The 71,653-nt window shown below is 38.2% G+C and overlaps 6 protein-coding genes and 1 non-coding gene across 7 annotated transcripts; 4 read left to right on the top strand and 3 right to left on the bottom strand.

The window, feature by feature from the left end:
- The first annotated feature begins 22,666 nt into the window (after positions 1–22,666).
- Positions 22,667–25,846, top strand: LOC104094412 (probable caffeoyl-CoA O-methyltransferase At4g26220). The gene is made up of 6 exons (XM_009600344.4): positions 22,667–22,901; positions 24,015–24,088; positions 24,178–24,257; positions 24,636–24,780; positions 24,868–24,999; positions 25,151–25,846. Exons 2-6 carry the CDS (start codon positions 24,026–24,028, stop codon positions 25,436–25,438), a joined length of 708 nt encoding a protein of 235 aa, XP_009598639.1. The 5' UTR covers positions 22,667–22,901; positions 24,015–24,025; the 3' UTR covers positions 25,439–25,846.
- Positions 25,847–27,958: 2,112 nt separating this feature from the next.
- LOC104094411 (F-box/LRR-repeat protein At4g29420) lies at positions 27,959–33,420 on the top strand. The gene is made up of 2 exons (XM_009600343.4): positions 27,959–28,506; positions 32,042–33,420. Exons 1-2 carry the CDS (start codon positions 28,041–28,043, stop codon positions 32,938–32,940), a joined length of 1,365 nt encoding a protein of 454 aa, XP_009598638.1. The 5' UTR covers positions 27,959–28,040; the 3' UTR covers positions 32,941–33,420.
- An 875-nt stretch (positions 33,421–34,295) lies between these two features.
- On the bottom strand, positions 34,296–34,367 carry TRNAP-UGG (transfer RNA proline (anticodon UGG)). Its single transcript has one exon. It is a non-coding gene; the product is annotated as a tRNA-Pro (tRNA).
- A 1,739-nt stretch (positions 34,368–36,106) lies between these two features.
- LOC104094410 (histone acetyltransferase type B catalytic subunit) lies at positions 36,107–41,060 on the top strand. The gene is made up of 10 exons (XM_009600341.4): positions 36,107–36,264; positions 36,391–36,432; positions 37,110–37,219; positions 38,215–38,283; positions 38,869–38,907; positions 38,976–39,052; positions 39,145–39,244; positions 39,713–39,788; positions 39,869–40,029; positions 40,119–41,060. The coding sequence occupies exons 1-10, from the start codon at positions 36,180–36,182 to the stop codon at positions 40,758–40,760; spliced, it is 1,401 nt and encodes a 466-aa protein (XP_009598636.1). The 5' UTR covers positions 36,107–36,179; the 3' UTR covers positions 40,761–41,060.
- A 1,599-nt stretch (positions 41,061–42,659) lies between these two features.
- Positions 42,660–44,380, bottom strand: LOC104094409 (large ribosomal subunit protein eL31). The gene is made up of 3 exons (XM_009600340.4): positions 44,243–44,380; positions 44,005–44,121; positions 42,660–43,069 (listed from the first exon to the last, which is right to left on the bottom strand). The coding sequence occupies exons 2-3, from the start codon at positions 44,085–44,087 to the stop codon at positions 42,790–42,792; spliced, it is 363 nt and encodes a 120-aa protein (XP_009598635.1). The 5' UTR covers positions 44,088–44,121; positions 44,243–44,380; the 3' UTR covers positions 42,660–42,789.
- Positions 44,381–49,283: 4,903 nt separating this feature from the next.
- On the bottom strand, positions 49,284–49,727 carry LOC138898005 (uncharacterized). The gene has a single exon (XM_070184036.1). It carries the CDS (start codon positions 49,725–49,727, stop codon positions 49,284–49,286), a length of 444 nt encoding a protein of 147 aa, XP_070040137.1.
- A 12,670-nt stretch (positions 49,728–62,397) lies between these two features.
- On the top strand, positions 62,398–63,296 carry LOC138898004 (uncharacterized). Its single transcript, XM_070184035.1, has 2 exons — positions 62,398–62,626; positions 63,004–63,296. The coding sequence occupies exons 1-2, from the start codon at positions 62,398–62,400 to the stop codon at positions 63,294–63,296; spliced, it is 522 nt and encodes a 173-aa protein (XP_070040136.1).
- The last annotated feature ends 8,357 nt before the right edge of the window (positions 63,297–71,653 follow it).

Below are 71,653 nucleotides of genomic sequence, written 5' to 3'. Positions count from 1 at the left end.
TTGTTGTATCTAACCCTGACCATGTTGGACATAGATTTTGCAGTCCAAACACTTAGTCAGTTCTTACAAAACCCAAAAATATCTCACTGGGAGGCAGCTTTAAGGGTTGTTAAATATGTAAAAAGAAACCTGGACTTGGAGTACTCATGAGCAGCAAAAGGATGAATAAGTTGACTGCTTTTTGCGATGCAAATTGGGCCTCATGCCCAAACACAAGAATATCATTCACATGCTTTGTAATTAAACATGGGAATTCACTTGTGTCGTGGAAGTCAAAGAAATAAAACATAGTTTCGAAGAGTTCAGCAGAAGCGGAGTATAGAAGTATGGCCTCTATTGTGTCTGAATTAGTATGGTCAGTAGGATTGTTCAAGGAATTAGGAGCTGGTGTAGAGCTGCCAATTGACCTATACAGTGACAGTATAGTCACACTACATATAGCAGCAAACCCAGTATATCACGAGAGAATAAAGTATATAGAGATAGATTGTCATTTTATCAGAGAAATAATTCAAATGAGAATGGTGAGAGCGCAGCATGTCAATTCTAAGGATCAATTAGCATACATGTTGACCAAAGGACTGCCAAGAGCACAACATGAACTATTGATGTCCAAGCTGGGAGTGCTTAATGTGTTCACACCCACCAGCTTGAGGGGGAGTATTAAAGAAGGAGTAAAGTGACAAGTGAGGTGCACGTGACTACTAGTTAGGTGTAGTGTGTTTAGTCTACTAGATTTAGTGTAGTGTGTTGCACGTGTATACCAGATCAAATATTTTAGATATATTGTATTTTATTATATAGGAGCACGACAAAATAGTATAAGAAATAGCTTGACAAAAGATTGAAACACAAAGTCTGACGTAATATGACGACTGTCAAGTTCAACCAAGATTCACAATCAAGAATAACAAAATAAAGATGTGTGGGTTAATCATTACGACTAAAAACGCATATGATAAAATGCGTAGTCAATTTCAAAGATGCAAGAAGACTGGTTTATTTGGTCGAATCTGACTCTGAGCCCACCCTTTTGCTAGCTTCTTTATTATGATAGTTCAACTATTGCTTCTAATTGAAATATATAAACACCTGAAGTTCATAATTCAATAAAGATAGATAGAAGAGAGAATGCCACTTTAAAAAAAAATAACTCTTGGATCTATCGGTTGACTCTGTCTTTTTAACATCCTTGATCTTGATATGTTTCCAGGAGCAGAGAAGAAATGAAATAAGAAATCAAATCCGTTTGTACGGAGATTGAGAAAGTCCTATACTCGATGTACTTCCATCTTAAAGTATTCAAAGAAAGGTAGGCAGCTTTGTCGAGTTTCATAGGTGAGGCCATAAGAAATAATTATGAAAGAAAATTGCAATCGCAGTTACTCACAAGACCGTCGTGATCTTCGACTTAACTCCCAAAGGTAATCCACGTGGATATCCAAGGTTTAGCCAAAGTGTAGCTCCAGATCCCACTACTCGCCATATTTGATTTTATTTTAATTTTATAAAAAATAATTTTTTTTCTTGTTGCTAATATGTGAATACAAAATTAACTAGTACATATACGTGAATACAAAATATAAATACAAATGTGTGAATACAAAATATAACTACTAATATAAATATGTGAATGTAAATTTCAACTACAAAAACGTTTTGCTCAAAGTAAAAGAAAAAGAACATAAAACCCCTTAATTTTGTAGTTGCTACTGAACAACAACATTTTGACGATGACAACTGGAATTGTAACTTCTTTTTTAGAAGTACTCATGTGTACAATTCTAAACAAAAAAAGAATTATATAAAATCACATTATGTATAGTTAAAAATCACAAAAGAATTATTAAAAAATAAAAACTCCTAAACTGAGTTCAAAATGCACGTGTTTTACCTAACATATATTTATAAAGAATTAATTTATCAAAACTTTATTAACAAAAAAACCCTAAATTTTATTAAATAAAAATCCTTCCTAAACCTAAAAGGAGAAATGTAAATATAAATGAAATTAGAAAGCAAACGAAACCTAATGTGAATTGCAAGAATTTAATATTGTTACCTTCGTAAACCAAAAAGGAGATATTTAACACTCCAAGATATATGAAATTTCCTATTTCATTAACAACAAAAAAAAACTAAACCTAAAAGGTAACTACTCCTAAATAGTAGGAAATCAATTAAAATAACTATTGCCAAATATTAAGCAAATAACTTAAATTACTATTTTATCCAATGTGAACTCTATTGTTTAAGGGTAAAAAAGGCGAACGACATTTCGCTGAAGGCCTTCGTGCTTTTAGTATAATATAATATATAAACACCTGAAGTTCATAATTCAATAAAGATAGATAGAAGAGTGTGATGACCAAAAATGTCATCTTTAAATTTAATAAGTAATTATGTATTCTAAGACCTTGAAAAGTACCATTTATCATTCCTCGACTTGCGTGCGCAGTCCGTATAATTTTCCGAAAAATATTTATGTGAAAAATGGATTAAAATGGGAAATAGAGCTTTAAAACTCAACTAAATTGACTTTGGTCAACAGTTTGAGCAAACAGATCTAGATCAGTGTTTTGAAAATTTTGATAAGTCTGTATCGTGATTTGGGACTTGGGCGTATGCCCGGAATCGAATTTCGAGGTCCCTAGCTCGAGATATGGAATTTTGATGAAAAATTAAAAGCTTGAAAACTTAATGATTTCTAAGAAATTACTGATGTTGGATTTATTGACCTCGGGTTCATATTTTAGTTTCGGAGCCCGGTATAGGTCCACTATAACATTTATGACTTGTCTGCCGAATTTGGTGAGAATCGAAGTTGATTTGATGTGATTCGGATGTCCGCTAGTAAAAATATAAGTTTTAAAGTTTTCTTGAAAACTTCCTTTGATTTGGTGTCTGATTCGTAGTTCTAGGTGTTATTTTACCGATTCGATCGCGCGAACAAGTTCGTATGATGTTTTAGAACTTGTGTGCATATTTGGTTTGGAGTCCCGAGGGCTCGGGTGAGTTTCGGATAGGCTACGGGATGATTTCGGACTTAGGAAATCTGGTTTTCTGCAGACTTCAGGCTTCTAGTGTGTTCTTCTTCGCGTTCGCGAAGGTACTCTCGCGAACGCGAAGAGCAAATTGGGCTGGCATGTTTTGTGCTTCGCGTTCGTGACATAGTGATCGCGTTCACGAAGGTTTGAGGTTCAAAGCTTCGCCTTCGCGATAGAAGCCTCGCGTTCGCGAAGGGAAAGAGACTGGCCAGGAAAATTAGCCTTCGCGTTCGCGAAGGCCAAGCCAAGCATGCATTGCGTTCGCGAGGTAGCCCTCGCGTTCGCGAAGAGTAAAATTTGATAGCATATAATTGTGCTTCGCGAACACGAGGCACTGACCGCGTTCACGAAGAGTAAAAATCCGATAAACATAACTTAAGTTCTAGAAATGGGGTTTCGACCCATTTTCAATTCTTTCCCATTTTTGAGCTCGGGTAAGGTGATTTTTGGGCAATTTTTACGGGAAAACATTAGAGTAAGTGTTCCTTATCCTATATTGATTATATTTTATTATTCCATACTTGTTTATATCATGAATCCGTGAATTTATGAAAGAAAAATTAGATTTTTATAAAATCTTCCAAAAACAAAAAATTAAGATTTGAAGGTCCATTTGATATCGGAATTGGACAAATTTGGTATAGTTGAACTCGTATCGGAACGGCTATTTGAATTTCGTGAGTTATTTCGGGATTTGAGACGTGGGTCCCACTGCCAAATATTTTAATGAATTTCGGATTTTTATCCGAAAAATTTATAAATTCATATGGAATTAATTCCTATGATTAGTATTGAATATATTGAATGAATAGATTTGAAGCTTTCGGAGGTAAATTTAAAAAGAAAAGTTGTGGTTGAATAATTGATTGGAATTTGTAAAGCGAGGTAAGTGTCGGGGTTAACCTTGACGTGAGAAAATAGAACCCTTAAATTGTTTGTTATGTAAATTGCATGTAAACGACGTATAGGCGAGGTGACGAGTGTCTATATGTCGTCAAACTAATTATTTTCCTGCTTACTTGAAAAATCATAAATTATTTTTAATCATAAATTAATTATTATAATAATTATTTCTCTCTTATTCTTTGCAAATATAAATTCTTGAATTCCTGCATTAATTGTTACATGCTATTTGAATTATGTGCCTTAATTGTTATTTGACATTTAGCATATTAAATATTAAACTGCCTATTTGCTCCCTGATTTCCATAATAATTTGTTATTTATCATTGTTTGCTTCATAATTAAACCATAATTATTGTATGCTTGTTGTCTTGCTAGTTGTCTTGAATTCCTGCATTAATTGGTTATGACTGCTGAGTTGCCTTTAATTATTATAAATGAATTACCTGATTTATTTTTATTATTGTTGTTGTTACTAATATTGCGTACAAGATAATGTAAGTGAACCGCCTTAGCCTCGTCACTACTTCGTCGAGGTTAGGCTCAGCACTTACTAGTACATGGGGTCGGTTGTACTGATACTACACTCTGCACTTCTTGTGCAGATTTTGGAGTTGGTCCCAGCGGCGTACCATAGACTTGCTCGGATTGCAGCTATCAGAGGAGACTTGAGGTATAACTGCATGGCGTCCGCAGTTCTGAAGTCCCCGTCTATTGTACTTTAGCTGTGTGTTTATTTCCAGACAGCTTTATTTTATTCAAACCTTTATTTATATTTATTTTAGAAGAACGTGCACTTGTGACACCAATTTTGGGATGGTATTTAGACACCGTTATTATTATGGATTATTTCAAAATTGCTTCCGCATTTGCTTCCTTGTTATTAATAAATTTAAAAATCATTTTAAAAATGAATAATATTATTCTAACGTTAGCTTGCCTAGCAAGTGAAATATTCGGCGCCATCACCGTCCGAAGGTGGGAATTTCGGGTCGTGACAGTTGGTATCAGAGCACTAGGTTACATAGGTCTCACGAGTCACGAGCAATCTTAGTAGAAAGTGAAGGATCGGTATGGAGACGTCTATACTTATCTCTCAGAGGCTATGAAGTTTAGGAACAATATCACTTCTTTCTTATTCTGCCGTGCAATTTTATTCTATCATCGATGATTGAACCATTCTACTCTTATTCTCTCGCAGATGGTGAGAACGCGTAATACTTATACCGATGGATAGGGACCAAAACCCCCGGTGGCAACTATGGCCAGGGGTAAAGGTCGAGGATGAGGTCGTGCTAGAGGCCGAGGTAGAGCTCAGTCCAGAGCTCGAGCTACTGCACCTGTTGTAGAACCTCAGGTAGACCTTCAGGAGGAGGTCCCAGTTCAGAATGTACCAGTTGGACCAGCTCAGGTCCCGGAAGGATTCATAGCCACTCCAGTGCTTTAGGACGCTCTAGTCCAATTGGTGAGTCTTATGGAGGGTGTGGCCCAGAATGGTACATTTCTAGTGGCACCAGCCATCTCACAGGCTGGGGGAGGAGCACAAACTCCCACTACTCCCGCCTCGGAGCAGATGGCTCCCCAGAATCAGGCTCCAGCAACCCCTCCAGTTGGGGTAGTTCAGCCAGTTATTGCGGCACAGACCGGTGATAGGCCCACCATGTCTTTTGAGCCTTATTGAGACTGGATAAGTTCACTAAGCTCTTTCCAGTTCACTTCAGTGGTACACCTTCTGAGGACCCATAGGATTATCTTGAACGCTGCCATGAGGTGCTGCGGAGCATGGGTATAGTTGAGACCAATGGGGTTGACTTTGCTATATTACAGATGACGGGTTCCGCCAAGAGGTGGTGGAGAGATTACACATTGACCCGAGCAGTCGGATCACCTGCACTTACCTGGGAGTAGTTCTCTCAGCTATTTCTGGAGAAGTTCCTCCCTATCACACTAAGAGAGGAATTCTGCAAGCAATTTGAGCGTCTACAGCAGGGCAGTATGACTGTTACTCAGTATGAGTCCCGTTTTGTGGATTTGGCCCGTCATGCTCTCCTTTTACTACCTACGGAGGGAGAGAGAGTGAGGAGGTTCATTGAGGGACTCACTCACCCTATCAGACTAAAGATGGCCAAGGAGACCGGAAGTGAGATTTCTTTTCAGGCGGCTGCTAATGTCACAAGGAGGATCGAGATGGTTCTTACACAGGAAAGAGGGTAGAGGTCCGATAAGAGGCCTTGTCAGTTCGGTGGTTATAGTGGTGCCTCGTCTGGAGGCAGGGGTAATTTTGGTAGGGGTCATCCTCCCATACCGTTTCATTCAGCACTTCATGTATCTCCCGGTGATTCATGGAGTCATGGTCCTATTATGCCTTACTCTGGGCAGATAGTATTCAGTGCACATTCAGCTCCTATCAGTGCACCACCACTCCAGAGTTACTACAGTGGTTATCCGACCCATCTGGGTCAGCTTCAGCTCCAGCAGCCACGGCATCAGGATGGGCATTATGAGTGTGGGAACATTGGTCACATCAGGAGGTATTGCCCTAGATTGGCGAGTAACAGATCTCGGCAAGATTCTTGTGCCATCATACCGGCATCGGTTGCTTCATCGCCTACTTAGCCAGCTAGAGGTAGGGGTCAGGCAGCTAGAGGTGGTGGTCAGGCCATTAGAGGTGGAGGTCAGGCCATTAGAGGTGGAGGTCAGACCGTTAGAGGTGAAGGCCAGCTAGTTAAAGTCCGTCCCAGAGACGCAGTTCAGAGTGGTGGGGCCCAGCCCTGGTTTTATGCTTTTCCAGCTAGGCCTGAGGCCGAGTCATCTGATGTTGTGATCACAGGTATTATTCCAGTTTGCCGTAGGGATGCTTCAGTTTTATTTGATCCAGGATCTACTTATTCCTATGTGTCCTCCTATTTTGCTTCATATTTGGTTGTGCCTTGTGATTCTCTGAGTGCTTCTGTATGTGTATCTACACCGGTGGGAGACTTTGTGGTAGTAGATCATGTCTACCGTTCGTGTGTGGTTACTATTGGTAATCTAGAAACTAGTGTGGATCTTTTACTTCTTGATATGGTAGATTTTGATGTCATCTTGGGTATGGATTGGTTATCTCCTTATCATGCTATATTGGACTGTCATGCCAATACAGTGACCCTAGCTATGTCGGGGTTACCTTGGTTAGAGTGGAAAGGAACTCCTAGCTATTCTGCCAGCAGGGTTATTTCTTATAAGAAAGCTCGGCGTATGGTAGAGAAAGGATATCTAGCCTATTTGGCTTATATTCGCGATCCCAGTGCGGATGTCCCTTCTATGGACTCAGTGCCAGTTGTTCGTGAATTTTCAGAAGTATTTCCTACAGATCTGTCGGGGATGCCACCCGACAGAGATATTGACTTCTATATTGATTTGGCTCCGGGCACTCAGCCCATTTCTATTCCACCATACCGTATGGCCCCGCCAGAGTTGAAAGAATTGAAAGAACAGTTACAAGACTTACTTGATCAGGGATTCATTAGACCCAGTGTCTCGCCCTGGGGTGCACCAGTATTATTTGTAAAGAAGAAAGATGGCTCGATGCGGATGTGTATAGACTATCGGCAGTTGAACAAGGCCACTATCAAAAACAAATATCCGCTGCCAAGAATTGATGACTTATTTGATCAGCTTCAGGGTGCCAAGGTATTTTCAAAAATTGATTTGAGATCTGGTTACCATCAGTTGAATATTAGGGCCATCTGATGTCCCTAAGACAGCTTTTCGGACTCGGTATGGGCATTACGAGTTCCTAGTGATGTCATTTGAGTTGACAAATGCTCCAGCAGCATTTATGGATTTGATGAATCGGGTGTTCAAGCCTTATTTGGATTCTTTTGTGGTTGTATTCATTGATGATATCTCGATTTACTCCAGCAGTCGAGAGAAGCATGAGCAGCATCTTCGAAGTATGCTTCACACCTTGAAGAATAATCAGTTATATGCCAAATTTTCAAAATGTGAGTTTTGGTTAGACTCAGTTGCCTTTTTGGGACATGTTGTATCGGCAGAAGGTATAAAGGTGGATCCTAAGAAGATTGAGGTTGTTCAGAATTGGCCTAGACCTACTTCGGTTACAGAGATCCGGAGTTTCCTGGGTTTGGCAGGTTATTATCGTCGGTTCGTGGAAGGGTTTTCATCTATAGCAAGCACATTGACCAAACTAACCCAGAAGGGTATTCCATTCAGATGGTCAGAGAGTGTGAGTTGAGCTTTCAGAAGATCAAGACCGCTTTGACTACGGCGCCAGTATTGGTATTACCCACAGGTTCAGGATCGTATACGGTATATTATGACGTATCTCACATTGGGCTTGGTGTAGTATTAATGCAAAATGGCAAGGTAATTGCATATGCATCGCGGCAGTTGAAAGTTCACGAGAAGAATTATCATGTTCATGACTTAGAATTGGCAGCCATTGTTCATGCGCTGAAGATTTGGAGGCATTACCTCTACGGTGTCTCGTGTGAAGTATTTACTGATCATCGTAGCCTCCAGTATCTATTCAAACAAAAGGATTTTAATTTAAGGCAGAGAAGATGGTTGGAGTTGTTGAAAGACTATGATATCACCATTTTGTATCACCCCGGAAAGGACAATGTGGTGGTCGATGCTTTGAGTAGAAAGGCTGTGAGTATGGGCAGTCTTGCGTATATTCCGATTAGTGAGAGGCCATTAGCTGCAGATGTTCAGACTTTGGCTAATCAGTTCGTGAGGTTAGATGTTTCAGAACCCAGTCGGGTTCTAGCTTGTACAGTCGCTCGGTCTTCTTTATATGAGCGCATCAGAGAGAGGCAGTATGATGATCCTCATTTACTAGTCCTTAAGGACACGATGTAGCACGGTGATGCCAAACAGATTGCGATGGGGGAAGATGGGGTTCTGCGAATGCAGGGCCATATTTGTGTGCCTAATGTGGATGGGCTTCGTGAATTAATTCTTGAAAAGGCACACAGTTCCAGGTATTCTATTCATCCAGGTACCGCTAAAATGTATCAAGATTTGTGGCAATATTATTGGTGGAGGAGAATGAAAAAGGATATAGTTGCACATGTAGCTCGATGTCTGAATTGTCAGCAAGTTAAGTACGAGCATCAGAGACCTGGTGGTTTGCTTCAGAAGTAAGAAATTCCTGAGTGGAAGTGGGAGCGTATCACTATAGATTTTGTTGTTAGGCTCCCACGGACTCAGAGAAAATTTGACGCAGTTTGGGTCATTGTGGACAGGTTGACCAAGTCAGCCCATTTCATTCCAGTGGCAGTTACCTATTCTTCAGAGAGGTTAGCTGAAATTTACATTCGTGAGATTGTCCGCCTTCACGGTGTGCCCGTGTCTATTATTTCAGATCAAGGTACGTAGTTTACCTCACATTTCTGGAGGGATGTACAGCGTGAGTTAGGAACGCGGGTGAAGTTGAGTACAGCATTTCATCCACAGACAGATGGACAGTCAGAGCGCACTATTCAGATATTGGAAGATATGCTCTGCGCTTGTGTTATAGACTTTGGAGGTTCTTGGGATCATTTCTTGCCACTTGCGGAGTTTGCTTATAATAATAGCTACCAGTCGAGCATTCAGATGGCTCCATATAAGGCATTATACGGAAGGCAATGCCGATCGCCAGTTGGTTGGTTTGAACCGGGAGAGGCTCGGTTGTTGGGTACCGATTTGGTACAGGATGCCTTGGATAAGGTTACGATTATTCAGGATCGACTTCGCACAGCTCAGTCTAGGCAAAAGAGTTATGTCGACCGCAAAGTTCGTGATATTACATTCATGGTTAGAGAACGAATATTGCTCCGGGTTTCACCTATGAAATGTGTAATGAGGTTCGGAAAGAAGGGCAAGTTGAGCCCTAGGTATATCGGACCCTTTGAAATTCTTGAAAAGATGGGTGAAGTAGCCTACAGGCTTGCATTACCACCTAGTTTATCAGCGGTTCATCCGGTGTTCCATGTGTCTATGCTCCGGAAATATCATGGTGATCCGTCCCTCGAAAAGCACCATTTATTATTCCTCGACTTGCGTGCGCAGTCCGTACAATTTTTTGGAAAGTTTTTATTTGAAAAATGGATTAAAAATGGGAAATAGAGCTTTAAAACTCAATTGAGTTGACTTTAGTCAACATTTTGAGCAAACGGATCTGGATCAGTTTTGAAAGTTCCGGTAGGTCCGTATCGTGATTAGGGACTTGGGCGTATGCCCGGAATCGAATTTCGAGGTCCCTAGTTCGAGATATGGAATTTTGATGAAAAATTAAAAGCTTAAAAGCTTAATGATTTTTAAGAAATTACTGATGTTGGATTTATTGACCTCGGGTCCGTATTTTGGTTCCGGAGCCTGGTATAGATCCACTATAATATTTATGACTTGTCTGCCGAATTCGGTGAGAATCAGAGTTGATTTGACGTGATTCGGACGTCCGGTTGTAAAAATATAAGTTTTAAAGTTTTCTTCAAAACTTCCTTTGATTTGGTATCCGATTCATAGTTCTAGGTGTTATTTTGGCGATTCGATCGTGCGAGCAAGTTCGTATGATATTTTAGAACTTGTGTGCATGTTTGGTTTGGAGCCCCGAGGGCTCGGGTGAGTTTCGGATAGGCTACGGGATGATTTCAGACTTAGGAAATCTGGTTTTCTGTTGACTTCGAGCTTTTGGTGTGTTCTTCTTCGCGTTCGCGAAGGTACTCTCGCGAACGCGAAGAGCAAATTGGGCTGGCACGTTGTGTGCTTCGCGTTCGCGACATAGTGACTGCGTTCGCGAAGGCTTGAGGTTCAAATCTTCGCCTTCGCGATAGAAGCCTCGCGTTCGCGAAGGGAAAGAGACTGGCTAGGAAAATTAGCCTTCGCGTTCGCGAAGGCCAAGCCAGGCATGCATTGTGTTCGCGAGGTAGGCCTCGCATTCGCGAAGAGTAAAATTTGACAGCACATAATTGTGTTTCGCGAACGCGAGGCACTGACCGCGTTCGCGAATGGTAAAAATCCCAGAAACAGAACTTAAGTTCTAGAAATGGGGTTTCGACCCATTTTTAATTCTTTCCCATTTTTGAGCTCGGGTAAAGCGATTTTTGGGCGATTTTTACGGGAAAACATTGGGGTAAGTGTTCTTTATCATATATTGATTATATTTCATGATTTCATACTTGTTTATATCATGAATCCGTGAATTTATGGAAGAAAAATTAGATTTTTATAAAATCTTCCAAAAACGAAAAAGTAAGATTTGAAGGTCCATTTGATATCGGAATTGGACAAATTTGGTATGGTTGAACTCGTATCGGAAAGGGTATTCGGATTTCGTGAGTTTTTTCGAGATTTGAGATGTGGGTCCCACTGCCGAATATTTTAATGAATTTCAAATTTTTATCCGGAAAATTTATAAATTCATATGGAATTAATTTCTATGATTAGTATTGAATATATTGAATTGTTTGTGAATAGATTTGAAGCTTTCGGAGGCAAATTTAAAAGGAAAAATTGTTGTTGAATTGAATAATTGATTGGAATTTGCAAAGGGAGGTAAGTGCCGGGGTTAACCTTGACTTGAGGGAATAGAACCCTTAAATTGTTTCTTATATGAATTGCATGTAAATGACGTATAGGCGAGGTGACGAATGTCTATACATCATCAAATTAATTGTTTGCATGCTTACTTGAAAAATCATAAATTGTTTTTAATCATAAATTAATTATTATAATAATTGTTTCTCTCTTATTCTTTGCAAATATAAATTCTTGAATTCCTGCATTAATTGTTACATGCTATTTGAATTATGTGCCTTAATTGTTATTTGATATTTAGCATATTAAATATTAAACTGCCTATTTGCTCCCTAATTTTCATAATAATTTGCTATTTGTCACTGTTTGCTTCATAATTAAATCATAATTATTGTATGTTTGTTGTCTTATAATTTTATATTAATTGTTACATTTATTGGGAAAATTTCTATCTATAAGAATTGGTAAATGAAAATATTGGAGGAACGGGTTGCACGTCGCAACATGATTGATTATAATGAATATATTGGAGGATCGGGTTGCACGCCGCAACAGACTTATTAAAAGTTTATATTGGAGGATCGGGTTGCACGCCGCAACAGACTTATTAAAAGTCTATATTGGAGGATCGGGTTGCACGCCGCAACAGACTTATTAAAAGTCAATATTGGAGGATCGGGTTGCACGCTGCAATAGACTTATTAAAAGTCAATATTAGAGGATCGGGTTGCACACCGCAACAGACTTGTTAAAAAGTTAATATTGGAGGATCGGGTTGTACGCCGCAACATACTTGATTAAAATGAATATATTGGAGGAGCGGGTTGCACGCCGCAATAGAACTGAATGTGAATATATTGTGAGAGCGGGTTGCACGCTGCAACAGAATTGAATGTGAATATATTGTGTGAGCGGATTGCACGCTGCAACAGAATTAATGGAAATAATAATTGGTTATGACTGCTGAGTTGCCTTCAATTATTATAAATGAATTACCTGATTTATTTCTATTATTGTTGTTGTTACTAATATTGCGTACAGGATAATGTAAGTGAACCGCCTTAGTCTCGTCACTACTTTATCGAGGTTAGGCTCAGCACTTACCAGTACATGGGGTCGGCTGTACTGATACTACACTCTGCACTTCTTGTGCAGATTTTGGAGTTGGTCCCAGCGGCGTACCATAGACTTGCTCGGATTTCAGCTATCAGAGGAGACTTGAGGTATAACTGCATGGCGTCCGCAGTTCTGAAATCCCCGTCTATTGTACTTTAGCTGTGTGTTTATTTCCAGACAACTTTATTTTATTCAGACCTTTATTTATATTTATTCTAGAAGAACGTGCGCTTGTGACACCAATTCTGGAATGGTATTTAGACACCGTTATTATTATGGATTATTTGACAATTGCTTCCGCATTTGCTTCCTTGTTATTAATAAATTTAAAAAATATTTTAAAAATGAATAATATTATTCTAACGTTGGCTTGCCTAGCAAGTGAAATGTTAGGCGCCATCACAGTCCGAAGGTGGGAATTTTGGGTCGTGACAAAGAGAGAATGCCACTTTAGAAAAAAATAACTCTTTGATCTATCGGTTGACTCTGTCTTTTTAACATCCTTGATTTTGATATTTTTCCAGGAGCAGAGAAGAAATGAAATAAGAAATCAAATCCATTTGGTCGGAGATTGAGAAAGTCCTATATTCGATGTACTTCCATCTTAAAGTATTAAAAGAAAGGTAGGCAGCTTTGTCGAGTTTCAGAGGTGAGGCCATAAGAAAACATTATGAAAGAAAACTGCAATCGCAGTTACTCATAAGACTGTCGTGATCTTTGACTTAACTCCCAAAGGTAATCCACTTGGATATCCAAGGTTTAGCCAAAGTGTAGCTCCAGATCCCACTACTCGTCATATTTGATTTTATTTTAATTTTATAAAAAATAGATTTGTTTTTCTTGTTGCTAATATATAACAACAACAACAACAACAACCCAGTATAATCCCACTAGTGTGGTCTGGGGAGGGTAATGTATACGCAGACCTTACCCCTACCCTGGAGTAGAGAGGCTGTTTCCGATAGACCCTCGGCTCCCTCCCTCCAAGAACTCCTCACCTTACTCTTGAGGTGATTCGAACTCACAACTTCTTGGTTGGAAGTGGATGGTGCTCACCACTAGAGCAACCCCCTCTTGTCAAATTCTTGTTGCTAATATGTGAATACAAAATTAACTACTACAAATACGTGAATACAAAATATAAATACAAATGCGTGAATACAAAATATAACTACTAATATAAATGTGTGAATATAAATTTCAACTACAGAAACATTTTGCTCAAAGTCAAAGAAAAAGAACATAAAACCCCTTAATTTGTAGTTGCTAATGAACAACAACATTTTGATGATGACAACTTGTCATGACCTAAATTTTCCCTCCGTATAACGCTGTGACGGTACCTAGTCTCTACGACTAGGTAAGCCTAACATTCGCGGAATAAAAAAAATAAAAACAAAATTTTAACACCTAACTGTTCAAAAATACACAGCAAATCCCAAAACCCGGAATATCATGAATCACAACCTACAGAAGGAAAAATCTAGTGTCTCTATACATGAGAATTCTAACAAGGAAAATACAGAAGATAATGGACATGAGAAAGAGTAGAAGGGGACTCCGAGGTCTGCGGACGCGGCAGATATACCTTGAAGTCTCCAAAGCTGCCCTGGCTCACTGATAGTGCTGTTGATAAGGTGCACCTCGATCTGCACACGAAAAATATGTGCAGAAAGTAGCATGAGTACACCACAATCGGTACCCAGTAAGTGCCAAGTCTAACCTCGGTCGAGTAGTGACGAGGTCAGGTCAGGGGCCTACTGGTAATTATATAATAAAATAATATAGAGTGTAATACCGCAATAAAATAAAGGCTAAAATTTAACAATAATGGAATCATAGAAGGTAACAACTCAGTACACAGAAACACAACAGGGGATCTCCCGAGATACCGTCTCGTAGTCCCAAACGTAAATGAGCACGGGGATCTCCCGGAATACTGTTTCGTAGTCCTAAAGTAAATGTGCAGGGGAATCTCCCAGAATACCATTTCGTAGTCCCAAAGTAAATGTGTAGGGGAATCTCCCGGAATACCATTCCGTAGTCCCAAAGTAAATGTGCAAGGGAATCTCCCGGAATACCGTTTCGTAGTCCCAAAGTAAATATGCAGCGCGAGTGATAGAAATACAACTACATCACGAAATTCTTACAATTTAGCCTAAGTACCAGTGAGGGAAGAAGCAGAAAAATTCACTAAGCATGTTGCACATAATTCACATAAACAATTAAGATACGTAGACATGTTGTATTAGACTAAACATGATAGCTACATATATTGGAATAGCACAATTAAGAATGAAAATAGATTAGTATTCATTAAAATGGTATAACTCAAAATAACAGAAAAACATGTTGCTTCTCGGCAAAAAAATTGGGTTTTACCACAACTAGCCCGTGTACGTACTCGTCACCTCACGTACACGGCGCTCACATAGCACAATAGTTCCAAATCTTAAGAGAATTTCCCCCACGCAAAGTTAGGCAAGCCACTTACCTCGAACCAAGCTTAATCAATCGGTCACAATGCCTTTCCCACGAATATTCGGCTCTGAATGGCCCAAATCTAGGCAAACGTAATTACATATCATAAATACGACAATAATAGACTCATCTAATTAACAAAATAAACATTTTAACGAAAATTCCGAAATTAACTCAAAATTGCCCGTGGGGCCCACGTCTCGGAACCCAACAAAAGTTACAGAATATGAACGCCCATCCAACCACGAGTCTAACCATATAAATTTTACCAAAATCCGACATCAACTCGAACTTCAAATCTTCAATTAAAGTCTATGAAGATTTCTACCATTTTCAACCCAATCTTTACCCATTTGAACTTAACAATCTTTCCACAACCTTATTGGTATGTATACATGATACTCTTATACCCAAGAATCATATTATTAATCACCCATCTTTACTCCAAACCCGAAATTGAAGAATTGAGGAAAGAAATTCTTACCTCTTTGAAGCCCTAGCAAGATCCTTGTGAAATCTTCAAACCTTGAACAAGAATTGATGGATAAATGACTAAGTCTTCACTCTCTCTCTCTTTCTAAAAATGCTCTCACCTCTCTCTAAAATATCAGATTTTGGCTCAAAAATGAGCTTCAAGGGCTATAAATCGAAATTGGGTCGGGTCAAAAATTAAAAAGAATGGAAGCTCCGACGCAGTTATGCGGTCGCATAACATGTATGCAGTCAGCATACCAGCCGCATAATTTGGCCTCCAAAGCTGGGCGTTACTGACTCGGTTTGCGGTCATTATGCGGTCCGCATACTTGTTCTGCGGTCGCATAATGCACCGCAAAATAGGTCTGAGGTCGCATAGTGCACTGCAGATTTTTCTCAATTTTTTCCCCTCTACTGATCCACTTTGCGACCATTATGCGGTCCGCAGAGTGATTCTGCGACCGCATAGTGGTCGCAGAAATGATCCTTTTCCGACAAAATTTTTCTTTACACATCGGTGCATTGTTCAACCCAAAAAGTCCGAGCCGCGGCTCGCAAGCTCGCCACAAGAAATATCTATAATCTTTGTACTAATTGATCCACTTCGGCACTACCAAACCTTAATTTTCTTAGCAAAAATTTCTCCGGGGTCATTACACATAAGTCAACATCCGGTCAACCTTTTCAACTTAAATTCTAAACCTTGGGACTAAATGCTCCAAATTATTTTAAAACTTTACCGGACCCAAACCAATTACCCCGGCAAGCTAAATAACAACTGTAATTCATAATTTGAACAGAAAATAGGAAAACGGGATTATAATACTCAAAACGACCGGTCTGGTCAATCTTTGTACTAATTGATCCACCTCGGCACTACCAAATCTTAATTTCCTTAGCAAAAATTTCTCCGGGGTCGTTACACATAAGTCAACATCCGGCCAACCTTTTCAACTTAAATTCTAAACCTTGGAACTAAGTGCTCCAAATTATTTTAAAACTTCACCGGACCCAAACCAATTACCCCGGCAAGCCAAATAACAACTGTAATTCATAATTTGAGCAGTAAATAGGGAAACAAAATTATAATACTCAAAACGACCGACCGGGTCATTACACAACTGGAATTGTAACTTCTTTTTTAGAAGTACTCGTGTGTACAATTCTAAACAAAAAGGAGATATTTAACACTACAAAATATATGAAATTTCCTATTTCATTAACAAAATAAAAATAAAAACTAAACCTAAAAGGTAACTACTCCTAAATAGTAGAAAATCAATTAAAATAACTATTGCCAAATATTAAGCAAATAACTTAAATTACTATTTTATCCAACGTGAACTTTATTGTTGAAGGATAAAAAAGGCGAACGACATTTCGCTGAAGGCTTTCGTGCTTTTAATATAATATAATATATAAACACCTGAAGTTCATAATTCAATAAAGATAGATAGAAGAGAGAATGCCACCTTAGAGAAAAAATAACTCTTTGATCTATCGGTTGACTCTGTCTTTTTAACATCCTTGATCTTGATATATTTCCAGGAGCAGAGAAGAAATGAAATAAGAAATCAAATCTGTTTGGATGGAGATTGAGAAAGTCCTATACTCGATGTACTTCCATCTTAAAGTATTGAAAGAAAGGTAGGTAGCTTTGTCGAGTTTGAGAGGTGAGGCCATAAGAAAACATTATGAAAGAAAACTGCAATCGCAGTTACTCACAAGACCGTTGTGATCTTCGACTTAACTCCCAAAGGTAATCCACTTGGATATCCAAGGTTTAGCCAAAGTGTAGCTCCAGATCCCACTACTCATCATATTTAATTTTATTTTAATTTTATAAAAATAGATTTTTTTTCTTGTTGCTAATATAGAACAACAACAACAACAACAACAACAACCTAGTATAATCCCACTAATGTGGTCTGGAGAGAGTAATGTGTACGCAGACCTTACCCCTACCTTGGGGTATAGAGGCTGTTTCCGTAGACCCTAGGCTCCCTCCCTCCAAGAACTCCTCACCTTGCTCTTGAGGTGACTCGAACTCACAACCTCTTGGTTGGAAGTGGAGGATGCTCACCACTAGAGCAACCCCCTCTTGTCAAATTCTTGTTGCTAATATGTGAATACAAAATTAACTAATACAAATACGTGAATACAAAAAATAACTACTAATATAAATATGTGAATATAAATTTCAACTACAAAAACTTTTTGCTCAAAGTCAAAGAAAAAGAACATAAAACCCCTTAGTTTTGTAGTTGCTACTGAACAACAACATTTTGATGATGACAACTGGAATTGTAACTTCTTTTTTAGAAGTACTCGTGTGTACAATTCTAAATAAAAAAGAATTATATAAAATCACATTATGTATAGTTAAAAATCACAAAAGAATTATTAAAAAAATAAAAACTCCTAAACTAAGTTCAAAATGCACGTGTTTTACCTAACATATATTTATAAAGAATTAATTTATCAAAACTTTATTAACAAAAAAACCCTAAATTTTATTAAATAAAAATCCTTCCTAAACCTAAAAGGAGAAATCTAAATATAAATGAAATTAGAAATCAAACGAAACCTAACGTGAATTGCAAGAATTTAATATTGTTACCTTCGTAAACCTAAAAGGAGATATTTAACACTCCAAAATATATGAAATTTCCTATTTCATTAACAAAATAAAAATAAAAACTAAACCTAAAAGGTAACTACTCCTAAATAGTAGAAAATCAATTAAAATAACTATTGCCAAATATTAAGCAAATAACTTAAATTACTATTTTATTCAACGTGAACTCTATTGTTGAAGGGTAAAAAAAGCGAACCACATTTCGCTAAAGGCTTTCGTGCTTTTAGTATAATATAATATATAAACACCTGAAGTTCATAATTCAATAAAGATAGATAGAAGAGAGAATGCCACTTTAGAAAAAAAAAATAACTCTTTGATCTATTAGTTGACTCTGTCTTTTTAACATCCTTGATCTTGATATATTTCCAGGAGCAGAGAAGAAATAAAATAAGAAATCAAATCTGTTTGGATGGAGATTGAGAAAGTCCTATACTCGATGTACTTCCATCTTAAAGTATTGAAAGAAAGGTAGGTAACTTTGTCGAGTTTGAGAGGTGAGGCCATAAGAAAACATTATGAAAGAAAACTGTAATCGCAGTTACTCACAAGACCGTCGTGATCTTCGACTTAACTCCCAAAGGTAATCCACTTGGATATCCAAGGTTTAGCCAAAGTGTAGCTCCAGATCCCACTACTCGTCATATTTAATTTTATTTTAATTTTATAAAAATAGATTTTTTTTTTCTTGTTGCTAATATAGAACAACAACCACAACAACCTAATATAATCCCACTAGTGTGGTCTGGGGAGAGTAATGTGTACGCTGACCTTACCCCTACCTTGGGGTAGAGAGGCTGTTTTCGATAGACCCTCGGCTCCCTCCCTCCAAGAACTCCCCACCTTGCTCTTGAGGTGACTCGAACTCACAACCTCTTGGTTGAAAGTGGAGGGTGCTCACTACTAGAGCAACCCCCTCTTGTCAAATTCTTGTTGCTAATATGTGAATACAAAATTAACTACTACAAATACGTGAATACAAAAAGTAACTACTAATATAAATATGTGAATATAAATTTCAACTACAAAAACTTTTTGCTCAAAGTCAAAGAAAAAGAACATAAAACCCCTTAGTTTTGTAGTTGCTACTGAACAACAACATTTTGATGATGACAACTGGAATTGTAACTTCTTTTTTAGAAGTACTTGTGTGTACAATTCTAAACAAAAAAAGAATTATATAAAATCACATTATGTATAGTTAAAAATCACAAAAGAATTATTAAAAAATAAAAACTCCTAAACTGAGTTCAAAATCCACGTGTTTTACCTAACATATATTTATAAAGAATTAATTTATCAAAACTTTATTAACAAAAAAACCCTAAATTTTATTAAATAAAAATCCTTCCTAAACCTAAAAAGGAGAAATCTAAATATAAATGAAATTAGAAATCAAACGAAACCTAACGTGAATTGCAAGAATTTAATATTGTTACCTTCGTAAACCTAAAAGGAGATATTTAGCACTCCAAAATATATGAAATTTCCTATTTCATTAACAAAAAAAAATAAAAAATAAACCTAAAAGGTAACTACTCCTAAATAGTAGAAAATCAATTAAAATAACTATTGCCAAAAGCGAACGACATTTCGCTAAAGGCCTTCGTGCTTTTAGTATAACTAGTCTTAGTGTACGCGCGTTACGCGTGTATCCCAAGTCATGAGTAATTTTTTCTTTTAAAATCACATAAATGAGTATTAAGAAAAGTTTCTTGAATTATAAAAAGATTAAATGAAATAATATAATTTTCTAAAAATAATAAATATTAATTCAATTTAGCTAATTCTATAAAGAAATAAACATTATGCTACATAAGTCCTCATAAGCCTTAGAGTAATTTTGATACATGAATTTTATTTTTAGTTTAGAAGTCTAAGCAGAGTAGGTATAATGTATTAATTTGTATTAACAATGCTTACAACAACATTTCATTTTGTCAATAACTCTTAAACTTTTTTTCGAAAACAACTTTAAAAGGTAAGTCTAAATGTAGTTTTCAAATACCTTTTTCAACTTAACTTTATTTTTCAAACTAACAATATGCTTTAGTTTTACCTATTACTCCATTCACTGTAAAATAATTTTAGTATTATATATGTATATTATTTTTAAAAAATAGTACATGATTGAAAGATTTAAGAGAAAATGTCAACGTTAAAATAATATGGACATCCATAAATAGTTGTTTGAATTATAATATTTTTAGTGTCGTTGATAAATTCACATTAAAAATAATTTGATAAAGAAGTAAGAATGGTTCTTTTCTTATATGAAATTAAAAATAAACTTGGAACTTTTTAAGAAGAAATTAAATTGTGTTCAAAGTAAAAACATAACATTTTTACAATTCAAAATATAGATAAAAAGGGTATAAAAAAAAAATCCTAATTTCGTTTGGTAATCAACTAAAGTTTCCCATAACAGAAGTTAGAGTTTCCTTTTTAAATAGAATATTTTTGTTTAAAAAAAATTGAGTTTTCTCTAAGTTTGATAAAAGACGATTGATGATCACAGCAAACGAAAGAAATCTTGATCATAAAAGTACTCGGATACCTTATTGTGAATTATGCATACTTATATGGAAATATCTTATGAAAATTATTGTTATTTTATGATATATATAACCAATAACATAAAAATAATTTTATTAAATAATGTTATTAAGATTTGTTATATAAAATAAATTGACAAATTAATTCTGTTAGTCTTATGGGAATGAAGACATTGTCTTATAGCTCATAAAAAATTGATAAATTACAATGTAAAGTCCATAAATGACTAATGTTGATTTAATATTTTATAATAAATAGTTAAATTTATAGCAAAAATGTAGAATGTTGTCATTTGTTGGAATAATTGGAGAAAAACTTAATTACGTTTTGTTTACAATTGATTTTGTCTAAAGTTGGATATATTTCTATTAAAATTAGGAAATAATTAAATGATGATATATTTTATTGGTCAACAAAGCACATTGCTATTTTAAAATTTAAGTTTTCTTCTCCAACAATAAAAAAACTTTTTTTGAGTCATAGCATACGTGAGTTAGGACTAATTACATATAATTTCAAATAAGGAAAGATATAATATGTAGAATTTTAATTGATTTTAAAATCCTAAATTTTAGGAAAATAATTAAATGACTATTTTGTCTAGTGTGAAATTTATTTTTTAAAGGGCAAAAAAGGCGAACGACATTTCGCTAAGGGTTTTCATGCTTTTAATATAGTACTAATATCTATGAATAATTGGTAGAATATATGTACCTAAAGCAATATTATGTTTTGTCTTCATCTTATAAAAATGAATACAAGGATTTAGACCAAAAAAAGTAATAGACTGGTATGATAAATAATAAAATTGCACGAACAAGAGGTAAAACTGGAACATTCCAAATATAAATCTTAATTAGGCATGTGAAAATACTTCTCAACCAAATTTTTTTTGAAATTTATTTTGAACGATTAATCGTGATATATATAAAGCAAATAAGCAACAACCAAAAGAGGAAAAGAAAAAAGAGATGTAGGGGAAATAATATTTATTTTGCTTTTTAATAATATTTGATTAGAACACATAAAATAATTATGAAACAATAAAGTAAAAAATTTTGAACTGGGCGTTGAGAATAAAATCACCGACAAACTTCTTCTTACGCTATAAGAATATGGTTGTAGATTTAAAAAGTATATGAAGTTTATCACCTAGGATTTGTTGATCGACCACGGTTGATTATCATTATCAATTCAAAAAAAATAGGCACTTAAATTTCATGGCATGTAATCGGTGAAAAGAGTCTCTTTATAAAGATATTGGGGCTCTTGACGTTTTGACTTGGAATCAAGTTACAACAGATTGTCCCAAAGTTGATTCAAACTCCCAAGAGGGAAGAGTTACAATGTCACTACAAATCGAAGCAAACCAAATCTTTTCGATTGCAATTCAAATACAATTGGTGCAGGACGTCACCTTAAATTCTAAACGGAACATGAGGCATCTCCCCTATCAATAAGTAATTTAGTTGAAATAGGACGGAAAACTTAATGATAATAGTTTTTCTAAAGTAGGTTAAGTATTTATTATTGAAACTCAAAAATAAAGTTTTGGTAGGAGATGAAAGTGACGAATTCTTAGCCAACTTGAAAATCTTAAATATTAGTTCATCTAGTATTAAAATACTAATAGAGATTACAATTTTATCCAACATAGAATGGAGCTTAGTTCTCTTTTCAAAGGGTATAAAACTCTATCAATATTTTAGGAATATTTTAATTGTTTATCATTTAGCGTTTTAATATTTATATTTTTATAATAATATAGATATAGATATAAATAAATATTTTTATAATAATATAGATAGATAGATAAAGATATATAGATAGATAGATAGATATTAATTATTATTAGCATTACTTCGGGAAGTATTATTTGTACGTGTATAGACCTTTGTACAAATATTTTAAGTGGAAACAGTTTGTTCGATACCCAACTGATGCCTCTTCTCTAGAATATTCTGTATACCCTCTCTCCCTCTCAAGCTCGTATCCTTCATTTTGACAGAAGTGACGGCATCTTTTTTCAAAAGTTAACGAGAAACCAAAACAGATGTGAAGACCGTCAGGAACTCATTTGGATTTTCACTTCATTTGAGCGGAGAATCCCATATTCTTGCTTTTCTTCTGAAAGCTAAGATTTAATCAAATCGAGCGGGGTACTCTCTCTTTCTCTTCCTTTTTCTCTGGAATTTTGGGAATCAGATGCTTTGTATTGTTATTAGAACTATAATCATGTCTGTTGACTTTCTCTATTATCTACTCATACACTTCTAGTATTGTTGTACACAAAGATCCAGTGTGTGTGATTCTGAGATTTATTAGTTTTGATAGGCACTGTGTTTTTTTTTTCTTCTTTTTCAATTCGAGTACAAAGTTAAGGATTGTCAATTTAACCACTTGTAGCAGGTAATTCTATTTCCTAAGTTACGATATAAGACTTGCTATGAAGATTTATCTATGGTTGCAAGATTTGAATTTGATGGCGTAAAAAAACTATACACTCCCAGTGCACACAACTTAAATTGATCTATTTCTATCGATTAAACAATAAGGGCTGCATGTTCTAGATAAAACTGAGATTATATCCTTTTACCTATGGGGTGGGCGGGTGGCCACAGCAATATAGCACTTTATGTTTGGTTGTATCTGTAATCTCTCTTTATAGATTGTTTGTGCAGCTTTTCTATGTTAAAAGAATAGAAGAAAAGATCAAATTGTTAGTAAAAAGGGATATTTAAACAGCAAACCGTTTTGATTATACGTTGAACGATTGTAAGATTTTGTGGAAAAAAGAAGAAATAGCATATTATCATTATTTACCAAAGAAAAAAATAAATGAATGAGTGGTACTGTAAATTAGCTAGGCTTACTTACCTACTTCAGTGAGCTGAATCCCTATCCTTTCTCTTGCAAGTCTCAGTTAGACATGGGCTAAGTTGAATTCAATGTGGATCATACCTTACATTCCTCCTCGGACACCTTTGTTCTTGAAAGCTTTTCCAACCATATGACATCAAGGAATTGAAGGCCATTTTCCAAGAAGCGTGTTAGAATGATAAAATTAATATGGTAGCTAAAGAGGCATTTTTGACTGAATTTAGATCATGTTGTCACAATAAGTCTTTATTTAGATGCTCAAGAAACTCAACTGGAAGTTCATCTTTTAAATATCAATACGTTAAGATTCATTTAGTGCCCTAAGTTTTCACCTGAACTTTGCTAGTTTTTCATTCTAATTTGTTGTTTTCCTTTGTATTCTTTTTGTCAAGAACTAGAAGAAATGGAAGACAAGACGAAGTTGATGTCTACCAAGGGACTGCTGCAGAGTCAAGAATTGTATGAGGTACTCTTTTCTTATATGCATTTTGCTGTCCCACTTTTTCTTTCTTTTATTGAAATTACTGATCAGCTATTGTTTTCTCATGGCGAAAGTATATTCTGGAGACTAATGTGTATCCACGCGAACCAGAGCCTCTCAAAGAGATTAGAGATATTACTGCCAATCATCCACGGTATTTTAATGCTCTCGTCATCCTATCCCATACTTGAGATGATTAATCATATTTAAAAATCGCCAAACTTCTTTTGATCATCTAATTCTTTAAACAAGGCAGGGACATTCACCACATATTATTGTTACATATGGGGCCATTTTCAATGTAGCATCTCTACCCTCATTAGGTAGGGGTAAGGTCTGCGTACACACTACCTTCCCCAGACCCCACTTGTGAGATTTCACTGGTTTTTTTGTTGTTGTTGTTATGGGGCCATTTTCAATGTCATTCTTAACATGATGTTACATCTGAATCATGAAAGGCATAAGCATTTGTCTGTTTATGTAATATAGCTGGTTTCTAAAGTGTATCATTTTGCATTTATTACAACCTCAGATGTCTGATGGCGACTGCACCAGATGCAGGCCAAATGATATCCATGCTATTGGAACTAGTAAACGCCAAAAAGACAATAGAAATTGGAGTGTTCACAGGATATTCCTTGCTACTTACAGCTCTTACAATTCCTGATGATGGCAAGGCCAGTATCAACTGTAAATCTTTGTTTTCGCCCTAAAATGTCTTCTCTAGTGCATATAATAACATCTAAACAACTATGTTGGTGCAGATTACTGCCATAGACCTTGATCGGGACGCATATGAGATGGGAATGCCAGTAATCAGAAAGGCTGGACTTGAGCACAAAATCAATTTCATCCAATCTCCAGCTTTACCGGTCCTTGACAAACTGTTGGAAGATGTGAGAAAAAATAACTCAATATCTCTCTGTTATTTCTTGTACTTGGTTCCTAACCCTTTGGGATGGATTTAACAGAATAATGAAAAAATAAAAGACAACTAGAATCATGTATCTTCTTCTTATATGCTGCTTTTCATGGAATCAATTGTAGAATGACAACAAAGAAAGTTATGACTTTGCATTCATTGACGCGGACAAAGTGAATTATCAAAAGTATCACGAGAGACTGCTGCAGCTTGTGAAGGTTGGAGGTATAATAGTATATGATAACACACTGTGGTCTGGAACTGTTGCAATGCCAGAGGAGTCTGTTTCAGAATTATTGAAAGCAGTCAGACATCACACCATTGAATTTAACAAGTTCTTGGCTGCTGATACCCGCATTCGACTTTCTCAAGTACCTTTAGGGGATGGAATTACAATCTGCAGGCGCTTGTGATCGTATATTTTACTCAAATGTCGCATAGTACCTAGAAAGTACTTTCAATCCTTTGGATTTTGTTACTACTGGTGTTTCTTTTACTTTGTTTACCTTAATTATTTTTGGTGTCAATACTTTTCTTTTCTTCAGTATTTTCATCTTAGCTTTCTTTTACTCTTGTATTTTTCAAACCTGTTTTGAAAATGCATTTCTTGAGTCGGAGGTCGGAAACAGCCTCTCTAACTCACACAAGGTAGAGATAAAGTATGCATACACTGCACTCTCCTTAGACTCCACTTATGGAATCACATTGGGTATGTTGTTGTTGTTATGGTTTCTTGTGAATAAATTGACAGATCTGGCTGTACCTGTGTGAATGTATTGTGTCTCTATAGTTTGAAATAAATAAAAATTCTTGTTATATGACCCCATGCATCCACCTTTGTTATTCTATAATGTCTTGTGGAAAGAAATGGATTTGGGGAAGAAAATGAGGTAAAATGTGTGGAGATGTAAAATAAAACCTTTGCTTCTAAAAACTAGTAAGTAATTATACCAGATATCCGATATTTTTGCTTTGGTTTAACGATATTTATATTGATTACAAACTTTAATATATACTTTTTTATCTTGATTTTATTTTTAATTAAATTAGCTTTAGAGTACGCGCATGGTGCGTGTTCTTTATTTCAATGACTATTGATCCTATTTAGCCAACTTAATAAAGAAAAAAATTATATCATGCAAAAGTTATATAGCTTCGATATATGAGTTGTGCAATTGCTTTAATAGCTCTAAGAGAGTAGAATAATATACTGACTTGTCAAATATCATATAACTATACTATGTTCTCATAGCCTTAAGAAAATAAATTTTATTTGCTCAAAGTACCTCGTATAAATTTCATGTTATTCCTATTGAACTCAAATTGAAGAATACGAAAAACAATAAGGTACTCCATATATTGTTACATATAATTATCATACAAATAATTTTATTAGATTAGTAATATTTAAATGCAACAAAGTTTACTAGAAAGAAATAAAATGAAATAAATTAAATTATTATATCATTATGATATGAGATAAAATTTGCTTAAATATTATTTTATATTGTTAATGTACTCAAAATAAATTAAATTATTTACAATGTTAGAGTATTATTTAGCTGCTAAATCCTAATGTAGGATCTTGTATTGGAGTGCAAACCCATAATCAGACATTTATAGACAATTCTTAAATAGAAAATTATAATTTGAGATTTTAACGAATATAAAAAATATGTTTGTACCTTTTTGTTTCGGTTATATACACTAAATTTATAAAATGTGTGTTTTTTTATGTCACACTAATAAAAGTTCTCAAAAGGAAGTTTAGATATTTTAATGTTTCAATCTTCCTTAAACATGTAAACGCTTGCACTCCTATATAAGTACTAAATTTTAGTTTTTTAAGTCCTAAATATTGGGACCTTTTGCATTGTTTATATAAGGAAATAATTAATAACAATAATTTTAGTTGATTTTAGAATCCTAAATTTTAGGAAAAATAATAAAATGCCTATTTTGTCCCGTATAAACTTTATTTTTAAATGGTAAAAAAGACGAACGACATTTCGCTAAGGGCCTTCGTGCTTTTAATATAGTATAGATATAGATATAGATTAAATAAAAACCTTAACCAAGCTTTTTCATGAGAAATATTTAAATTCATCTCTTTTTTTAAATAAACTAACACACCATTTGGTTCCGATATTAGTTATGCAGAGATTATTAATACAAGATTTGTTTATGGGTAATTAATAACACAAGGATTGTTTATGCGATGATTAATATCACAAGGGTTGTTATGTGAGGATTAATAATAAAAATTTATTATGCGATGATTAATAATAAAAATTTATTATGCGATGATTAATAATGAATACTTTAAGGGCATTTCTTGTCTTTAAATAATATAGTATCCTTATTTCACATTCTATCAGCATAAAATAATACATCAATTCATACATAACCAATGCAAGTATTATTTAAAAGATGCAAAATTGCAACCAAACAAGGTACTCATTCTCTCAATTTAGATGACATACTTTCCTGATTAGTTTGTTTAAAAAAGAATGATATATTTATATAATTGGAAATAATTCAACTTTAAACTCGTCATTTTACTAATTTTATCCTTAATGAGAAGCTTTTATAACCACACAAATGTCATGACCCCTTAAAGTTTTTACCTCTTAAGCTTTTAAGACCACAAATTTCAAAAACTTTTTTTTTCCCTTAAATTCCGTACCGAGTCAAACTACCCATCTAAATTGAAACGGAGAGAGTAGTATTTAGCTATGCTGAATTAATTAGGAGTTTAATTCTCCAATTCAAGCAACCAAACAGGCTCTAATAGTTGCAATTGCACTATTTGTAAAGATTGGTTAAACCAACCTATTTATCATACATTAAAAAGAAATATTAACTGAATTAATCAAAAACGAACTCCTTAAAATTACTTTTTTTAAAAAAAGCTATTTTAACATCAAAGTAAGGGATGTTTGGTAGTTTGGTCAAAGAGAGTCTCTGAATCTTAGACATAGAAGTGACATCTGTTGTAATTCCCACTCCGTTGCTATGGATATGGATAACCTACCTCCCCCGTTAATCCTCGAAATCCTCAGCCGACTAGCTGACTCAACGGATCTAGCTCGTTGCCGAGTCGCGTCGAAAACCCTGAACGCACTCTCTCGCGATGTCCGATCCATCAATCTCTACTGCTCCTCCGATCGTTACACCAAGTCCCGATCTCCTGAAACCCGGGATTCCATTACACCCTTCAAGCGAATCTTCAATAAACTGATTTCTGAGTTGAGCATTGTGGAAGCCGTTTCCATTGGGGTCGATAAACCTTTCGGAAAGGTGTCTTACGGCGATGCGACACCGTTCGGAATTGCGAATGATTTGTACTTGACGGATGTTAATTTTGTTGCCCACTGGTTGCCTAAGGTTAACCAAAACTTGAGAGCTCTTTCCATATCGGACCTTTGGGTTCAGTCTCGTTGGCAACGATCAAATGTCCTTGCTCTTATCTCTTCCTATTGTGAGTTCCTCTCTCAATAACACATAACCATTTGGATTTCGAAAGTCAAACTAATTATTCTTTGACTGTGATTTTTTAATATACCCTTTTAAATATTTTAAATTTTGTATTATTATGATTTATAGCACTTTTTATATCGTTTTCAACAACAATTCAGTAAAATCTTACTAATGGGGTCCGGTAAGGTTATTGTGTATGCAAACCTTACCCATACCCCGAAGGCTATTTCCGAAAGATCCTCGAGCCAAGAAGACAAAAGGACAAAAAAAGACAATAGACAAAAGGACAAAAAAAAGACAATATTAGTATCACCACAACAATTATAGAAAAAATATGAATACTATGAAATCCAGAAGAAAGATTCAAAGCAAAAGCGATAGCTAGTAAATAGGACCTGCACTGAAAAGCAAAATAGTAAGACACAACATTGCCACTAGTTATCTTAGACAAAAACACTACCTGGCTAGTCTCACAATGGTACGAAGTAAGGCAAGACTCAACTACCTCATAACCTATAACCCTAATACTCGACCTTCACATCTTCCTATCAAGTGTCATGTCCTCGGAAATCTGGAGCCTCGCTATATCCTGCCTGATCACCTCTCCCCAATACTTCTTAGGCCACCCTCTACCTCTTCTCATGCCCTTCACAACCAGCCGCCCACACCTCCGTATCGGAGCATGTGGGCTTCTCCTCTTAACATGTCCGAACCATCTAAGCCTCGCTTCTCGCATCTTGTCATCGATGGGGGCAACTTCTCCCGAATATCATCATTCATAATCTTATGTATCCTAGTGTGCCCGCACATCCACCTCAATATCCTCATTTCTGCTACTTTCATCTTCTGGATATGTGAGTTTTTAACGGGCCAACACTCAACCCCATACATCATGGTTGGTCTAACCACCGCTTTATAGAACTTACCTTTGAGTATCGGTGGCACTCTCTTGTCACACAGGACTCCAGATGCTAACCTCCACTTCCATCCTACCCCAATATGGTGTGTGACATCCTCGTCGATCTCCCCTCCCCTGGATAATCGAACCAAGGTACTTGAAGCTGCCTCTACTAGGGATGACCTGTGATTCAAGTCTCACATCCACGCCCACTTCCCCCGGCTCAGCGCTGAACTTACACTCCAGGTATTTCGTCTTCGTCCTGCTCAACTTGAAAACCTTAGACTCAAGAGCATGTCTCCAAACCCCCAGCCTCTCGTTAACATCGGCTTGCGACTCATCAATCAGAACTATGTCATCGGCGAATAGCATGCACCATGGTACCTCCCCTTGAATATGGTGTGTTAACGCGTCCAACACCAGGGCGAATAAGAACGGACTGAGCGCAGAACCTTGGTGTAACCCCATTACAACCAGAAAATGCTCAGAGTTGCCTCCCACTGTCCTAACCCGAGTCTTAGCCCCATCATATATGTCCTTAATCGCCATAATGTAGTGAACCGATACACCTTTTGCCTCCGGACATCTCCAGAGAACTTCTCTATGAACCTTGTCATACGCTTTCTCTAGGTCAATAAACACCATGTGCATATCCTTCTTCCTCTCTCTGTACAGTTCCACCAACCTCCTAACAAGGTGTATAGCTTCTGTAGTCGAACGACCCGGCATGAACCCGTACAGGTTGTCGGATACAGACACTGTCATCCTCACCCTCGCTTCAACTACCTTCTCCCACATTTTCATGGTATGACTCAGTAATTTGATACCCCTATAATTGTTACAACTCTGGATATCACCTTTGTTCTTATACAATGGAACCACCGTACTCCACCTCCACTCATCCGGCATCCTCTTCGCCTTAAAAATAACATTAAACAACCTAGTCAACCACTCCAAACCTGCTCTCCCCACACTTCCAAAATTCCACCGGAATCTCGTCTGGCCCGGTCGCTCTACCCCTACTCATCTTACGCATAGCTCCCGCAACCTCCTCAACCTCGATACGCCTGCAGTACCCAAAGTCATGGTGACATTTTTTACATTGTTTTCAAATATGTAAAATTTTATTTCGAAAAACATAAATATTCTATGTCCAGTTGTCAGCTAACATGTCAGTCTGGAATGGTTGTTGCCGGAAGAACAAAGAGTTCTCTGTATACAGTTGAATTCCCCACCCACGGAATAATATATTACTCCCTCTGGTCTAATTTATGTGGTATTGTTTGACTCGGTATGAAATTTAAGAAAGTCTTTATGTGGTATTGTTTGACTCGGTATGAAATTTAAGAAAGAAAAGACTGACTTTTGAAATGTCGTCTAAAACAAGCCATAGATCTTTGTGTGGTTATAAATCATCTCATTAACAGCTTGTTTGGATGGTTGTTACTTGTTGTATCGTATCGTATTGTTACTTTAAAATTTAAATACAATGTTTGTTTTAATTGTTACTTAAATTTTATTGTATCGTATCGTTAAATCCGTCGTTACGTAACAACGAAAATTGTCACTTTATGGAACGACCGATTTGGTGTGGTCACGTCGTTACCTTATTTTTTCCTCTCATCTTGCCTTTTCTTATTATTAAATAATCTTATTTTATCCTTTACCTTACCTTTTTATATAATAATTTATATCGTACCTTACTTTTTCTTTATAATATTGTTAGTTTATTCTTCATATTGTTAGTGCATAACATCGTAAAACGATGGCAAACAATACAATCTATCCAAACATTGTATATATCAAAATGATACAGTACAATACAATACTATACGGTACATTATAAAACGATACATAACAATCATCCAAACAAACTGTAAGGGTAAAATTAGAAGTTTAAAGTTAAATTATTTTTAAATATATTACTATGACTCAATTTTTGTGGCATTGTTGATTGGGCATGCAATTTAAGAAATAAAGTAAGACTTTTGAAACTTTTGATCTTAAACAAGCTATGTATCTTTGTTTGGTTATAAATCATATTATTAAGGATAAAATGAGAAGTTTAAAGGTAAATTGCTTCTAAATATTGCATGTTTCAGTTTTCACCTTGCTCTTCTGTGATTATATTTTATACTTGTATTTGGGAAGGGGGAAGAGGTGTAACAAGTGAACACCCCCATCCCTCCCCTTAAATAAGGATAGAAAAAAATGGAAATTGATAATAGGCAGGAAAAAGGGACCAGTCTTTCACTTTGGTTTTTCTTCGGTCTCAAGAAAGCAAGAGAATGAATAACCAAGAAAAACGAAGGAAGGAACTTTGAAAAGGAAACGGAATTTTAACTTTATTAATTTTGAATTTTTTTCTATCCAGTGCATTCCATGTTATAGCCTAATCCTAGCCCTTAGATCAACTAAATGAATTAAAAATGGCCTTCCCCTGCATCCAACGATGGGGAAAAGGAACTCATTATTTACTCCCATGATAGTGATGTATTGTTCTTTTTGTCTCAGTTTCTTGAATTACTGTTCTTGCCTTTGTCATTTACGTTGAGCGATCTGGTGATCTTTTGATGATTAGAAGTAGACATATATGAGTGAAAGCCAGGAATACTGAAGTGTTTTCTCGTGTATGCAGGCCCTCATCTTCTTGAATTAGAGATTAAGAATTCTTGGCTGTCCGTGGATGGTTTGCTTCTGATGCCCAAGCTTACAACTTTGACACTGGAATTTATTACGTTGTATGATGAAAACCTAGACAAGGTGAACCAGTGCTTCCCATATTTGCAAGTTTTGAATCTGATTGGGGTCGAAGGACTTAAAGAACCTAAGATTCATCTCGAGCACCTCAAACATTGTCATTGGACAGTGTCAAGCGGCCCACGTTATTTGACTATAGTTGCACCCAAACTTGTCCAACTCAACCTTCGTTGTGTGAAGCCAAAGATGCTTGTTATTGATACCCCATCCCTGTCTTATCTACACCTCACTCTCCAGGGAGCACGCAGCCTCAAAGTGCAAGAGTTTCACAACTTGGATACCCTGCATCTCGTGTCACCCGACCTTGGCAACCTGCTTTGCTCATTTCAATTTGGTAGAACCGTTAACAATTTAGTGTTGGGTGCAAAAAATCGAACAGAACTATTAGGACAGATAACATTTTGCTTTGAAATGCTGTTTGTTGAATTTCCTAATGTTAAATCTATCACTGTAGCACCTCAAGTTTGGGCAGCGTTTCAGTGGAACTTTTCTGTTGGTGATTTAGAATTAGAAGTGAGGACATATCCCAAGGGGTTGAAGGAGATTACTGCATATTTGATGATGCTTAATGTTGACATGACGTTAAAATTCATTTCCCATATAGTGAATAGTTGCACTAGCTTATGTGACATGGCATTGTTTATTCCCCGTGGTCTTCGCTCTAATGATGCCAGCGACTTCATAACAAAGTGCACTGCCCAATGTTCGAAGGTAAGGTTGAGATGGGGAACATGGAAAGAAGGAACAAAAGATGCCTGGATTATTGATGGCGTGTAGTCATTCAGACTGCCTGAAGCTTCTTTGCAATTAGAAAGAAGATTGATTTATCTGTTTGGATGTTCAACACTACTCGACAAGAACATTGTTTCCTTCAAGTTTGGTGTAGTACTATAATCTCACGGATTACGGACAACACTAAAGCAGTAGAAACGCAAAATTTAGCCTGTACTGTTAGTGCCAGGGTAAGCTTTCTGGTTGGTTGGTTGGTTTTTCGCTGGCTTCATTTGTTGCATCTTTGGCAGAGGCAGGCTCAAGATTTGGAAGTTGGGGGCACCATTGTCGAATAAAAATTTAAGCAAATGCTGGAGTAGGAATCGAACTCCGGCAGCGCATTAAAAGTCAAGTTGTTGATGTTATTTCTATAGAAGATGATGACTGGTGTTCTTAATTGTGATCGGTTTTGTGCCTAAAGTAAAACGTCATGTCATCGTTGATGCTGTGAATTAGTACCCCGAAAGTTAAGCTTTTGCCACTAAATTTTTTCTATTGCTATAAAATTCGAAAAATGTAGAATTAAGTAGCTAAAGAAATCAATTGCATTCTGTGAAAAAAAACAAATAAATTGCTTTCGCCTCCAATATTGGTTGATGAATCTTTGTAGTTGGTACCATTCAAATAAGTGGAGTACCTTTTTATGGTGTAGAAAATGAATTAAGTTTAACAGTGACTATTTAATAAGGTTCTTTTCGTGTTGCCTTTATAAGATTGTTACTCTATATTTATGACTATCAAAAGAGTTGTATTTTTTAAGGAGCGTTTAGGTGGTGAAAACACATGCTTACTCGCTCTTGCCCATATCTCCAGCAACTCCCTGAAAGTCTTTCATATCTGAGTCTGTTTATAGTCAGTGAGTCATGGAAGGAGCTAACTTATTTCAGAATTAGTTGTCAAGAAATGGAAGAAATTAAAGCAGCCACTACCTCTCTTTGTTACGTGACACTATTTTCTTAATACGAGATAAGTCTTTCTGCATTTAAAAATAATTTATTTTTTTCAATTTACTTTTTAACGGTAACATAGTTACACGAAATGACATATGAAAGAATAAAAGTTCTAAAAGTTATTGTTTTTTTTTGAATTTGTGCTACTTTTCTGGTTTCTGTTGGGGTTACAGATCTATTGTCTATGACCCGAGTGTCTCCCGAAAACAAGCTCTCTGTTCCTTCGGGGTAGGGGTAAGGTCTGCGTACATTCTACTGGGTTGTTGTTGAATTCTGTGCTCCAATAAAATAAATTCACATAAAGAAACTGAAGGAATACTTTTTACTGTTTTAGTAAGTAAAGGAAAAGGAAATTAAAAGAAATAGAAACAGTTTAGAAAAATGTAACGCTAAATAGCATCTGTAAAAAGTGGGGCGTTCCGAGAATCGAACTCGGGACCTCTCGCACCCAAAGCGAGAATCATACCACTAGACCAAACGCCCAAGGTACATTATTTCGTTATTTATTTCAATATTTATCAACAACATACTAATTGGTGATAGGTAAAACCTCAAATGTAAATGCGATAGTGCCAGCTGGACAATCGATTTGGAAGGTTGTGAAAAAGAACGACTGCTTTCTCGTCAAAGAGTTTGAAAATGAACACTCATACTTACGGTTCAATAAAGAAAGCAACGATATTTACGACGTTAATTCCTACAAACACTCTGATTTGCCCATTAAACACATGATTAAAATGCACACTCTTATCTAGTAGGCGAAGTGTGATTTTCTTTTTCTTAATTTATTTTTTCAGGTTAGGGTGGAAAGTTTATGCTTAGATACACTAATGATTCACCGTTCAGCTAGAGAGAAAGAACTCTTCAGTTTTTCTGTAACTACTATAATTTGATTTAAGAAGCAGAATAAACCTGTTTTATTACTTAATGAGACAAGTGAATGAGTATATCTGTTTGAGTTAATCATTTTCTCATAGTCTTCAAGCTATTCTCCATAAAGCCTTTAAAATCCCAAGGGGGCCAATAAAATCGAGCATGTCGTGTGTGTTATCTTATGATCGACGTGCTGTTTCAGTGTAGTGCAACACATACTTACTACTACGTATTATTAGATGAAATTATCTTTATCGCTGTTTGCTAGTTAGGCCTGACTATTGTAATATAATGCCCTTTATAGACTTGGGACGTATGAAGGTTATTACGATTAGCCTTAAAAAGGTGATCCTGGATTTTGAACATGATCTTTGCATGCGGCAGTTTACTCGTTATTGCTTTAATCATATTCTTAATTATGTACTTGAAGCTGTTGATTGGTAATTAACTTTTTTTTAGGCAACATTTATTGGTACCTTAATACAAATGGTAACCTGTTATAACATGTCTACATTGATGATATAACATAGAAAACTCATAACATTATAACATAAATCCTTAATGGTCACTCTTATGGGTCAGCTTGATTCTTGCTGAGAAATTTTCATAAAGCACAACAATTTAGAACTTAATTACTATGCGTCACTATAGTTTGCCTAATTATCATTCTTAGCAACTATTCAATTGTTACCAACTTGTATCACTCGCTCTAAATAGTTGTATCACACATATAATATACTGAAATACAGTAATACATACAGTTATTATCATTGTGTGTGACTCAAATTCACTCTAATGGTTGTATCAATACATATAATGCACTGAAATATATATATGTATAACTATATGTAACTCCATACACTGTATATACTATATTTAATGTTGGAGTTTTGCTACAAAATAGAAACAGTAGCTATCAATTATAATTATTTCAAAGTGCATTTATGTATGGTAAATACATTGTATAAGTTAGTTACACCATTTAATTTTTCCATTCTTGAATATGACAATTGTGATCTTTACACAAATAGTCAGTCATATTCATTATTTATTTTTTATAGCCATATACATATATTATACAATGATTATATACAATTATACATATATAATATATAAATTATTCATATATTATACCTCCACCGGCTATTTTTAGTTTAATCAGTTGGGTGGATGACTATTTGGGTTAATTCTTCATGACAAAATTCACTTTGGATCTTTGAAGAAGGCCTGGCCCTGAATAGGACTTAGAAGCATGGCCCATATAAACCGGCCCAGATATTTGGTCAGTGAAATGAGGAAATGACCCGAGATCTATAAGGGCGGGCACACAGCACAGCTTATATAATGGAATTATGCACAGCCGATTCCATCTTTCCCGCCTCAGAGCATTTTCCCGCTCGGAGCAAAACCCTAACCAGCGAAATGGGGACGAAGCATCACTCTTCCTCCTCCTCCGATCCAATCGACGACCCGAAGAAGCGCCGTCGCGTCGGTTTTGCTAAGACTGGTGAGTATTCATTCACCTCTGAATCACTTTTCCTTGGTTCATTTCCTCTTCTTCAGTCTTCAGCTGCGTTTTCTAGCTTCTCTCATCATTCACGTCGTCTTTGCTTGATGTTCTTTTTCTATGCAGATACTGGAATTGAAGCCAACGAGTGCATTACTATATACTTAGGTTTGAACTTTACTCTTCTCCAAGGAAAAATTAGTCAACTGTTCTGTTCAGTTTTTTCGGAGTGGTAATGTTACTATCCTATCGTTTAGCTTCCAGTGAAGTGAAATATCCAGCTCTTAACATTCTGGCTTGATAGTTTGATTTTCACCATGAATTATTTTATTCCTTTTTTTTTTTAAATGTGAAAAAGGAAAATCCTTTAGAGTTTCTCTTTCAGGCCTCTATGTAGAGTAAGAATATTTAGTTTAATATTGGCTGGAATTTAGTGTATGTAAGTTTTCCCCAAGTTAGAGATTAATGAAGTTCAATCTAGATATTGGTGTTGTACCTGATCTAGCTGCTCATTTGCTTAAGCTTTGGCTCTGCCTTGGTCTATTCATAAACAAATATACACTGTAGGCATGGATTTCGAATTGGAACATAGAGTTTCTTCTTTAATTCATTGGACGTCTCATTTTCTTTTTTCTAGAGGCTTGCTAAAGAATAAATGATATACATCCCGATGATTGGTTTTTCTCATTCATCATTAGGTTTAACTTGGACCTAACACATTGTTTAAAGTTGAGATGCTTGATAATATAATTTAGTTTGGCATGATTTTTCTTTATTTGGCTTTGGGAACCTGTTTCTCTTCCTTACTGGTCCCATAACACGTTGTATTTTTTGCTTGTTCTTAGTTTCAAGTAAAGAGGATGTGGACTCCCCAAACAGTTTCTGTCTTGAGCCAGTTGACTTGAATAATTTTTTTGAAGACGATGGCAAAATTTTTGGGTATCAGGGTCTGAAGGTAACCCTCTTTCTCAGAAGTGCTCTTTGTGGCTTACTTATTCCGAGTTCATTTATTATTTAATTTTTGTTCTGGATACACTTAAAAGAATCTTCAGACCAAGAAAATAATGCAGAAAGTTGTCATGTAGAGTGACATGAGTGTCCAGGTTTTTGGACTAAAAAAGATATGATGTGACTGCATTTGTGTTGGTCTGTTGGACATGTATCAGAGAGGTGTCTGATTGGTGTTGATATTGGACTTGATAGTAACTAGAGCCTGCTATTAGAATGTGGTGTTTGCTTCCCCGCCACAAATTTCCTGACCTGCCCTTTTATCTTCTCTCTCTTACACGTCTCATAATGGATTAGGGATGTTGGTCTATCAGGTTAATGGTGAGATTGCATGGTTTAAGGGAGGACTGCAGTCCTTAGCTGGAAAAAAAGAAGGGAAGGACTCTATATTTGTGAGGAGAGAAGAAAGAGTTTTAGGGTGTGTGCGAGGGTTTTTGAGGTTTTGAGATGGGCTGCAAGGTGGCTAAGGTCGTGGATGGGATGAGTATCTAAGTTCTGCTTAGTCCTTCTAAAGTACATTTGCTATCATCTTGCTAACATGAGCTACGCTACATCTTCTGGAACGGAGATGAACTCAGGAACTTAAAGTTCTAGACTGCACCGTCATCTCCCGTTGCTGCTTATCTAGATATCAGGTTGCACATTTGGTGTTGGCTTCTCACCAGAATCTTCTGTTTCAGTGTCTCTTAACAGGTCTGATCCAATAAGGATACAATTTTTTGGACCAAAAGATATATAATGGAGACCTTAGTAATGATCTTGAATGAATATCATAAAGTTGGAGTCGCCCAGCACAAACAGTCAGAAAAAGTTGGCCCCTCTCCACTTCCATTTGGGGGGGGGGGGGATGATATAATGTATAATTGTTACATAACTTTGATAATGCTCTTACTTGTATTGATTGTTCTTTTAGTTGATCTTTTCATGTCTTCCATTTTGCAGATCACTATTTGGGTTAGCTTGATATCCTTTCATGCTTATGCTGATATTTCCTTTGAAAGCTCATCAGATGTGAGTATCCTTTTTTGCTCCTAGTTTGCTTGTTGCTTTTGCTCCTGCCATTCAAATTTCTTATGTATAAACGAGTGAACTAGATTCTAGTGATGCTAAACAAAATTGTTGCATTTTTGTCAATGTCCCTATGCTTCGCCAGAGGCGGATTTAGGATTTCTAGTACATGGGTGTACTACTAAAAAAAGGATGAGAAAATGTATTAAGTGGGAATTGATCGCTATCCCTCTTGGTAAATAATTAAACCTTCAACCACGTGCACCATAAATATCTAATTTTACGGAGAGACCATTGGTTCACGTTCCCCATAGTCTCTCCTGTAAATCTACCCCTGTGCTTCGCTCTTCTATTGCTTTTGCTCCTATCACTCAAGTGTACATGAATTTTAAGGGTTGAATCTCATTGAGAGTTATTTCAGAAGACTTTCTGGATATATCTCATTACAAATGGTTCTTTGCAGTCGAATAAGAGCCAAAATGCAATTCTCTATGAAAGAGTTACCTCTCGGGATTTGTGTGACTTATTTCTTACTCGCTTATATATGATTTTTTTTTCTTTTTTCTTTTTCTTTTTTTGGATTACTAGGGAGGAAGAGGTATCACAGATCTAAAGTCTGCTCTACAGGTAATGACTATGGATTTTCTCTTAGTGTTTATTATCAAGACAGGTTTTAACTGTGATTTTTCTAGCAGAATATTTTTGCTGAGAGTCTCGTTGATGAAAAAGATGCCTTCCTGCAAACATTTTCAACTGAAAGCCATTATGTCCGGTTTGTCCATAACTTTCTTATACCTTTTTTTTCATGTCGATTCTTCTTACCATCCATGATGAATAATATTTTTTTCTAATGCTTGCACACAGATCTGTTGTCTCAAATGCTGAAGCATTGCAGCTTAAAGTTTCAAATGGCTGTAGCACTGAATCTAATTGTCTTTCGGTATCAGAGCCTTTTGATGCAGAGGTGTCTTCTTTGGCCGTTTTCTTGACTTGTTAGGATAGAGATGACAATAATCATATCTGTTTTATGCCTCTAGTCTAGTGCATGTTTTGCATAATATCTTTCTTATGTGTTTCTCTTTTAAGATGTTAAGGGTTTGGAACAAACTAGTACTAAAGCAGCTAAACTACATCTGCCAATCCAATGTGTTAGCTTGGAATATGGTGAAGGATATCTTCTAGACATGGAATAATGATTTATGAACCATATATATTAGCGAACTTCGTTCTACTATTTGGGTATCAAATGTTATAAAAAGCTACTCCTGCCTGATTGGAAGCTTCTGTCTGTGTCTGTTATGTGCTCTCTCAAAATTTGAAAGTTCACTTCCTTCTGCATGTGTATTCTTAGCATGTTGAGTTGAAATATTATGTTTGTGTATTTTGTGACAAATAGGCTGAGGATTGATTATCCTTCTCGGAATTGGTCCAGGTATTCCGGATTGTTGGCATGCCTGTAGGACACCTTTATAGCAGATTGGTGCCACTTGTACTACTTTTAGTGGATGGTAAGGGTTGTATGCTTTTTTTTTTGAAAAAAGTATTATTTATGGCTGGCTTCAATTCTTATAGCGGTGTTTGTAACCAGGTAGCAATCCTATTGACATCCTTGATCCTAGATGGGAGATTTATCTCCTAATCCAGGAAAGGAAAGATACCCAGGAAGAAAGCCTTTCAAGGTTGCTTGGTTTTGCAGCTGTCTACCGTTTCCACCGTTATCCTGAAAGTAAACGCTTGCGACTTGGGCAGGTAAATAATTGACAGTTAGGCATGATCATAACATATATATTTTATTGATATAGCTCTTTCTAACTTGTAACTGATTTGGATTTTGGCAGATACTAGTTTTGCCTCCTTACCAGCGTAAAGGTTATGGTCGTTTTCTTCTTGAGGTGCTGAACAGGGTTGCAATATCAGAAAACGTATATGACCTGACTGTTGAAGAGCCAGAGGATTCTCTTCAACATGTTCGATCGTGTATTGATGTGGAGCGTTTGCTTGTATATGACCCAATCCAGCAAGCGCTAAACTCAGTTGTATCACGTTTAAAGCAGGAAAATCCTTCTAAAAAAAGCTACACTTGCAAGTATGGTCCTCCAGTGAATGCTGTTGAAGATGTGAGGAAAACTTTGAAAATCAACAAGAAGCAGTTTGAGCAATGTTGGGAGATTCTTATTTATCTTAGCTTGAACCCAATTGACAAATATAGGGAGACGTACAGGACAATTGTTTTGCACAGAGTAAAGGCTGAAGTTGTTGGGAAAGATTCAGAAGGCAACGGGAAACAGGTGATTGATGTACCAACTGAATATGATCAGGAGATGTCATTTGTGATGTTCAAATCGCAAAATGGTGAATCTAGCAGCATAGAGAAGGCTGACAATCAAAGTAATGTGGAGGAGCAGCTGCAGAAACTTGTGGATGAACGATTGAATCAGATCAAGTTGATTGCAGAGAAGGTTTCTGTTCATCGGCAATGAAGTCAAAGGCAGCTGCTATTTCACATCCTAACAGATGCTTACTCCAAAGCTGATGATGCAGCAGTTTTGGAATTTACAAAGATGTGGCTGTAGATGAAATCGGCTGTATTTGATTAGGTTAAATTTGTCTAGTTTCCGATATTGTTAGAAACTTGTTTGCTTAACTTGTGAGCCATTTGGATATGAGGCAGCTTTCTGCACTCTCCCTCTATTTTTTTTACTGATGGATTTTATCTTGTAGTTTAAAGCATGTAACGGTTATGTGCCAAATGAAGCAATTAGGAAAATATTTTAATCTCAGCACCTTTGGCCGATTTACAGTTTACATCAATTGACTCACAGTTCACATTAATGCAAATCCAACTGACGATCATAGCCCACAAATTGCCTATTTGTATCCGCTAAAGATCAATCCACTACATCTGCTTCTACTGGAAATTGTGGCTCCTTTGGACGAGGCCGAGGAAAACGTGCTATACCACGCCTCAACTTGAAAGTGGAGCCTCACCCTATACCTTTTAAGGTTGTTTGGGTGAAGAAAATACCTAACCCGTTACCCAAAGATGCCTTATGATACATTTCCTATTCATACAGGAAATTAACAAGATGTGTACTGTGACATGTTACCGATGAATGTTGCTCAAATATTCTTTGGCTTGCTATTTGATAAAAGATGCCATTAACCATGCTAGAGAAAACACTTGCTCCTTTTAAGTTCAAGAGCAAGACAATCACTTCCAACGCCTGCTAAACCCCATGATCTAATTTCTAGGTCCAACAGTGGGTCATCGTCTCAGAGTATTGTTCCAAAGAGCTTGAATTCTTGTCACATCTGTCGCGGAAATGACAACTAGAAAGCGGATTTTTTCCAGCCCTTGTAGCTAAAGACCCTCTTCTCTCTTCTCAAGCATCTCGTTCATTCTTCTCACAAGAGGTGCACTCAATTCTCCCTGAATTTGAAGTTGTGCCTGAGAAACTTCCTAATTAGCTACCTCTTCCGAGGGACATTTGACATGCCATTGACTTTATCCCTGCAACTCAACTTCCCAAGTTACCACACTATAGGATGAACCCTATAGAACAAGTTGAGGAATTATTAGCTAAGGGATCAGTTAAACATAGCCTTATTTCTTCAAAAACCTTGTAACTTATTCTGACATACACTTGTCCAGAAATCCACGACCTCTTAACAGTATTTTGCTTTAAATTTTCTAATTTGCCACTTCATTTATAAGAGCTAATGTCCAGAATAATGTTTCTTTCATGCAAGATATTCTCAGCAGCTAGTTTAGGAATTATTAGCTACTAACTCTTTCATGCAAGATATTCTTTCATGAATAATGCCCTACTTTTGCCTGGCACAAGTGTTCTACTAACTCATCCTTTTCGAAGCTCTAACTTCGTAAGATGATACATAGATAAAGAGTCAAGACACCAGGAAGACATGAAAAGTAAAGCAACACATTCGATAAAACATGACATACAACAAGACCACCCAATGTAGTAATTCGGTTTTCATTGTCCACATTCAAATTGGCATTGACACTAAATCTTCATCTATGATATAACTGTCAAGTAGAACATCACTTGAACAGAATTTAGCATAAACCTCAAAACACATGTTGCTAAACCCAAATACACAACCCATTGACCCAATACTGAAGCCACAATACAGATGTCCAAGTTGGACTACAAACGCCACTAGTGAATCAATATTAAGTTAACTGGGATCAGCTATAATCCTCACTATTCATCGCAATATCAATTTCCCTCCATTTGGACCACTCAATTCCAATGTTCAATTGCTTACTGTTCTTCCCACAAACTATGCATTTATAACTGTAGCTACAAACCAATTTATAACAATGGGAAACAGAAAACAGAAGCAAACACATAAACTCATGGTAACACCTCTGATGCTTGATAAAACATAAACATTAAGTACCCTGACAAAATTGAAAGTCTCATAACACTAGGAAAAGAATGAAAACAGCATTTAATATTAGCATTCTTCACTAACAACGACAGTTTAGTCCTCATCTTCAATGATTTTGGTACCAAGACCCTTCAATCCCTCTGCCGGGATCTCTGCAACAGTAACCAAAGAGTATAGCTCTTCCTTTGCATCCTCATCATCATTCCTCTTGCGAGCAATACGAACTCTGACACGCCTTGGAACACTTCGGATACCCCTGCTCCATATTTGCTTGTTCAGCTTCACATCCACTCTTACATCCTTGGTGCCCATAGCTTTCTGTGCAAACTTCCGGATCTCCTTGATGGCTGTTGGGGCCTTCTTCTTGAATGTACTGTTAGCCAATACAAAAGTTTAATGTTAGACAACAATCCTATCATAAAGACTCACAGGATCAAATTACTAAATGGTTAATTCTTTTCTTGACAAGTACAAGAAAAGGTCAATAACAGAAAAAATGGCTTACTACACCAATAATGAAGGAAGGCCTTATAACAACTTTGATAGCCTAAGAAAGAACTTAAACAAGAGAGGACTGAGGAACAATCTTAAAAAAGTCAAATCACAAAATATTGCTTAGAAAACAGCACTATAACTTGCAAAACCTTAGAAAAGAGCTCAAACCACAAAAGTCAGATTCTTGAGAAGGGGGTTGCTGCAAAGCAGCAAATATGTGGAGCAACCTCAAGTTCCTATTTCCAATGTCGAAAGTATAACGTAAACAGTAATGTTCTGCATTCGCTTTGTGGCTCACAAAAGGAATTGCTCTCAGATTCCTAATCGAACACCAAACACGATGTAAATAACCTACAGAAAAGGCTAGCTGAAACCCATCTTTATCCCAGTCCATGGCAGAGACAACGTGAACTGGGACTATAAATCACAGCTTAACACGCTGGTTAAGAAATTACAGTGAGCAGCACATCGAAAGATGACCAACCACAATGGCATTAAATACTGAGGGAAAATTATTTAAAAAATGGTTTTATTAGTTAGCAGTAGCAGACAGCATATGTCAATAAAATTAAATTAATGGTAGATAAAATCAAAAAATGAACAACATTTGCACAAACAGCAATAATTCTTACATGAACTAAACAGAATCAGTCACTGCTGAACATCATCTAGAACTCAAACGCCATCCATTCAAATACAAATGTAACTAGTAATAGTATCAGAAAACACAAGCCCAGACTAATAACTACCAAAAAGGGGGACCAGAATCTAAGGTGGGAAAAAATGGAAGAATATATAAAAGAGAAAGTATACCAGCTATGTAAGCGCTTGTGGAGGTTGATAGTGTACTCCCTCGTCACCACCTCTTCTTTTCTTCCTTTGGTTTTGTCCGACATTTTCTCTTACCCTTTTCAAAACTTACCTCAGTTCCTGCATTCAAGTAACACAAAGTCCTTAGTTTCCTTAAAACGCTAAAATAACTTCAGATCTGCAAACAAAAAAGACCCTATTCTATGTCAGATAGAGACAGATACAAATGGAGAGCGCTTACTAGGGTTTGAAGGAAGGAGGCAACCGAGCGGGCCGAACAGTGGAGACGATGAAACCGACTAAAATGAGTAGCTAAAGGTGAGGGGGACTTATTAAAACCCTAGTGGCATGTAAGTAATTATATTGTCATTCTTACGATGTTATACATTGGGCTGGGCTCAACGCACTTCAAGTCCATGTTACTTTGGGCTTCTACTTATCCAACCCACCTTTGACAGGTCCACACAATTTTGAAGGTAAAATGACACTGTATAGCCGCTTTGAAAATAGTAGCCGAAAAATATATATTTATTTACCCGTAAACAGTACAGTTGAATTTATAGTGTGGACAAGCGAATGCAAGACTTAGCGTTGAAATCGAGATAAAATAGCAGATAGTTTGGTTCCGGGAGCAAGAAGGCAGCAATAAGAATAACGTTAGACAGAAAATAAAGTATTATTTAGATAAGAATAGTGTGTAGTATAAGTTTGTCAGAGATTTCATGTGTTACAATGGTTGTTGAAGCCACTATTTATAGTTATACCTAGGGAACAAGGTCTTAGGATCAAGCCACTCTTAAATGACAATAATGGGGGCCATTGATGAATATGTAACGGCAGGTCATGAATGCCAAAATTCTCTGTAATGTTTGCATATTTAATACTGAGGAATATTTTTCATTGAATGTCATCTGGTGACGAGTATTCGTTTGCTCCTGTCGATAATCTTCCATTCGGGATTTACCTGGTGCCAACCGAAACTGTTGTCCTCGATCTTGGTTTTCAATCTCTTCATCTTCCGTCTGCCCCCCTCTCCCCCGATTCTACGTGTCACTCTGTTATTCGAGCATTTAATATGGACCGATTTTACCATATACAGATAGTCCCCTTGCTTTCCCGTAGCACATCTTTGTGTCACCGGGAAGTTGGTGAAGATTTCTTTCTTGGCGGAAAATTTTCTGAACCTTTCTGAAAAGTTTCTGACGCTTGATAAGACGCACGTCTCTTCGCATTTAATACCCCGGACACTTGTTACCCCACGATTTAGCAATATTTTCGCCGATTCTCGAGGTAATCATGGCCACGATTTAAGCCGTCTATTCATGTACTTATACGCCTCATTCTTCTTCCTCCACTTCTATCAGTTTCATAAACTCTTTCAACTTCTTTGCATTCAACTCCTTTCTGTTTTCATCTCTCTTTGATCTTCTTACAAAACAACTCCTATCATCTTCTGCTGATTATGGCTTCTTACCCTAATTCTTTCAAGAACTCCGGTCTTTTCTTCGGTGGGGCCGATCAAATACAAAGAGGTCGGTGTTGGTGTTGATCCTCTACGGTGAGCACCACCATCCCCAAACATCTCAACACAACCAAGGACTTCGAAGAGAAGTTTCCTACTTCAAATCCTCGCACTTGAGCTGTTGGCAAATATCCTTCCTCTATTCGCCCTTCCAGTATTCTTGCTGTGAAGGAGGAATGTGATTGCCATGCCTTAAATATCATTGCTCCCGATCTGGTGGAGCGAGTGACCTTCACTAAGAAGGGTTTTACGTATGTTTACACGTATCGCTTCACTTTGGGTCTGTTATCTTTGAGCGGGAGACTTGACCCCGTGATATTAGAGTTGTGCCACCGGTACCAGGTTTGTTTGGCACAGGTGGGCCCTTTGGTGTGGCGAACAGTGGCATGTCTGCGGCGACTGTGCCATGAAATGAATGAGCCCATCACCTTGGCTCGTATGATGAACCTCTACTCCCCCAAGATCTTTCATGGGGGAGTAATAAATTTCAGCAAGCGTGGCCATCATGCTTTGCTCACCAGCATGGATGACAACAATGACCGTGGGTGGAGGGAGAGATTTGTTGTCATTGTCACCAGGAAGATCATCCCGATTACAACTCCATCGTTCCCTGAATCCTGGACTCGTTCACGTAAGTTCATAATTTATCCTTTTCTCCAAAAATATAGGTTGTTTCATGTCATTGTTAACCCTTCTTAATTCATTATTTAAGCAACTCGGTGGACACATCCAGGGGTTGAAGGCCTGGACCGGTGGGTTCATAAGATTCTAGACATCACTACGCTTGAAACCCGCCGATGGAAGGAATTGGCCCCCAAATATGGATAGAGGGCCAAGAACTGTGGTAAACTGGCTTTGCCTTCATTTCATCTTTGTTCATAAGAAAACTGGCTAATCCTACCTTTTTGTTTGATTCAGGTCTCCCTCAGGGTTTTGTCTCCAACACTGAGGAGGATGTTTTGTTCGATCCCGCAGAGGCTGCAATGTTGTTGCAAGAAGCTCTCACCCAGACGGGTGCCTTCAGGCTTGCTTCCGGTGCAGACGCTTCTTCTTGGAGTCCCCAGCCAGAGAACAAGCAAACGAAAAGGCGACGCCTTTCCTCGGTTGAGGGTAAAAATAAGAAAGCAAAGAAAGTCATGCCTAAGCCAGTCGTATCCAATGTGGTAATTGACGATGACGGAGAAACCAGTGATTAAGGGGCTTCCCTGCAAAGGAGACAACGATCTTCATCAACTCAACTAAGAACTTAGAACCACAATTGAGGACGACATACCCGAGAGATTTGGGGAGAATTTAACTTAGTGGAGAATGTTGATTCTCTTTTTCCGGTCCCAGTTGCTGCTTCCAGTCCTATGAGGTCGGACACTGGTCTCTTCTGCCTTCGGTTGGTGAGCAACCAATAAACAACACTGCCTTTGCCGTGTCTGCTCCTCAATCTACAACACCATTAGCTTTATCTCCTTCCACGCTGGCCATACCATCATCACCAGCAACTACTACATCTCCCCCACCGGTCGCAAACACCCGAGAGAAGGATGTCCCTCCTCCCCAGTCCATAGACCATGGGAATTTGGGGCATAACTACTCGCCCCATTTTGCAGATCCCTAAGGGAGGAGGAGTGTCTCTCTCTCAATGTTGATGGAGAGCCATCTACTATCCAGGATGGTGGAACTCACCAATTATCTGAAGCACGCTGGCTTCAGAGAAAGATTAGAAGAAAATACACTCTCTTTCAGGGGAGTGTATGATAAATAACGCATGCACAATGCATCAACGGTATTGTACTTGTCTTTTTTGTTGCATGCTTCTTCTTGACTTGTTATGACAGGATTTCTAACTTTGATATTTGCTTTACAGGCCAACTTCCTTGCTTCCGAGGATTTTCAAAAATTGATCCTTGACAAAGAAGGACTCAAGTCTGAGCTGGATCAACTGTTGGCCGATAAGAATCAACTTGTTGTACGCCTCCCGGTGCTAGAAGCGAATGCCGCTTAGGCGAGTGACCTTGAGGCCTGACTACAACTTAGCGAGCATGAGGTAGTGGTCCTTAGTCAAGAAGCTTCTCAATTAAATGTTCAATTCCAAGAAGTTAAGGCTAAGTGGTCGGAAGTTCAAGATGTCGTGCTCGCTGTTGCCGAACGCGAGTCTGCCTCCATTAAACGAGTGAATAACTTGGAGGCAGCCTTGAATTCCAAAGCTGAGGAGGCTGCTACTGCTGAGGCCCAGACGGAGGATAGGTATAAGAGGATCATGGAACACAATAAGGTTCATATAACTATTATCCGTGATCTCGATCTTAGCTTAAGTGTCATGCGATCCAAGCGGGATAAATTTTGACCGAGGTTGATCGACTTAAATCACAACTTCAGCGCCGAACAGATTCCCTCATCATCGAAAAAACACATTCTATGTATCATATGAGGAGGAGAACCTTGGAAGAGGCCAAATCGGACGTGATTGATATTGACGATGAGATCGCCAAGGCCCGAGCGCTGGAATTAACTGTTCGAGAATGCCTCTCGGCTCAACCTGATACAGTTGACTCTTTTAGTTCCGATTCTGAGTTTTCAGGAATCGAGGAGAAACTTGAAGAGAATAACAATGAAGGCCAAGATCCTAAGTCGGCGACAGATCTGCTTACTTTTTTCGGGGGCGCATATGCTTCTCTTCCGCCGAGTTTTGGTGGCGACGTAGTTTAGCTTTTTTGCTTTCCTTTCCTTTGTTGTTTTTCTTTTGTATTTTTGTACTTGTGGTATTTGTCACGTTTAATAAATAAAACTGTTTTTTGTTTAAGCATTGCGCAAAATTTATTATTTTTGCGTCAAATTAGGCAAGGCTTCGGGTGTATTTTCCCCCGATAACATTTGGGTTCCGAGCGTAAACTCTTCTAGAACCAGTCCTTTATTGTGAGGGTTTCATAAGAGAGGGACCTCTTATATTTATAGTGCTTTTGAGGAGGGTGTCTCCTGTTTATTCTGGCACTAGTATTTGAAGTACTTAGTTAACTTTCAAATGATAAAATTAACTCATCGTTTGGACACGAAACAAGATGAAAATAAAAGGACTTCATTTTGTTTCTTATATCTTCAAAAGTACATAAGCAGTCGAGTGCTGAAAGAAAAGAAATTGACAAAAGCAGTCGAGTGCTGAACGAAAAGAAATTGCCAATGCAGGTGGCTATTCAGTACAATTTGTTTCTACGGGGCTAGCTATGTAGTCCCCGGTCCCGATAAGGCATATTTGTTCTCAGATTTCATAGTCTTGGTTTTCATGGAAATCATGTTGCCATATTCTCATACTATTCCCCCCGGTGTTTGAATACGACGAATGTGAATTGGAACACCGAAAGTCTTGCTCATTTTAGGATTCCACCAGTGAATGGTTGGGTAATCTTTGGTTCGATAGCAAGCTTCGTTTCCCATTACGAACTTTGCTATCGAGGAAATGATTATCTAACCACCCCTTAATGGCTTGTAGGAAAGAGCACTCATGAAAGTTTGAATAGACGTTGGTCCAATGGAAAGTTTTGCTTCCCGTTAGGAATTTGCCATCGAGCCAAAGATTATCTAACCATCCCGCGGTGGTTTGTTGTTTCCATGTCTTGTTATTTAAAGGTCTTATCTCTACTGATGACGTTTTCTTTGTAGTATGATTTCCGTTGCTGCCTCGTTAAAAACCTTGCCAGAAAAAACCAATTGGGACAAAACTGGACGAAAGGAAAAAAAGTGCAGCACATACTTTCAGTACAAGTGATGCTCATTAGCAATAATACCGTTTGAGGTGAGTCACATCCCAATTGCTTGGCAATTTGACTCCGTCTTGGTTTTCTAGTTCATATGATCCTTTCTCGGTGACAGCTAAAACCTGATTGGGGCCTTCCCAAGTCGGACCCGCCTTTCCTACGTTGAGCTCCCGGGTGTTTTGAGTCATTTTTCTCAAAACCAAGTTTCCCACTTTGAAATAACGGAGATTCGCCCTCTGGTTATAGTACCTTTCCATTCTTTGTTTCTGGGACACCATCATTATGTGTGTCAAGTCCCTGCATTCATCAAGCAGCTCCAATTTGACCAGCAATGCTTCGTTATTTGTTTCTTCATCCGCCCAGAAGTACCGCAAGGTCGGTTCTCCTACTTTCACCAGGATCAGAGCTTCTGCACCGTATACCTGAAAGAAAGGTGTCTCTCCCGTGCTCGACTTTCCCATCGTCCGGTACGCCCACAACACTCCCGGTAACTCTTCGGGCCACTTGCCTTTGGCTGCTTCCAACCTATTTGTGAGGTTTTGAATAATCACCTTATTGGTTGATTTCGCCTGTCCATTTGCACTCAGATGGTGTGGTGAAGATGTGATTCTTTTAATTTTCAGGTCTTTAAGAAATTCCGTGACCTTGGAGCCTATGAACTATGGCCCGTTATCGCAGGAAATCTCTTTCGGTATTTTGAACTGCTAAATTATGTTTTCCCACAGGAAATTGACCACTTCGTGCTCACCGATCTTCTGGTAAAGACCTGCTTCAACCCATTTAGTGAAGTAATCGGTTAGATTTAAAAGAAATCTTACCTTCTCGGGAGTCGGCGGCAACGATCCAAATACATAAATCCCCCATTTAATGAATGGGCATAGGGATAGTACCGAAGGTATCAGTTCTGCCGATTGGTGTACTAACGGTGACACTTGTCGCATTTTTGAACGAATGCCTTCGCGTTTTGTTCCATCCGAGGCCAGTAATATTTGTCCCTAACTAATTTTAGGACCAACGAATCTGCACCTGAATGATTCCTGCAAATTCCTTCATGAACCTTTCTCATGACGTAATTAGCCCCGGAGGCTCCTAAATATCGGGTCAATGGGCCTTGGAATGACCCTTTGTATAACTGTTCTCCCCAGAAGTTGTAACGAGCTGCTTTGGTGTGGAGTGCCCTGGCTGCCTCCAGTCCTAGACTAAGTTGATTATATTTACTTCATAATAATCGTCCATGTCCAGTACCGAGTGCATGAGCTGTACGACAATACTGGAATATGATCCCTCATTTCCGTGGATGATCCCAAATTGGCCAATGCATCTGCTTCTGTGTTTTCTTCTCTCGGTATGTGGGTGATTGACCATTCCCTGAACCGTACGAGCAAGGTTTGAACTTTAATCACGTATTATTGCATGCGTTACACCTTGGTGTCAAAGATTCCATACACTTGATTTACTACTAGTTGGGAATCACATTTAATTTCTATGACTTCGGAGTCCAGCCCCTAGGACAATCTAAGTCCTACAATCAAAGCCTCGTACTCGGCTTTATTATTAGTCAAGGGAACAATTTTATGACCTGCCTCATGATCTCTCCTGAGGGCAAGATTAAGACCACCCCGAGCTCTAACCCTTTCACGTTGGAAGCTCCGTCCGTGAAAAAGGTCCAAACTTCTGATGTCGTTTCAGACAACATCACCGCTTCTTTTGTGGCCAAAGGCAGTAGTCCGGGACTAAAATCAACCATGAAGCCGGCCAAAACTTGTGATTTGATCGCAGTCCTAGGCTTATATTTAATATCAAATTCACCGATTTCAACTGCCCATTTGGCCAGCCTACTTGACAACTCATGTTTGTGAAAGACATTCCGTAGGGGAAAGGTTGTCACCACGTCTACAAGGTGGCATTGAAAATAAGGCCTAAGTTTTTGAGAGGCAACTACAAGATATAAGGCCAACTTTTTGAGGTGCGCAAAATGAGTTTCTGCCCATGTCAAGATTTTGCTAACATAATAGATAGGAGATTACGTACCTTCATCCTCCTGGACTAGAACAACACTTACCACTACCTCCGAGATTGCTAAGTATATTAGTAATTGTTCGTCTTCCTCCAATTTTGATAGTATTAGAGGGCTCGATAGATACCATTTCAGGTATTTTAGAGCCTTTTGGCATTCTGGAGTCCATTTGAAGTTGTTATTCTTCTTTAGAAGTGAGAAGAAGTGATGACATTTTTTCGAAGATCGGGAAATAAAATTGCTTAGAGCAGCCAATCTTCTGGATAGCTTTTGGACTTCTTTTACGCTTGTCAGTTAGTCAGAAATGTCCTCAATGGCTTTGAACTTATTGGGATTGACTTCGATCCCCCTTTGTGACACTAAGAAACCCAAGAATTTGCCAGAGCTAACTCCGAACGCACATTTTTCGGTGTTTAATATTGTGTTTCCTTAGGATGTCGAATGTTTCCTGGAAATGTTTTAAATGGTCACCTGCATTTAAAGACTTGACCAGCATATCATCTATGTACATTTCCCTTATTTTACCTAGTTGCTTTTTGAACATCTTGTTCACGAGCCTCTGATAAATGGCTCAAGTGTTTTTCAGCCCGAAAGGCATCACATTATAACAATACGTGCCGAAGTTCGTGATGAACGATATTTTTTCCTAATCCTCTGGGTTCATCTTAATTTGATTGTACTCAGAATAGGCATCAAGAAAACTCATTAACTCGTGCCAGACCATGGCATCGATCATTTGATCGATGTTTGGCAGTGGGAACGAGTCTTTCAGGCACGCCTTATTCAAGTCCTTATAATCTATGCACATTCGGAATTTATTATTCTTTTTTCGAACAACAACTACATTAGCTAGCCAGGCGGGATACTTTACCTCCTGGATTGAACCGATGTCAAGTAATCGAGTTACCACTTCTTTGACAAACCTGTTTCTGACCTCGGCTATCGGGCGCTTTTTCTGCCTTACAGGTGGGATACTTGGGTCTAGGCTTAGCTTGTGCACGACCACCTCTACCGAGATACATGTCATATCCGTGTGTGATCATGTGAAACAATCAACGTTAATTTTAAGAAAATCAATAAATCCTGACCTGAGCTCGGGATTGAGGCCTGTCCCCAAGTGGAATTTTCTCTCCAGAAATTTTTCGAACAGGGCCATTTGTTCGAGTTCTTCCACTATGGATTTGGTCGCGTATGTATCTTTCGGTACCTGAAAATATCTTGGTACCTGGTGGGGTTCCGACTACTCCTCCCCTTTGTAATCTTTACTTGTCTCGGGAGCAAGCGTCAATTTTCTGTAATTGCTATGCAACGAGCTTCTTCCATTTACTGCTGGAAACCAATACCGTGTTCATTTACCTTGCCACCGGTTGATCCTCTTTTTTTTTTGATACCCTATGGGGTCGGGAATTTCAGTATTTGGTGGTTTGTTGATGGCACAACTTTCATCTCATGTAGCCATGGTCTACCACTTTAAATAAGGTAGTCTTCATGACCCCTTAGGCATTCGTGGGCAGCAAAATCTCCCCCCGGGTCGTTACGCTTGCTAAGTTGAATCCGGCGAGGAGTTTTGTTGTCAGAATGATGCTTCCAGTTAGCTTGGCTTGTTCTAGAACTCTCCATTGAATGATGTTGGCTGAAATTCCCGGGTCCACCAAAACACGTTTAATTTGAAAATCTCGAACGTTAAGAGAAATTACCAAGGCATCGTTGTGCGACAGAAGGAGTCCATCAGTGTCTTCTTCTGTGAAGGTGATGTCGTCTTCGATGACTTCCCGGAGTCTCTTGCTATGAGCCACCGACACCTTTGTCTGTTGTGTTACCGAGAAGGTTACACTGTTGATCTCGTTCCCCCAAAAAATCATGTTGATAGTTAGTCGAGGAGAGTCTTCTCTTATCTTCAAGGGCTCTGCTTTGTCTCGACTACGAACGTAATTGTTGTTAGCTCGGTCGCTTAAGAATTCCATGAGATGGTTGTTCTTTAATAGTGTTACCACCACATCGCGCAGATGCCGGTATTCCCCAGGTCGGTGGCCATTAGTCCTATGATATTGGCACCATAAATTAGGATCCCTCTAGCTGGGATCAGATCTCATCGGTCTCGGGAAATGTGCTTCTTGATGTTCCTCATCACTGATACCAGTTCCACTAAATTGACATTGAAATTATATTCGGATAGCCTTGGATAAGTGGAATCCTGGGAGCTCGATACCTCTTTGTCTTGCAACGACCTGTTGTTTCGGCTACGGTCAACCCTTATATCGGGGGAGAACCTATCCACCGACCGAAATCCCTTTATGTTGCATCCTTCAGCCCTCTCGTATGGCAAGAAACGACCCATAGAAGATCGCCGATCAACATCAAAGTCTTATTTTGATTTATCCTTATTTTTTTCTCGATCCCGACCTTTGGTTAATGCCGGGAACTGTGCTTATCATCTTCTATCCTTATCTTTGATTCGTAGCGGTTATGGACATCCGCCCATGTGGTTGCTTAGAACTCGAGCAAGCTTTGCTTCAACTTCCGGGAGGCGTCAGAGCTCCTCGGGTTCAATCCTTTAATAAATGCCTCAGCTGCCCATTCTCTGGCACGACGGGTAACATTATCCTCTCTTTCTGTAACCTGATCACAAACTTTCACAGTAATTCAGACTCTCCTTGCGAAATTTTGAATATGTCCACCTTCTGGGCCTGGACCTTCCTGGCCCCGGCATGGACCTTGATCAAAGAATCTGCGAGCATTTCAAAGGAATCGATCGAGTGTTCGAGTAGGAGTTAATACCATGTCAAGCCCCCCTCCCCGTGAGGGTTTCTCCGAATTTCTTCAACATGACAAACTCAATTTCATATTTAGCCATGTCATTCCTTTCACCGCTGTTGTATAAGTTGTGATGTGCTCCTGAGGGTCCTAAGTCCCATCATACTTCGGTATGTATGACATTTTGAACTACTTTGAAATCAATTCTGGTGTTGCGCTCAATTTGAACGACAATTGTGTGTACTTCTTCAAGCCTGAGCCCTTCAATATTGGTGGTGCGACCGAAATTCGATCCATTCGGGCGTGGAACTCATTTGCATTCTGATCCATCCGCTCATTCATTTCCCTCATGAATCGTATAAGTTCGGTTTGGAAAGGATCATTGTCGTTGTTGTTACCGGATCCATTGCCGATCCCCATGGTTCCTTGAAGCCAACTTCTCCCCTCGAGGTGTTGTTATCAACCCAACATGGCCTCTTCCATTCGCATTTTTGGAGTCACCCGACAAGGCCTGCTTCAGTTCCGTCATGGCCTCGTCTTGCCTTGAGAGATGGCACATGATGGCATGTTGTTGTTACCTCAAGATCCTTACTATTTCTGCAATGTGCTCGTCCTCAACATCATCATGAGTTGTCTCCCGCACATGTCAGGGATAACGCTTGTATGGACCAGAGTTGTTATGTCCTCCTCGTTGCGAGTGTCACTGATCGAATACTCATGTTGAGGCAGATTCTCTTGCGCCTCAATGTTGTGTGTGATGTTGACATCATTAACTTCCATTGTTTTCCGATTTTTGCTATGAAACAAATAATCAAACACGTTAGTAATAGATGCAAGAATCAACTTAATTATGCAGTTGTCTAAGTCTCACGGTGGGCGCCAAATTATTTATCCATAAAATGGTACAATTGAATTTATAATGTGGTTTATAGATAAGAGAATCTATTTCATCCCAAAAATGATAAATGAATTAAATAAAATGCAAGACTTAGTATTGAAATCGAGATAAAATAGCAGGTAGCTTGGTTCCGGGAGCAAGGCTTATGAAAGCAGCAATAAGAATAACGTTATACAGAAAATAAAGTATTATTTAGCTTGAAATAGTGTGTAGCATAAGTTTATCAGAGATTTTGTGTGTTACAATGGCTGTTGAAGCCACTATTTATAGCCATACCTAGGGAACAAGGATCTAGGATCAAACCCCTCTTAAATGATAATAATGAGGGCAATTGATGGATATGTAATGGCGGGTCATCAATTTCAAAATTCTCTATAATTGTTGCATATTTAATACTGAGGAATATTCTACATTGAATGTTATCTGGTGATGAGTATTCATTTTCTCTCATCGATCATGTTCCCTTTGGGATCTACCCATTGCCAACCGAAACCATTGTCCTCGGTCTTGGTTTCCACTCGCTTCATCTTCCGTCTACCCCTAGGCTCCACGTCTCATCTGTCATTCGATCATTTAATATGGATTGATTTTACCCTATACAGATAGTCCCCCTACTTTTCGGTGGCGCATCTTTGTATCACCGGGAAGTTGGTTAAGATTCCTTTCTTGGCGGAAAAATTTCTGAACCTTTTCGAAAAGTTTCTGACGCTTGATAAGACGCACATCTCTTCGCATTTAATACCCCGGACACGTGTTACCCCACAGTTTAGCAATATTTTTGCTGATTCTCTAGGTAATCATGGCCACGATTTTAACCGCCTATTCCTTTACTTATACGCCTCATTCTTCTTCTTCCACTTCTACCAGTTTCATAAACTCTTTCAACTTCTCTGCGTTCAACTCCTTTCTACTTTCATCTCTCTTTGATCTTCTTCAAAAAACTCCTATCACCTTCTACTGATTATGGCTTCTCACCCAAATTCTTTTAAGAACTCTGATTCCACGTGTGACTCTGTCATTCGAGCATTTAATATGGACCAATTTTATCCTATATAATATTTTTTGTATATTTTTTTGTATATTATATATATATATATATATATATATATATATATATATATATATATATATATATATATATATATATAAAATTTATACACTTTGCGGCTACCAGAGGTAAATTATTTCGGTCGCGGGCCAAAAGTGATCTTTGCCCAATTTTGAAAGCTAACGTACAAATGCCAACACTTAACGAATCCCATTTTGTTGCTAATTATTTATGTAGAAATAATAGAAAAAAATTATTTATAATAGTAAAACAAATACTAGTACACTTAAAAAGGGTTCTAAAAGCTTCGTCAAAGAAATAAATGGAAAAAGACTGAAAAACATATTTTATTATTACATCCCATATTTTCTTACATAAAAGTACGTCGTAAGCAAACTGATGTAAGATAAAAAATGAGATCATCTTTGAAACTATATAAAGTAATTTAATCATGTTACCTTAGAGGTTACAAATATTTAAGATCATGAACAATAAGTACCAAGAGGATTGGAAGGTTTAGAAGCTAAACAAATTGAAGAAGATAAGTTTTGTCGAAAGTCAACAAGTTGGAAATGTTATAACCCGTACCTTTGGGGTGAGACAAGGGTGCTAAATATGATAAGAAGGTTATGTTATGAGTTATTTTAATAGTCATGTTTTACATTTTGAAGTCAAGCGAGTTGTGGAACAAAAGTCGAGAAAAGTCGCCACAAGTTACGTTCATAAGTTTTACTAAAATTTGGGTCTAATGTCACTGAGTTTTTCTCCCAATATACTTAAAGTTATGGGGTGATCCAACTATCAAATTGAAGCTACGAGTCTAGTTTCCAATGTATTAAAACGTTTGTTAATACAGCATTGGAGTAGAGAGATATTTGTATTTTTGCGAGACTGCATAGACTGCATAGGTGACGAGTAGGTGTGTCACCTACTTGCTTAAATGAAATGACCAAATATGTCCACAGAAAAGGGCCAGTTGGGGTCGTCCAAAAAGCCCTTTTAAAGGCTGATTTTCTTCATATATTCCATTAATTATAGAGCCAAAAATCAGAGATAAACCCCTGCTAACTTCTCCTAAAAAATTCAACATAAAACCCTAAATGATTTTCTCTTCTTTACAAGTTCTAGTTAGAGGAAAACCTAAGAGTTGAAGAACCAAGTTAGGAGCTGAGATCTTCACCAAATAAGGAAACTATACTACCCTCTTTCATACCTTTTTTTTCCTGCTGGAAAGGTAGAGAAATTCGTTTTATAATTGTAAGAACTCACAAGACGGTGATCGGAAACCATGAGTTCGAGTTATTCAACTTGTAGTGGACTGTTTTGTGGGTTGTTTCGCGTTGTTGTTGGGTTGTCTGTTTTGCTACTATTTTATGGAGTTTAGGATAAAAAAGGGTGTGGAAAAGCACCATATAATGAGAAGGTGGTGGGCTGGTTGTTCGTCGTAATATTTTCGGGTTGCTTGACACTACTATGGTTGTCGTTTTGTGTATGAAGTGATTAGGGTATGTTGTGCTATTTTGTGGTATTTTGTGATGGATATAAGGTTGAAAAATGATGTATATATGTTGTTATTGTTGTGTTCTTGTGTTGTCGGTGTTATCTCAAATTGGGAGAAAGTAAAGATTATAGGGTTGATGCTGCCCGTTTTAATATAAAATAAGTTTGTCCTTCATTGTGCGATAGTTGTACCTTTTATAGCTTAATGATAGTATTATTATTGTTGTTATAGATTAAGGTGCGACGAGATGTGTTCAACGTGGTTATTGGACAGATTGTGATAAGTTATGTTAAGGCTAAACTTTTATTTTATTTTGGCATGATCCTGTAACTACATGCGTTTGATAACGAGACATAGAGAAGTTCGTATTCCTGAATTTATATACATTATCCTAGTCTCGTAAGCTAATTTATTCTCTCTTAACGGGACTTTATATTCAGTTAAGTATTGTCTCCTTTCAGTCAAGAGAGCAGAGGGTCTATATATATATATATATATACACAATATTACAGTATTTTAACCACCATCGAGCTATAATCAATGGGTAGGTCTCTATTGGATAACCTCTTATCAGATGGTAAGTTATATACAGAGCCTACTGTGGCCGAGTGCCTATGAGAGATCCTAGATTGGCCGAGTTACCGAGCCTAGTATGGTCGAGCACCTATAAGCGAGCCTACTACGACCAAGCAGTTACACGTATCGAGCCTTATAGGGCCGGACAACTATTTTACTTACTATATTGATAGAGTTGAGTGTAACGACCCGGTCGACCGAAAGTTTTGAGTATTTTATCCCCGACTCCCTATTTATTGCCTCCTCTATGTTATATTATGTTTATGTGACTTGCCGAGGTGTTTGGTTTTGGTTTCAAGTGAGTTTCAGAGTGAAATGGGACACATAGTCCCTAAGTTGGAGGCTTAAGTTGAAAGAGTTGACCGCAGTTTGACTTTTGTATAGATGACTTCGGAATGGAGTTTTGACGGCTCTAATAGATCTGTATGGTGATTTTGTACTTAGGATCATGTCCAGATATTGATTTGGAAGTCCGTAGGTCATTTCGGTTTGAATTGGCGAAAGTTAGAAAGTTGAAGGTTTGGAAGGTTGGAAAGTTTGACCGGGAGTTGACTTTATTAATATCGGGGTCAAATTCTAATTTTGGAAGTTTAAATAGGTCCATCATATCATTTATGACTTGTGTGCAATATTTGGAATCAATCATAGTAGTTTTGGTATGAATCGACATTAGTTTTGGAATTCGGAATTTCATAGTTTCTATAGGCTTGAATTGGGTTGCGATTCGTAGAATCGATGTTGTTTGATGTGATTTTTAGCCTTAAGTAGGTCCGTTATGTGTTTTGGAACTTGTTGGTATATTCAGATGGGGTCCCGGGGCGCCCGGCTGTGATTCAGATTGAATCCGGAACAAGTTTAGACTTTGTGTGATTGTTGGAGGTTGGTGTGACTGACGCAATCACAACTGCGCATTTTGGGTCACAGGTGCGGCGCCGCAGGAGAGAACCTTGTGCCGCAAAAGTGGATTTTGGCATGCCCAAATGGGACCGCAGTTGCAGTCTATGTTCTGTAGAAGCGGATTCACTGGTGCAGAGAGAGGCATCGCAAGAGCGAAGTTAAGGGAGCAGGGGAAGGACCGCAGATGCGGCGAGCCATTGGTCGCATAAGCGTGGGCACAAGTGACCTTGGGTGTCTGCAGAACCGCATTTTCAAGACTTAAGCCATGGCTGCACCTGCGATGGAATTTTCGCAGGTGCGGAGCCGCAGAAGTGGTTGTTGGCCCGCAAAGGCAAAATCGCTAGGCATAAATAGGGATCTTTTGAGGGTTTGATCTCATTTTAATTTTTGGACCTAGAGAGCTCGGTTGGTGGCAAAATTTCGAGAGTTTTTCAAGAAAATCTTTGGAGTAAGTGATTCTAACTCGGTTTTGGCTATATTTCACGAATCCATAGTTATTTGCATCATTTAATTAGTGATTTGGGGGAAAATTGTGAAAACGTTTTAGGCTAAATTTTAGAGATTTGAAAAGAGATTTGAGGTCAGAGTTAAGTAATTCTTGTATGGTTGGACTCGTTATCGAATGGATATTTGAATTTTGTAATTTTGGTGGGTTTCCGAGACGTGGACCTGGGTTGACTTTTTGAGTTGACTTTTTGTTTCTTTGTAAAGATCGTAACTTTGTTGTTCGAAATAGTTTTCTATAGCTTATATTTATGGTATGAAGTTATTTTGGCTAGATTTGAGCCGTTCAGAGTTGGATAATTGATAAAAAGGCCTACTAGTGGATTGTGTTAACGTGTTTTGAGGTAAGTGTCTTGCCTAACTTTGGGGGGGAGGTACCCCTTAGGATTGATGTTGGTTTATGAACATTGTGATACGTGAAAGCCGCGTACACAAGGTGACGAGTGTGTATACGGGCTAAATATGAAAATTTACCAGTTTTAGCTATATAGATTCCCTTCATGCCTTAATTGAGTTACCTTAACATCTTATATTCATCATCATTAGTCTATCTCCACATGCTCTACTTGTCTTATCTCTTATTTGTTAGTTTCCTTTACATGTTTAGTTGAAGTATTGTTTCCTCTATTCCTTATTTATTATTTAACCATTGAGTTCTTTACTTGAAGTTGTTATTTTTGGAATATCTTGTCGTTGAAATTGGTATTGAGTTATAAAGGCCTTGATTTACATTGAGTCAAAGTCGTAAAGTTATGAAATACTATTCTTGTTGAGTTACTCGCTTCGGTTATTATTGTTGATACTCTTGTGTATATTATGGTTGAGCCATGGGCTACTTGTTGTGAAAACACTATTGTTGTTGGTTTCTTGGCTAGTTGTGATATTGGGCACTTGAGGTGCGATTTGTGATATGTTTGTGCTATTGATACGCATGCAGTGGTATAAGATTTTGGGGTTGAAACACATGCAGTGAGATAAGGTGCGCTTGATACGCGCGTTGCTAGTAGGGGAATTATATGAAGCCACGTGGTGTGATAAGGTGGGCTAAAACGCGGGAAGCTATTTCGGGAAAAATGATTTTCAAAACTAAATGCAAGGCTCATGTGGTGATATAAGGAAAGATTGTGAATTGTTTTGTGATTTGAAACTATGAGGCGGTACCTCGGTAGTGACTCTTGTTGATACTTCCCTATTACTTCACTTGTGTCTAGTTATTTTGTTTCCTTGGCGTAACATTCCTTGTTTTTTTTTCGTGATGCATTATTTGCCTTAGTTCAGTGTAGCCAATCTTGGTATATTTCTTACTTGTTGCATTTCCATTGTTATTATTATTACACTCTTAATTATTCGTTCAGTTTCTTATTTATTCCAGTAGGATCTTGACCTGGCCTCATCACTACTCTACCGAGGTTAGGCTTGGAAATTACCGGGTACTATTTTGGTATACTCATGCTACGCCTATGCATATATTTTTGTGAAGATCCAGGTACCTCCTACCAGTCCAGGCAATAGTGAGACGAGCTCAGCTTCGGAGACTTCAAGGTATACCTGCCGGCATCCGCAAGCCTCAAAGTCCCCCTCTATGTAGGCTAATTTATTTTCTTTTCCTTTTTAGACACATTGTTGTATATGGATGATCAATACTTATTCGTAGAGCTTGCGACTCGTTACTACCAGGTTTTGGAAAGTTGTATATGATGAGTTGCGGAGTTTTCTTTATAATAGTTGTTGAGTATTTGAGAGTTTATTCGCTATATCAATTATACTCTACATGTATGCTAGGCTTACCTAGTCTTAGAGATTAGGTGTCATCACGACATCCGACGGAACAAAAAATAGGGTCGTGACAAGTTAGTATTAGAGCTCTAGGTTCATAGGTGTTATTGCAGGTTTATCTTCGGGAGGCTATGGAAATGTTAGGAAAAGTTTCACTTCTTTGATTCTTTATCGTGCGAATTTGTTGACTTCGAAATTCTAAATCTCTGTATTTCTATTCTCTCACAAATAGTGAGGACACGCACAACCGAATCTGATGATCAGACACTCGCACCCCTTTCTAGAGCCGCGAGAGGCCAGAGCCCAGGGCAGAGGCCGAGGATGGGCACGTGGTGCAGCCAGAGCACCTGCCCGCGCTGCTACAGAGGAGCCACCGGTAGCTCTAGTTAGAGGATATGCACCTGAGATGCCTGTTACTACCCCTGCACTTCAGGAGACTCTCGCCCAGGTTTTTAGCATCTTTGGCACTCTAGTTCAGGTGAGGTTGATTCCACTTACTCCTGCCATATCCCAAGATGGGAAAGACTCCCGCAGCCCGTACCCTAGAGTAGCTGGTCTTCGTTGACCAAGTTCCAGAGATCATACCAGTGCAACCGGTTGTTCCAGTTCAGTCCGGGGTTAGGGCAACAACATTTGAGGAGGAGCAGATTAGGCTCAAGAGGTACAAGAAATACCACCTTCCTACTTTCAGCGGCTTAGCTTCAGAGGATGCATAGGTTTTTCTTGAGGAATGCCATTGTATCCTCCGTACTATGGCTATTATGGAATCGAGTAGGGTTGCTTTCACTAAGTTCCAACTTAACGGAGCAGCTTATCAGTGGTGGCGAGCGTATGAGTTGGATGGCCCGGCCGAGGCAACTTCACTCACCTGGGCTCAATTCTCAAAGATATTCATGAGAGAGTTTGTTCCCCAGAACCTTCGTGATGCATGGCACACAGAGTTTGAGTAATTGTGCCAGGGTGCTATGACCATGTCGGAGTATGCTGTCATGTTCAGTGAATTGTCCTGACATGCACCAACTTTAGTCTCCACAGTCAGAGAGCGAGTTCGTCGATTTATCGAGGGGCTCAACCACATTATTAGATTCAGCATGGCTCAAGAGTTGGAGACTGATACACCATACTAGCAGGTGGTGGAGATCGCTCAGATATTTAAGGGTATGTGGGGCCTAGAGAGAAAAGAGAGGGATACTAAGAGGCCTCGAGATTCTGGCACATATAGTGGTTCCCCTGCCCCAGTTGCAACCTGTCATGGTAGAGGCTATGTGAGTAGTCCTGTTCATTCAGCACTCTCAGCTTCCAGCGGTATTCCGGCCACTCCCAGGTCTCAAGTTGCCTATTATGCACTGCCACTATCTAGTGCACCTTCTACACGGGGTGTTTTCAATGGTTAGTCCAGCCAGCCAAGACCGAGCCAGTTACAATAGCCACGTCCTCTAAGAGCTTATTTTGAGTGTGGTGACACTCGTCATATGGTGAGGGACTGCCCCAGAATCAGGAAGGGTGCACCTCCAGAGACCACTCAGGCTCCATGCATTCTATAAGGGTCCTTAGGCTTTCTTAGACTGTGGTTACCGCACCAGTTGCCACTCCACCTACACAACCAGCTAGAGGTGGAGTTCGGGCGGGTAGGGGTCGCCCTAGAAGGGGAGTCCAGGCCAGATGTTATGCTCTTCCGACTAGGACGAAGGCGGTTGCATCCGACTCAGTTATCACAAGTATTGTTCCTGTTTGTCATAGAGATGCATTAATCTTATTTGATCCAGGCTCCACTTATTCCTATGAATCATCTTACTTTGCTCCATATTTGGGTATATCCCGTGATTCTTTGAGTTATTCTATCTATGTGTCCACGTTTGTGGAAGATTCCATTATTATTGACCGTGTGTATAGATCGTGTTTAGTTGTTCTTGGTGGTTTTGAGACCAGATTTGATCTGTTGTTGCTTAGTATGGCAGATTTTGATGTTATCTTAGGCATGGACTGGTTGTCTCCCTATCATGATATTCTTTATTGTCACGCCAAGATAGTGACATTGGCTATGCCATGTTTGCCATAGTTGGAGTGGATGGGTACTGTAGATTATGTTCCTATCAAAGTGGTGTCTTTCCTTAAGGCACAACGAATGGCTGGGAAGGGGTGTGAGGCATATATAGACTTTATGAGAGATGTCAATGTTGATATTCCTACCATTGAGTCAGTTCCGGTAGTGAGAGACTATCCAAATATATTTCTAGTAGATCTCCACGCATGCCGCCCGATAGGGATATCGATTTTGGTATTGATTTGTTGTCGGACACTCAGCCTATTTCTATTCCACCATATCGTATGGCCCCAGCAGAGTTGAAGGAGTTAAAAGAGAAGTTGCAAGAGTTGCTTGATAAGGGTTTCATTCGGCCCAGTGTATCACCTTGGGATACTTCAATCTTGTTTGTGAAGAAAAAGGATGGTTCTATGCGTATGTGTATTGATTATAGATAGTTGAACAAGGTTACAATGAAGAATAGTATCCATTAGCACACATTGATGACCTATTTGATCAGCTACAGGGTGCCAGAGTGTTCTTAAAGATTGATTTGTGGTCAAGCTATCACCAGTTGAAGATTCAGGATCTGGATATTTTGAAGACTGCCTTCAGGACTCAGTATGGTCATTACGAGTTCCTTGTGATATCATTTGGGCTGACCAACACCCCCAGCAACATTCATGTACTTGATGAACAATGTATTCCAAACCTATCTTAACTCATTCGTCATTGTGTTTATTGATGACATCTTGGTGTACTCTCGGAGCTGGGAGGATCATAAGCAACACCTGAGGACCATGCTCTAGACCTTTAGAGAAAAGAAGTTGTATGCAAAATTTTCAAAGTGTGAATTCTAGCTTGATTCGGTGGCATTTTTGGGACATGTAGTGTTAAGTGAGGGGATCAAGGTAGATCCGAAGAAGATTGAAGCAGTGCAGAGTTGGCCCAGACCGTCTTCAACTACTGAGATATGGAGTTTTCTTGGTTTGGCAAGGTATTAACGTCGATTCATAGATGGTTTCTCATCTATTGCTGCTCCTATGACCAGATTAACCCAGAAGGGTGCTCTGTTCAGATAGACCGAGGAGTGAGAGGAGAGCTTCCAAAAGCTCAAGACTGCTTCGACTACAACCCCAGTATTGGTGTTGCCTACGGGCTTAGGGTCTTACACTATGTACTGTGATGCGTCGTGTGTTGGCCTCGGTGCGATGTTGATGCAAGACGGTAGGGTGATTGCCTACACGTCTAGACAGCTAAAGGTACATGAGAAGAATTATCTAGTCCACGACCTTGAATTAGCAGTTATTGTTCATGCCTTGAAGATTTGGCGTCATTATTTTTACGTTGTCCTTTGTGAGGTCTATACCGACCACCGGAGTCTACAATATCTGTTCAAACATAAGGATCTTAACTTGCGACAACAGAGATGGTAAGAGTTGCTTAAGGACTATGATATCACCATTTTATATCATCCGGGGAAGGCCAATGTGGTGGCCGATGCCTTGAGTCGTAAGGCGGAGAGCTTGGGTAGTTTAACATATCTAGCGGAGAGGCCATTAGTATTGGATGTTTAGGCCTTAGCCAACCAATTTGTTAGATTGGATATTTCGGAGCCGAGTTGAGTTTTGGCTTGTGTGGTTTCTTAGTCTTCTCTATATGATCGTATCAGAGAGCGTCAGTATGACGACCTCTATTTTCTTGTCCTCAAGGACATGATTCAACACGGCGATGCCAAGAAGGTCACTACTGGGGATGACTGTGTGTTACATATGCAAGGCATGCTATGTGTGCACAATGTAGATGGTTTGCATGAGTTGATTCTTCAGGAGGCCCACAGTTCGCGGTACTCCATTCATCCGGGTGACGCCAAGATGTATCAAGACTTGAGGCAACACTATTGGTGGAAGAGAATAAAGAAAGACATAGTAGAGTTTGTAGCTCGTTGCCTAAATTGTCAGCATGTGAAGTATGATCATCAACGGCCAGGTGGATTACTTCAGAGGCTAGAGATTCCAGAGTGGAAATGGGAGTGGGTTACTATGGCTTTTGTTGTTGGGCTTCCACGGACTCAAAAGAAGTTTGATGTAGTATGGGTGATTGTGGATAGGTTGACCAAGTTGGCTCATTTTATTCCAGTGGTGACTACTTATTCTTCAGAGCAGCTGGCTTAGGTTTACATTCGTGGGATTGCCAAACATCATGGCGTCCTGGGATCCATCATCTCTGACTGGGGTACGCAGTTTACATCACGATCCTGGAAGTCCGTACAACGTGAGTTGGGCACACGAGTGGATTTGAGTACAACATTCCACCCTCAGACGAACGGACAGTCCGAACGCACTATTTAGATATTGGAGGATATGCTATGTGCATGTGTGATGGAGTTTGGGATTCATGGGATCAATTTTTGCCGCTTGCGGAGTTTGCCTACAACAACAGTTACATGTCGAGCATTCAAATGGATCTGTATGAGGCCTTGTATGGGAGGCAGTGTTGGCCTCCGGTTGGTTGGTTTGAGCCGGGCGAGGCTAGGCTATTGGGTACAGACTTGGTTCAGGATGCTTTGGAAAAGGTTAAATTGATTCAAGATCGACTTTGTACAACACAATCTAGACAGAAGAGTTATATGGATTGAAAGGTTCGTGGCATTGAATTCATGGTTAGGGAGCGGGTCTTGCTCCAAGTTTAGCCCATCAAGGGTGTTATGAGGTTCGGGAAGAAGGGCAAGTTGAGCCCTAGGTATATCGAACCTTTTGAGATTTTTGAGAGGATTGGAGAGATGGCCTACAAGTTTGCACTGCCAACTATTCTAGCTGTCGTTCATCCAGTATTCTATATTTTTATGCTCCGTAAGTATCACGGTGATTCGTCACATGTGTTGGATTTCAGTTCAATCCAATTGGACAAAGATTTATCTTATGTTGAGGAGCCGATGGCCATTTTGGACAGGAAGGTCCGAAAGTTGAGGTCGAAGAACATTGCTTCAGTGAAGGTTCAGTGTAGGGGTCAACCAATCGAGGAGGCGACTTGGGAGATCGAGCATGATGTGTGTAGCCATTATCCTCATCTTTTCACCACTTCAGGTATGCCTCTATACTCGTTCGAGGACTAACGCTTGTTTTAAGAAGAGGAGGATCTAACAACCCGACCTGTCATTTTGAGTATTTTAGCCTCGACCCCCTATTTATTGCCTTATCTATGTTATATTGTGGTTATGTGACTTTCCGAGGTGTTTGGTTATGGTTTCAGGTGAGTTTCGGAGTGAAATGAGACACATAGTCTCTAAGTTGGAGGCTTACGTTGAAAGAGTTGACTGTAGTTTGACTTTTGTGTAGACGACTCCAGAATAGAGTTTTGACGGTTCCAATAGCTCCGTATGGTGATTTTGGACTTAGGAGAATGTCTGGATACTGATATGGAAGGTCGTAGGTCATTTTTGCTTGAATTGGCAAAAGTTAGAAAGTTGAAGGTTTGGAAGGTTGGAAAGTTTGACCGGGAGTTGACTTTATTGATATCGGGATCGGATTCTAATTTCGGAAGTTGGAATAAGCCAGTCATGTCATTTATGACTTGTGTGCAAAATTTAGAGTCGATCGGAGTAGTTTTGGTATGAATCGGCATTAGTTTTGGAATTCAGAAGTTCATAGTTTCTATAGGCTTGAATTGGGTTGCGATTCGTAGAATCGATGGTGTTTGATGTGATATTCGGCCTCGAGTAGGTCCGTTATGTATTTTGGAACTTGTTGGTATATTCGGGCGGGGTCCCAGGGGCCCTGGGTGTGATTCGAATTGAATCCGGAACAAGTTTAGACTTTGTGTGATTGCTGAAGGTTGTTGTGACTAGTGCAATCGCACCTGCATATTTTGGGTCGCAGGTGCGGCACCTCAGGAGCGGCCCTTGTGCTGCATAAGTCCATGTTTCACAGAAGCAGACTCGCTGGTGTGGAGAGAGGCATCGCTGGAGCAAAGTTGAGGGAGCAAGGGAAGCACCGCATATGCGGTCGAAGCTCTGCAAATGCGCGCTCGCAGAAACGAGGCATTGGTCGCAGAAGCGTGGGCGCAAGTGTGCTTGGGTTTCCGCATAAGCGCATTTTCAGGACTTAAGTCATGGCCGCACCTGCGATGAAATTTTCGCATGTGGGGATCCGCAAAAGCGGCTGTTGGCCTACAAAAGTGAAATCGCTAGGAAGAAATAGGAATTTTTCAAGGGTTTGATCTCATTTTCAAGGGAATCATTGGGGTAAGTGATTCTAACTCGGCTTTGGCTATTTTTAACAAATCCATAGTTATTTTTATTATTTAATTAGTAATTTGAGTTGAAAATTTGGGAAAAAGTTTTGAAAACTTCTTAGGCTAAATATTGGAGATTTAAAAAGCGATTTGAGGTCAGATTTGAGTAATTCTTGTATGGTTGGACTCGTTATCGGATGGTGTTCGAATTTTATAATTTTGGTCGGGTTCCGAGATGCGAGCTCGGGTTGACTTTTTGTTTCTTTGTAAAGATCGTAACTTTATTGTTCGAAATAGTTTCCTATAGTTTATAGTTATGATATGAAGTTGTTTTGGCTAGATTCGAGCCGTTCGGAGTTGGATAATGGAAAGGCCTACTAGTGGATTGAGTTAGCGTGTTTTGAGTTAGTGTCTTGCCTAACTTTGTGTGGGAGAATTACCTCTTAGGATTGGTGATGGTTTGTGAATATTGTGATATGTGAAAGCCGTGTACGCAAGGTGACTGGTGTGTACACGGGCTAAATGTAAAAATTTATCGGTTTTAGCTATGTAGATTTCCTTCATGCCTTAATTGAGTTACCTTAACATGTTATATTCATCATCATTAGTCTATCTTCACATGCTCTACTTGTCTTATCTCTTATTTGTTAATTGCCTTTACATGTTTAGTTGAAGTATTATTTCCTCTATTCCTTATTTATTATTTAACCGTTGAGTTCTTTACTTGAAGTTGTTATTTTTGAAATATCTTGTCGTTGAAATTGGTATTGAGTTATAAAGGCCTTGATTTACATTGAGGCAAAGTCATAAAGTTGTGAAATACTATTCTTGTTGAGTTACTCGCTTCGGTTATTATTGTTGATAGTCTTGTATATATTATGGTTGAGCCATCGACTACTTTTTGTAAAAACACTATTGTTGTTGGTTTCTTGGCAAGTTGTGATATTGGTCACTTGAGGTGCGATTGTGATACGTTGTGATATTGATATGCATGTGGTATAAGATTTTGGGGTTGAAACACATGCAGTGAGATAAGGTGCGCTTGAACGTGCGTTGCTAGTAGGGGAACTACTTGAAGCCACGCAGTGTGATAAGGTGGGCTAAAACGCGGGAAGCTATTTTGGGAAAAATAATTTTCAAAACTAAATGCAAGGCTCCCGCGGTGATATAAGGAAAGATTGTGAATTGTTTTGTGATTTGAGACTACGAGGCAGTACCTCGGTAGTGACTCTTGTTGATACTTCCCTATTACTTCACTTGTGTTTGGTTGTTTTGTTTCCTTCGCATAACATTCCTTATTTTTTTTCCATGAAGCATTATTTGCCTTAGTTTAGTGTAGCCAATTTTGGTATATTTCTTACTTATTTCATTTCCATTGTTATTATTATTATTACACTGTTAATTACTCATTCAGTTTCTTATTTATTCCAGTAGGGCCTTGACCTGACCTCGTCACTACTCTACTGAGGTTAGACTTGGCACTTATTGGGTACCATTGTGGTATACTCATGCTACGCTTCTTCACATCTTTTTGTGCAGATCCAAGTACCTCATATTAGTCTAAGTACTAGTGAGACGAGCTCCGCTTCAGAGACTTCAAGGTATACCTGCCGACGTCTGCAGGCCTCGGAGTCCCCCTCTATTTAGTCTACTTTATTTTCTTTCCCTTTTTAGACACATTGTTGTATAGGATGATCAATACTTATTCGTAGAACTTGTGACTCGTTATCATCAGGTTTTAGGAAGTTGTATATACTGAGTTGTAGAGTTTTCTTTTTAATAGTTGTTGAGTATTTGAGAGTTTATTGGCTATTTCAGTTATATTCCGCATGTATACTAGGCTTACCTAGTCTTAGAGACTAGGTGCCATCACAACATCCTATGGAGGAAAATTGGGGTCGTGACATTGAGTCAGTATCAGTAGGTAAGTATATCTTCACATCATTTTTTGACTCCCAGTTACTTTCGGTTGTTATATTATTAGTTCAGTTTCAGCTTTCAGTTATTTAATTGCCTCACATACTCGGTACATTATTTCGTACTGATGTCCCTTATCCGGGGATGCTGCATTTCATACATGCAGGTTCAGATAGACAGATAGGTAGACCTCCTCAGTAGGTGTTGTCCGAGTTCAGCTCGACCCATCAGTAGAGGCTTGTAGACATATCCTGTCAGTCAGTGCAGTATGTTGGCCTCGTAGGCCTTATATGTATAATTTTTTATTTGTCAGCTGTAGTTGTTATGACGGCATTGCCGGTCCAGCTTTATACTGATGTTCGGTTGGAGCTAGTCTATGTTCACTACAATGTGGCCTTACGGCCAAAGTATCACATTATATGTTCAGAGTCCTTGAGTCTCAGGTTGGTACGCTCGGTCAAGTGAGGCATCGGGTGCCGGTCTTGCCTCCCCAGGTTTTGGACGTGACATCTATTGCATACCAATTGAACATTATAGCATTTATTCCCTAAATGGGCCCCTATCATACTTTAGGAGTCCCCGTTATTTTAAGCAAGAATGAAATATTAACATCAAAATCTGAAATTTTATCGTATCTAAATGCAAGTGAACAAACATATACCTATAAATGACTTAATCTAATACTTCATCCATCCCAAAATACTTGTTGTCCTTACTAAAAATATTTGTCTCAAAATACTTGTCATTTTATTTAACCAAAATAAAATTAAATAGTTTTTTTTTCATCTTACCCCTGTATTAATTACATGAATGGGCTGATCTTGTGAGTAGGGATAGGCGTTCGATACTTCAGTACGATACTTCGGTATACAGTTTATTAATTGTGCATATCAAATACCGTATCAAATATTTCAGTACGGTTCGATATTTTCTTGTTTGATTCGGTACGGTTTCGATATCATACCGAGTCTTTGTGAATGAAAAAGTGGTGAACTCTAATTCATGATTTCATATAAGAATATAAGATCAATTTTTCTAATGGATTTTGTTCTCTAATTTCAGAGGTAAAGATCCGTTTCTCCAATGCATTTTCTAATGAAAAAACTAGAGTAAAGCAGAAACTGCAACAAGACATCAGCCATACTATACTAATTCAGAGAGGAATGACAATTTGGCGCATAAAAAAATGGGCCACATCACTATGTTCCACAAACCTTGGTATAATAGTCCAAAAAGGGATGTATGTAAGCATAGATATATCTTATTTAGGACAATCTATAGTTTTAATGTGCTCTAGAGGTATTACATACTACCATTATTGTTCCTATATAACCAACGCGCATAGGTATCTTAAGGAAAAAGAAAGTTCTCCGACCATAGGATAAAAAACTAGTGCACTCTCATAATATTGAAGGAAATTTCATTAAAAGATGACAAAGATCTGGTTATATCTCTAAAAAGAATGCTTGCATATTTAGAGTAAGAAATACCTTTTGATAAGGTTTCGGAAACAACAGAAACCTATATTTGCTTAAAGGTCAATCCCCTTCTTTTTCAAAAGTTTTGTACTTAGGTATTTTGATTTACCAAAGTATCGAAAGTTCAATACCGAGAATCGTATCGAACGAACTTTTAAAAAAATTATACCGAATTAGTACCGAAAAATCGATACCGAAATACCGAATTAATTCGGTCCGGTTTGGTTTATTGATTTTTCAATTTTTTTGCCCACCCCTAATATGCAACAACTAATCTAAGCAATAACCGAGCAACTATAAAACACTACAGCCTAAGAAATGCATATTAAAGAAACTAAGATGCTTACGGACGACAACATCCAAAACCTAAGGACAAAAATAATATCATCTACCTTCTGAAAAAGTCGACCAATCACTCTCTAAAACAAAATGAATAGAACTAAGGTAAGCATAACAAATATTATACTCCCCGTTTCAATTTATGTGAATTCATTTGACTGAACATGAAATTTAAGAAAAGAGAGAAGATTTTTGAACTTGTGGTGTAAAATGAGGCACATATATTTTGTGTCTATAACTCATTGTGAGCACCTAATTTTCTATCGTGCTTGAATATTTTCCGCTCCCATCTTCCCACGCGTGTCCCCACTCTTTGTCCCCCATAATTTGTCCCCACTCTACTTTCTCTTGTCCCCACTCTACTTTCTCTTGTCCCCCATACCTGCCCTCATGCTTGTCCCCCTACACTTTATCCCCTCTCCACTT

The sequence above is a fragment of the Nicotiana tomentosiformis genome, chromosome 8, assembly GCF_000390325.3.
Source record: "Nicotiana tomentosiformis chromosome 8, ASM39032v3, whole genome shotgun sequence".
In the NCBI taxonomy this organism is placed as follows: Eukaryota; Viridiplantae; Streptophyta; class Magnoliopsida; order Solanales; family Solanaceae; genus Nicotiana; species Nicotiana tomentosiformis.
Note: the sequence above shows the minus strand (reverse complement) of the source record. Positions and strands in the feature narration are given on the sequence as shown.

Coding starts and splice junctions, on each gene's coding strand:
- LOC104094412 (XM_009600344.4), top strand. CDS start 24,026: ATGGAAGACAAGACGAAGTTGATGTCTACCAAGGGACTGCTGCAGAGT. Junction 24,258..24,635: donor ATTACTGCCAATCATCCACG/GTATTTTAATGC, acceptor TTACAACCTCAG/ATGTCTGATGGCGACTGCAC. Junction 25,000..25,150: donor TTGACAAACTGTTGGAAGAT/GTGAGAAAAAAT, acceptor AATCAATTGTAG/AATGACAACAAAGAAAGTTA.
- LOC104094411 (XM_009600343.4), top strand. CDS start 28,041: ATGGATATGGATAACCTACCTCCCCCGTTAATCCTCGAAATCCTCAGC. Junction 28,507..32,041: donor TGCTCTTATCTCTTCCTATT/GTGAGTTCCTCT, acceptor TCGTGTATGCAG/GCCCTCATCTTCTTGAATTA.
- LOC104094410 (XM_009600341.4), top strand. CDS start 36,180: ATGGGGACGAAGCATCACTCTTCCTCCTCCTCCGATCCAATCGACGAC. Junction 36,265..36,390: donor CGTCGGTTTTGCTAAGACTG/GTGAGTATTCAT, acceptor TTTTCTATGCAG/ATACTGGAATTGAAGCCAAC. Junction 39,053..39,144: donor ACTGAAAGCCATTATGTCCG/GTTTGTCCATAA, acceptor GCTTGCACACAG/ATCTGTTGTCTCAAATGCTG.
- LOC104094409 (XM_009600340.4), bottom strand. CDS start 44,087: ATGTCGGACAAAACCAAAGGAAGAAAAGAAGAGGTGGTGACGAGGGAG. Junction 43,070..44,004: donor CACAAGCGCTTACATAGCTG/GTATACTTTCTC, acceptor ATTGGCTAACAG/TACATTCAAGAAGAAGGCCC.
- LOC138898005 (XM_070184036.1), bottom strand. CDS start 49,727: ATGGGAAAGTCGAGCACGGGAGAGACACCTTTCTTTCAGGTATACGGT.
- LOC138898004 (XM_070184035.1), top strand. CDS start 62,398: ATGTGGGGCCTAGAGAGAAAAGAGAGGGATACTAAGAGGCCTCGAGAT. Junction 62,627..63,003: donor TACACGGGGTGTTTTCAATG/GTTAGTCCAGCC, acceptor TATTTGATCCAG/GCTCCACTTATTCCTATGAA.